The sequence below is a fragment of the Schistocerca cancellata genome, chromosome 7 (assembly GCF_023864275.1).
Source record: "Schistocerca cancellata isolate TAMUIC-IGC-003103 chromosome 7, iqSchCanc2.1, whole genome shotgun sequence".
Lineage (NCBI taxonomy): Eukaryota > Metazoa > Arthropoda > Insecta > Orthoptera > Acrididae > Schistocerca > Schistocerca cancellata.
Window position 1 is genome coordinate 498,404,660 of NC_064632.1, and position 72,089 is coordinate 498,476,748.

The following is a 72,089-nucleotide window of genomic DNA, read 5'->3' on the forward strand; positions in this document are numbered from 1 at the left end:
GGGTGTTGCAAAAAGGTACGGCCAAACTTTCAGGAAACATTCCTCACACACAAAGAAAGATAATATGTTATGTGGACATGTGTCCGGAAACGCTTACTTTCCATGTTAGAGCTCATTTTATTACTTCTCTTCAAATCACAGTAATCATGGAATGGAAAACACACCAACAGAACGTACCAACGTGACTTCAAACACTTTGTTACAGGAAATGTTCAAAATGTCCTCCGTTAGCGAGGATATGAGCGCATTGATGCCCTTGGAACATTAAAATCACTACTGTTTGGCATATTACGCCAATCCTTGCTAAATGCCAATGCGAAGTGAAACCTTCCGTTGAAAATGTTATCATTAAGTGCAAAATACACTGTTGGAAAATGAAGTTACAGTACACAGAAGGATGGCAACAGAAGAATCGACTTAGTGCAGTAGTTGTAAGGTCAACAAAGGCACTAGTTCCATGTTGCGAACAGAGCGAAACTACATATTTAGCATGAGAAACGTATGTGAAAGACGCAAATGTCTATGCTCTTTTTATCTGAGAAACATAGGAAACGATTACTCTAATAATTTATGGGCAATGTTCAGATCATAAAATAGTAAAAGATGAAAAAGTATCGATATCAGATTCTTAAAATTCATAAATTTTTTTCCTTGTCTACTTTTAAGTTTTTTACCTATAATGCGTTAAAAATCGCTTAATGCAATTTGATTTATCATGACGCCTTCCGAGTAATGCTATTACGAGACTTCAAAACACAAAATCAGTCAGCCTTTGGCTGATAAGACATAAACTTATTGATAAAAGCATTAAATTCTTTTACCGAGTCCGCGATCATTAGTAGTTTTTGTGGGTAACACAGTCTAGTCTGTTTAAAAGGGGGGACGTCGATGAAAAACACACAAGATTTAAAAAATGCACCAAATCCACAGTTTTTGAGATATGGCAATGAAATTTCGTACCAAGCTTTACATGAAAGTAACACATTTACATATAAAATCCTTTGATTACATATATGCAACTTTTTTTAATGAAATTTGAAGTTTTATTTTAATTTATGTTCCTTTTTCTCAGAAAGTATTCAAGAGATTTCTACGAAAGTTTCTCTGTTTCATCTCTTTGTATGTTGTAAGCTTCTCTCATGAGGCTTTTGGAATAGGTCAAATAGGAGAATTTTCATAATTTTTAACTATAATTTCACAAGTACAATTTTAAATTCATGCAAAATTCGAGCACTTTGCCCCATATCTCAGCTTGCAATCAGAATTTCAAAATTTTCTCTTGAGACAACGTTTATTAGGTTTACAGAAATATGTGTACAAAATTTCATAATTCTAGCATTCGTAGAATCTGAGGAAAAGGTACATAAACTTTAAAAAAAACAAACTTTCCAGGAAACGCAATTCAAAGTTCAACCTAACTTTTTTCCTTGTGTCACTTCTTCAGGAGGCACCACATTTGTACTCTGAGACGTCTTTCCCTTCAAGGCTTCTCTTCTGGTTTCTTGTTGCCTACCTTCATTCCTTTCCCAGGTCTTCAACTGACTTTTCAGCTGCAGAGACTCGCTGTAAATCTTTTTTTTCTCAGGATGTCTTGAGTAAAATTCCCTATCTTGAAGCCCAGTCTTTCTAATACCTCCATCCTCCCGACGTTCTCATCATTAAATACAGTAACTGGATCATAAGTTGCGATTCTGACAACTGTAGCAGATGCAAATGTGTTTTAGGGCATAGTTTCCATATGAGTGAATTTAGAGACTCATTTGGATTTTGGGTTTTGCCATGAAAACACTTTTTGAGAAGTGCAGGATCGGCAAAAGATGATCTAAAAAACCAAAGAGTATGTATCACGGCCTTCTAGATGTATCCCGCACGCGTTTGGTTGAAAGTAATACACAGAATCGTTGTTCACTGAGTTTGTATTGAAGTGCTGCTTCGAAACGTGGGCGTGGCAGGGAGGCCGCGTCACACTTTTAATTAATTTTCAGGAACTTCGGATGCGATTTCAACATTGAAACTTTGGGAACGTATTGTCCGTGAGTTGTACTAACAAATAAAAAATAAATGGAAAATTGTCATTTTTGGTCAATTTCATCGGCGTCCTCCCTTAACATACACACTACGAAAGAATTATCCGAATGGGAGGTAGATCGGTAGATGTGATGTACATGTGCAGACGAACAAATGACTACAGTTTATTACGATTAAAAAGGAAGTGGATTATTTATTCAGGAGAAAGAGTACAAACTGAGCCAGCCAATAACGCGTTGGTCCACCTCTTGCCATTATGTAAGCAGTTCTTCGGTTTCGAATTGACCCATAAAGTTGCTGGGTATCCTCCTGCGGGATATCATGCCAAATTCTATCCAGCTGGCGAGATAGATCGTCAAAATCCCAAGATGATTGGAGGCCACTGTCCTTAATGCTCCAAATGTTCTTAAAAGGGGAGAAGTCTGACTTGGCCAAGGTAGGATTTGACAAGCACGGAGACAAATAGTACCAACCATCGCCGTGTCCGGGCGGGCATTATATCTTGCTCAAAAGTAAGCCTAGGATGGCTTGCCATGAAGGGCAAAAAAGCGTAGCATGTAATATCGTCGACGTATCGCTGTGACGTATGTGTGCTGCAGATGACAACCAAAATGGTTGTGCTATGAAATGAAAGGGCATCAGAGACCATTACTCATGGTTGTCGGGCTATATGGCAGATGACAGTCTGGTTGGTACCCCACCATTGTCCGAGGAGTCTCCAGACAAGCCTTCACAAGTCTTCACTGGCAGTCGGTGCTCATCACTAAAGACAGTTGTGCTCGAGTCAAAGAGATTCCAGCTTGCAGCTCGCAGACGAGTACCGAGATGCATCTGATTTGAGGCAGATCTGGGGATCAATCTGTACAACAGTTCGTGGATAACGTTTAGTATGGATACACCCCACATATGATCCGAGGTATTGTCCGAAAGGTAGATCCTTCTATTTAACAAAAACAGGCATAATGTCTGCAGGGATACCGCAATCACTTTTTTGTAATACGTCTTGGTTGCAAAATATTTATTCACATTACCGGTTTCGGTTGCTCTGGAACCATCTTCAGATCTGAAATGACAATGATACTAATATACTATTTCACAAATGCAAGCATATTTCGTCCTATCTGATCAACATCAAATGTACCAGAACGTACCTGCAAATTTCGGTTACAGGAGTAACCCGTCCACACTTAGCAACCTTCACATGCTGCGTCACATTAAATTGGTTGGCAGAATGCACGTCATTTATGTTGATTATAAAACACTTACAGACAGGTGGCGTCTGGTAAATTTGTTACATTACATATGCACATACTGCATAAGTAGATTTTTCTAATTCGCTTTTATGTCTAAAAATACTTAGTTAGGATCTACAGTTGTCAAGATTAAAATCTGTACTTGTGAAAATTAAAATACATAAATCAGATTCAGGGAGCACATGTACTCTCAAAACAAAAAAGCGTTTGGGGCGCATATGGCTGCATTAAAGCACTCATACACCTACATTGAACAAAACTTAGAAATCCTACATAGAGCTCCTAAGGGACGGTTTCTTAACATTTTAGAAGAAGTTGAAATATATACCCACAAAAAGAAAGACCCGCATTTAATCCTCAACCAGCAAAGCAAGTTGAATCATAAAACCTATGTTAGTATTTATGACGACTTACTGAAATGATCACTGTTGCGTATAGAAGTCCAAGCCGAAGGATGAGAGAACGGGGAAAGAGCTGGAAGATGCGTACAGCGCCTTGCGTCGTTGACGGGGCCCTCTCCTGCACGGCCCTCTTACCCAGGGCGATGGACATCAGACATCCGAAATAGCAGGAACCACGGGAGCAGACCATGCACGAAAACAAGTCTATACCAGCGCCATGGATATAGAAATCGCCCTTTGTTTTCGATCGTACAAAAACGATAATTTTATATGTATTTTAATTTTGACAAGTACAGATTTTAACCATGACAACTATAGATCTTAACTAAGTATTTTTAGAGGTAAAATCGAATTAGATAAATCTACTTAATACAGTATGTGCATATGTAATGTAACAAATTTACCAGACGCCACCTGTCTGTAAGTGTTTTATAATTAACATAAATGACGTGCATTCTGCCAACCAATTTAATGTGACGCAGCATGTGAAGGTTGCTAAGTGTGGACGGGTTACTCCTGTAACCGAAATTTGCAGTTACGTTCTGGTACATTTGATGTTGATCAGATAGGACGAAATATGCTTGCATTTGTGAAGTAGTAAATTAGTATCATTGTCATTTCAGATCTGAAGATAGTTCTATAGGAACCGAAACCGGTCATGTGAATAAATATTTTGCAATCAAGAGGGATTATAAGCAACCTTCTACTTTAGGTTCGATGTTGCAATAACCACCGCCCCCGCCGAAGACAACGACGAGTTGTCAGGTGTCAGTGGAGTGATGGAGGGAGGGAGCGGGAGGTCTTAACTTGGGGACCCAACACACGAAATAGCGTAACTGTGCTGTGCTATGTGTTTGTGTTTACAACAGCATAACGTCAACAACCTTCCTCTCAGCAGTAATCCATTTACATGCGTGTGTGTTTTTGCGATAGTTTGTAGATACCATGACTGGGTTGGGGCTACATATCGCTAATGGGTCGTATAAACAGAAATAGCAAGCCACATTCGGTAAGCAATAAGTGTATATATATGTGTGGATAAGTATCGAAAGTATGGAAAAAATATCTTAAATCAGTAAAATACTGTTACGAAATGTTCTTGCTAGATATCTGTATTCATACTTAGAGTGTAGAGGAAATGCGTCATTTAACAGAATAACTGCTTGGGATTTTACCTATCGTGCTGCATGTATGGATCTATGATCGAAGGCGTATCTATAGACGTATCAAAGAACTGTGTAAATTTTTGGCACCTCTCCTGAATAAAAGTCAGTTCAGTATTGGGGGTTCTTGTAGTGGTGGAGGAACTGAGAGTTGTGATGATGGATGTTGTGATGATGGATGTTGTGATGATGGACGTTGTAGCAACCGGCCGCTGTGGCGGAGCGGTTATAGGTGCTTCAGTCTGGAACTGCGCTGCTGCTACGGTCGCAGGTTCGAATCCTGCCTCGGGCATGGATGTGTGTGATGTCCTTAGGTTAGCTAGGTTTAAGTAGTTCTACGTCTAGGGGACTGATGACCTCAGATGTTAAGTCCCATAGTCCTTAGAGGCATTTGAACCATTTTTTGATGTTGTAGCTTCGGAAACAGTTTCTTCGCAGTTTGAAATTTTGATGTGATTTGGGAGCTTTCTGATACAATGACAACCTTCCAGACACGGAACACCGATGAAAGTTTATAAACTGTGCTCTGTCTGCATTCTGTTTTCATTGTCCTCCTGCAAAATGTGTGGCGATTCGTAACACCGATTCCAGCAAAGACGATGTAAGTATTACACAGAAGACAGGCAAAAGACATTTCCCCCACCCATAACAGTGTTCTCCGTCACACCATCGAATTCAGGAATAGATATGACCGAGCTGGTTCTCGCAAACAATGTTATTCCCACGAATACTGAGGAGAGGAACCAATGCATTGAATAGACTTAAACTGTTCCCTGTTAAGGAATACAGTTAATGTGCTGTGTGTATGAAAAAGAAAACTAGAGCCACATCGAAGCCATAAATGGTAACTGGGGTATATAACTGGAAAAGTAAGAGGCAACTGCAGATGTGTGAGCAGGGTTTACATATGTCTTTAAAAATTGTACATAGGAAAATATGGTTATGGCGGTGGGACTATTAGCAATTATAGTAAACAGTAACGGAAACTGGACGCGTTTTGGAGTATTGAAGGAAATCGACAGAATTGTGTGTTCTGGAGGGGGGGAGTGAAATCATACATACAGGCGTCTTAATAGTGGACGGACGCTACATTATAGATAAGTGGTGTCATGATAAAACTGCTATAGCCTTCTACGCATCAGCAGTACTACCTAACATCTGACCATGGTTGCTGTCATACAAGAGCTCCCCCCACATGCGGTTACGCATTGTAAACCACAGAAATTAATGTAACCTGAAAGACACAGTGTTGTAGTACTATTGACTGTGTCCAAAGATTTTGGGGTCTGGACATTCAATGAGACTACCAATTCCTGTCGTCCTGACTGACATCTAAGTGCCAGATCCTTCCAACAAACCACTGAAGGCACTGCTACAGGTTTGCAAACACAAGCACATTCAGGATGACGTCTCACTCTTTGGTATACACACATCTTTAGGATCACACACGTACAGAACGTTTCGACGTTTAGTAGTTTGCATGAGGGATATTGCTTGTTGTATTATTTCAGTCAACATCACAATGCATTAGAAACACATGCAATGATACAGAAGCTGAGAACCATGGTACAAAGTAGTTTGCTGTCATTTGCTGAGAGAATCACGGGATCGACGTGATTAATCGTCGAGAGCAGTGGTTTGGAACTCGAATAATTGGGTAAAATGCGTTTTAATTTAGGAATATCTGGTAAAATTGCGAAAATTGTTGGAAAATACTTAAAAATGAGGAAAATACAACAAAAGTGGGGGTATTCACATGTTCGCTTGTGTGTATGAAAATCATTCTGTTCCTCCACCAGTGTGATTGACAACTAGTGGTGTATAATCTCTGTGCTCTGTGGGTTTTGTGTCACATGCAATTATGTATAGGAAGCTATAAAAATGAAAGACTCAATGCCTAAAAGTTGGAGGTCAGGGTGACCAACACATAGGACATTGAAGTAATGATCATGTACCTGCATACAGTATGTGTAATCAACGCTCTTGGTCTCGTCGGCAGTAGAACATCAAGATGTCTACTACATCATCACCATGGGACATGCGATTAAATGTAGAGGTCATCACATTTGGACAGTTGTTTGGAAACTCTCCACAATGCTATAAACTCCGCCAGCTTCCATATATTGCATGTGTTCCACATTTTTGTCTGTAATAAATCTGTCTTTTATTTCTACCACCCCATGTATGCTGTGGGAGGAACACACCCTACAGCGTGCGATATCTGACTTTCAGTGAGAGCCAATGGATCGAAACATGTCAATGTCAGTTTAGCACATGACCTAGACATCGTAGTAGCGGTATGAAAAGAGAATATATGGCAGTGTACAATGCTGTAGTCATACACTGCTTGGATGTGCTACAGAAAAATGACAACATATCAAACTGCTTATGAAACTTGAACACAGGAACCCTCTATTGTTACTGATAGGCAGTAGGATATGGTCTCTCTCCAGTACAGGCGACAAAACTTTAGACAGATCTGTGGAAGCGACATCGATCACTGGCCCCTGGTCCAGTGGAATCGGTATACATTTAATGACATATACAATATTCTCGATGTCTACACGGGGGCTGCTTTTTTTATGCAGTACGTCGGAAGAGACAGATGTGGTAAAAATCCTATCGAGCTCTGTACCACGTGATGTTAACAAAGCTTTGTAGTTCATAGTTTTACTCTGTTCGATGTTATAAAAATAACGATGAAAGAGAGTAATTGTAGCTTGCTGTTGAAGGTAAGAATGTGTTTTTTTTCTGACTTAGGATTAGGTAGTCTGAAAGATACTGTTCTGTGTTGATATTTTATACATCTGAAATTCATGTAATACCCATGTGCACGACAATTTATTTACAAGACTTCCACACACACTAATCTTGAATGCAAGGAATGCTCTAAATTGAGAAAATTTTTCTGTCAAACTAAAATAAATCAGTTTTATCTGTTCTTGTGGAACCATGACTGCTTTATTGTCATAGTGAATGTACGTCTTTTAATAGCTTTAGGCAGACATGCATTGTGTCACTCCATTAGGAGCAAGTAGCCTGTGTAAAATTACTGCAACATCTATTCCTCCACCATCCGTACAGCAGAAATGCCCTTCTTTCAGCATCAGGATCCCACAGTGGTTATGTGTGTGTACTTCTTCCAGAGCATGTTTCACCTACCCATAGATGTATCTAGAGCATTGTCAACAAAGCATTCTACTTAGGTGGATGTTCCTAAATAACAGAGATAAAGATGATATTCCATGAGGTGAGTAGTATATCTCATCCTTACAAGTCTAATCGACTAATGTTCTAATGACGTTATGTTGACCGAGGTCCAAGCTAACTGCCTGACGTCTGCACTCTGTTTCTTTCAACCGCAACTTACTGTTGTCGCCACCTATCGCAAACGGCGGAAGCAAAGTTGTACCCCTTGTAATTATATCAACTGAAAATATTTATTTGCCATTTGTTGTCCATGTGCATGTCTGTCTCTCTGGTAAGACTTCTTTCACAAGATCGTGCAAACGCATCACGTTGAAATTTGTGTTCCGGTGTTAAGCATTAATTTAAGGTGATACTTTGGATGTAATAACTAGGCCTATTGTATTGTTTTCGATTCAAGAAATATATGCTAGCGTATCTATTCAACTGAATGGGAAGAATGAAAACGTGGAAGTTCTTTTACATTAAGGGTTCAGTTGAAACGTCCCCTTAGAACAATTATACATGACTGTGCTTAAACTGACACACAATATTTTTAGCGCAACGTAATCTGACATTCAAACATCCCTACAAAAGAATGGCCCTGACTAACATTAACCTATACCTTTCACAAATCACTTACCTCACCAAAAATTTTCGTTACTCGAACTACTGCAATACAGCGAACGCCACTGCTACCAGCTTAATAGAGTTGAAAAATCATAATATACATATCGGTTCATGACATCCAGTCTTACAAATTTCAAAACTTCGCCATTTCCCTCCCCACATCCACCACCACTGCTGGCGGCTATGTAAGTAGGCCGTTAATGTTTTCTTATTAGCAACGTTACGTAGCGCTCTGTATGAAAATCACTGGCTGTGCTGTGTGCAGTCTGTGGCCAGTTTGCATTGTTGTCTGCCATTGTAGTGTTGGGCAGCTGGATGTGAACAGCGCGTAGCGTTGCGCAGTTGGAGGTGAGCCGCCAGCAGTGGTGGATGTAGGGAGAGAAATGGTGCAGGTTTGAAATTTGTAAGACTGGATGTCATGAACTGCTATGTATATTATGATTTTTCAACACTGTTAAGGTAAATACATTGTTTGTTCTCTATCAAAATCTTTCATTTGCTAACTATGCCTATCAGTAGTTAGTGCCTTCAGTAGTTTGAATCTTTTATTTAGCTGGCAGTAGTGGCGCTCGCTGTATTGCAGTAGTTCGAGTAACGAAGATTTTTGGTGAGGTAAGTAGTTTATGAAAGGTATTGGTTAATATTAGTCAAGGCCATTCTTTTGTTGGGATCTTTGAAAGTCAGATTGCGTTGCGCTAAAAAATATTGTGTGTCACTTTAGTGAATGTTTGAGTACGTTCAGTTTTGCTCAGCTGTTTGAAAAGCAAATAATGTAAGAGGTTTATCAGCACAGTAATTCAGAAATTTTTCTAAGGGGACGTTAAATATGCCGACCCTTAGCCGAGGATACCTCACTGGAATCTTCTGATTTTTCTTGTAGTTTCTGTAATTAGTGTAGCTATTGTTTATTGCTAGCGCGTAATTGTAGAGAGAATCTCCTTGGTAGTTGCAGTCTTTCATTGTTGTACAGTAAAACAGTTGTGGCATGCATGTAGATTTGCACCAAGTATTTCGCAGCTGTGCTTGCAATTAACTAGATATTATTTTCAGTGCTATGTTAATGTGTTTTCTTATTTTGCTCTTCAAATTGTGCTTTTCTGTGTTGTCGTGTGAAATATTGTGACAATAATGGCGTGTGAAAAACGTACTACTAGGCTCCAAAGTAAACTGAGAAATGACAGTGAAGACGAAAGCAGTGTGTTAGCGACACCGTGTAATGAATTAACTAATGTTCAACATAGTAATTTGGTAATTGTGCATAGGGAAATGGAGCGGGCTGCAAATAATGGTGTAGGCAGTGAAACAATTAGTGAACAGGGAAGCATTATCGATCGATCGGTCGGCAACAGCTCGTCCCAGGAATCCGAAATGAGAGGACACAATCTTGCAAATACTGTACATTCAGTTTTTGGGTCCTCACCGTTTTCTCAAATAAGTCAAGACACATTTTCTGCTTGTCAAAACGTGAATGTTGCCGGTGCAACTTAACTGTCGAAAAGCACTGAGGAACATGTTTCAGACACCAGTGCATTGTTGTTACAGTTAATGCAACAAATGGGACAAAGACTACAAAAGTTAGACACAACGCTTGAAGAAAATCAGAAACAAATGGGACAAAATCTTCAAAAGTTAGACACAATGGAACAAAATCTTCAAAAGTTAGACACAATGGAACAAAATCTTCGAAAGTTAGACACAATGGATCAAAATCAGAGACAAACACAGCAAAAGCTTCAAAGTTAGACACAATGGAACAAAATCTTCGGAAGTTAGACACCACGCTTGAACAAACACTTGAAGATTTAACTACTGATTTACATAACATTGAATCGAAATGTCAAAAAGTCTGTAATGACGTACAAACACAAATTTGTGAGCATTTTCAACCCATTTTTTGGCGGCATGAAAATGCATTACAGTATCACGAAGCAGCTATAAAAGAACTGCAAACTATTGTTCATGAAAATCATGAGACCTGGCAAGCTAAAATTGACTCAGTTGCATCTACCTATTCAGTTACGCAACTTGCAAAACTCAGGAAAAATTAAAGGACACAGTAGATACTCTGAAAATTGGTTCAGAAATACACATGGAGGAAATTAGTTCATTATCAGAGAAAGTAGTTGAACTTTCGGATCAGCTAAATAATTTACCTACAAAGGTAGATGATAATCTGAATGACACAAAACCGGTAGTCTTTAATGACACAGAAGAGTGCGAACAAATTAGGAAATTAAAACAAAATCAGAATCAAATTAATACGCAACACCAAAGAGAAATCCGGGAAGTACAAGATCAGCTGACACAGGTAATACAAGAATTACATATTTCAGAGGACCCTCGCGCTCCAGTACGGGAAGAGGGACATAGAAATACGGAACAGCCACAAAATAATAACACAACACCTTTCGGAAATTATGAATGAAATTGGCAAGGTGCAACGAAATTTGAAATGGAACCGCCGAAACGACGTAACAATGACCGATATGCGACTCGCGACATGATGATTTTGACGGTAAGCTGTTCATTACTGCACGTAAATTTAAAAAATTTAAGAAATCTGGCAACGACATTCATCCACAAGCGTGGCTCCATCAATTCTCTCATTGTTTTCCTCCCAACTGGTCATTAGAGCACATATTAGAATTTATGTGTGGCTATTTAGAGAATGAACCAGCTGTAAGAATGCGATCGGTCATTCACGATTGCCACAGAGAAGGAGAATTTTATCACGCCTTCCTCTCAGCATATTGGTCTCAAGCAACACAAGACCGAGTAAAACATAGCATCATAATGATGAAACATTTCGAACGATCTGAATTTTCCAGTCTTGTGAAATATTTTGAAGAGATGTTGCACAAGAATCAGTACCTGTCAAACCCATACAGCCCCTCAGAACTCATCCGCATTTGCTTAATCAAACTACCTGAACATTTACGACATATTATTTTGGCAGGACGTTGCAAAGATGACATTGAAGCTTTTCAAGGAATGTTACAAGAAATGGAAACTGACACTGACAATCTCAGAACGCGAAAACAGGAACACAACAATTACAGGTCACATCCATCACAATTCCGCGATGAAAGAAATAATAACTGGACACGACAACGCTATTCTCACAACACAAATCGTGACCAAAACAGACACCACCCGTATGACAACCACTGGCAGAGTAGTAATAATTACAGGGAAAGATCACCTCTCCGCGGTAGTGACTATCACAGACACAATCAGAGAAATAGACAATATATGAACCAAAATAATTATTATCAAGGGAGACAGAATAACTTCAGATGAAACGGTCCAGCGCGCAGTTACGATTCAGGGAGAAATTCTCCACCACGTGACCGACAAGAAAGGAACTATGGAATCTACCGATATGACGACAGACGATATGATCGTAACGACAGAGCTGAATTGCATCAGAACTGGCGGGATTCAAACAGAGCAGGGCCCTCTCGACAAGGTGAATTTGTAGAATTTACGTCTCCAAATCCCAATAACGACGCGCGCCAACAAAGACACAATAGGCAATGACTCATACCGCTGGCAGCCACAAAACGTAGTTATGAAACTGATGACGCAGCTGCTGTAGCTAGTAATTACGTAAAAATGGAAGACATTAGGGACATATTACTCCAGGAACACGACGTAAAACATAACAACATTGCATATCCTGTGATTCACATTACTGTAAATGACGTAAAATTTACGGCAGTACTTGACTCTGGCAGTCCCATTTCAGTACCTAGTGAAACAGCTTTTAGAAAACGCAACAAATCGAACGATTGCCCCACACTTCCGTTACATAAGATTAAATTACAAGGTGCAATCTTTGGAAAAAGTGTAGATGTATGCCAACAAACCAACTTAGAATTCTTTTGTCAAAGCCACAGCTTCTCTATGAAATTTGTTATTGTTCCATTACTGTCGACGGAAATTACACTGGGAGTAGACTTTTTGAATGAATACAAAGCAATCTTAAACTTTCACGATGCTGAAATAAGTTTAGAGAGAGAAGGTAAGTCAATAGCTTTGAAATTTGAAGATTGGCTCTCAAACCATGATGAGGAAATTAATCGGCTTTACCTTCTGTTAGACAACAGTTCGGAATTTTCTACGGAACTAGACAATAACAATCACTCTGCAAGTACTGATAGGGATGATATCGACGGCATATTTGAAACTAATGAGTTAATACAGAATAAAATTCAAACAATTGAGAATTGAAATGACACTGATAGGCAAGACCTTTTTGAGATTTTACAAGCACATTCCACAGTTTTTACTCACAAAACAGGAACAATCAAGGGATTTCAATACCAATTTCGTGTTCGTGAGCATACTAAATTTTGTGTTAGACCATATGTAATTCCAGCACATTATAGGGACCGTGTTAGAACAGAAATACAATCTATGCTTGACGAGGGCATTATTGAGCTTGCAGTAAGATCATACAACAGTCCATAAATGTTGTTGATAAGAAAAATGGATCAGTCAGGCTTGTCTTGAGATTCGAGACGAATCAATACTATCATTATTCCTGAAACAGACAGGCCGCAAACGTTAGAAGAACTTCTTCAAAATTTTAATGGTGTAAAAGTGTTGTCTTCCATTTATCTCAGATCCAGCTTTTATCAGATCGAACTTCATCCAGACTGTAGAAAATAAACAGCTTTCCTTTGTTTTGGCGTTTGTTATCAGTTTCGGAAATTTCCTTTTGGTCTGAACAATCCTTCGGCAGCATTCATTCGCGGGCTAAATTCCATATTACCTGAGTTCTTAAAACGTCACATCACCTTATATGTGGACGATATTCTAATAGCAGTAGCTTCATGGGAACAACATAATCGCATCCTCGACAGTTTGTTACGTATTTTTGCAGAATCTGGAATTACAGTTAACTTGGAAAAGTCTCAATTCGATAGGTCAAAGGTGAGGTTTTTGGGAAATATTATTTCTTCTGAAGGCATTCAGCCGGATCCTGAAAAGTTAGAGGCAATCAGAGCCATTCCAGTTCCATCCACAAAAAAACAAGTCTGCAGTTTTCTAGGTCTCGTAAATTTTTACCGTCGTTTTCTGAATGTGCAAATTCTAGTTACAACAAAACTTTGTTCTCTCACTGAAAAAAATACTATTTGGAACTGGGACGAACAAGTACAGTTGGAATTCAATTCTTTGAAAGAATCGCTACTTAACGCGCCAATACTAGCTCATCCAGATCTGTCACAAGATTTCAGCCTTAGCACAGATTCTTCTAAAGTCGGACTTGGTGCCCATTTATTCCAAGAAGCCATAGAAAATGACACTACCATTCAGAAAACCATTGCTTTTGCTAACCGAGTGCTAACAAAATCTGAAAAAAATTATTCCATTACTGAATTAGAAGCTTTAGCTATCGTTCGCAGTGATCATCGTGCATTACAATTTCTTATGCCTTCAAAATTAAATCATGACAGGTTAAAGCATCGGGCATTGTTTCTTCAAGAATTCCACTTCACAATAGTCTACATTCCCGGCAAGGAGAACATTGTTGCGGACGCACTGTCACACGCACCGCCTGGGCTTGAGAAAAGTAACACAGAAGGCAACCTCGAGAAAAATTTCAGTATTCTTTACATTCAGAAAGTCGCCTTTGAAAACTTCATCACCACATCTTTAAAGGACATTGCTCATGAACAATATAAAGATCCGATTTGGAAAGACATCAAGAGCAAATGGCATGAAAAGACACACACACACAGATTCGGCATTATTATCTGGTTAGAAACAGCCTACTGTTTAAACGCTGCACTGTTGATGACAAGCTATGGGTACTTTGCATTCCTGACGATTTTGTTAATAAGCTCATCTGGCACATTCATTTCAGCTATGCACATTTTGGCCCACGAAAATGTTATCATATTCTTCGAACGACTTGTTATTTTAACAATATGGAAAAGAGAATTCGAAGAGTCTTGTCTATATGTAAACTTTGTCAAAAGGCGAAACCATCTGCTATCTCCCATCGTGCTCCCCTATTTCCTATCATTCCTTCTAAATTAAAAGAATTTGCTGCTGTTGATCTCTTGGGACCGCTTGTCAGAATATCTAATGGATTTTCGTACGTTTTAGTAGCTGTTCAACTTACTTCAAAATCTGTTTCTTTCACACCGTTACGTAAAGCCACTGGACAGTCTGTATCCAACGCCTTTGTTAAAAATTTCTTACGTGAAGTTGATAACGTTAGTAAATTCATTTCAGATAACGGACCACAATTCAGATCTGCTGTTTGGTCACGCATGCGTCGGAATCATAAAATCAAACCTGTTTTTATTTCATTGTACTCACCACATTGTAACCCCTCCGAACGGATTATGAAAGAAATCAATAAGCTTTGCAGACTTTATTGTCACAGAAAGCATCAGCATTGGGACAGATATTGACACTTATTTCAAAACGTGCTGAATGAAATGCCTCATGACTCCACTGCTTTACCACCTACTCTTGTACTGAAGAATGAAGAACCACCGAACAGAATCAGAGAGCTTGTACCTTTCCCGAATACACGTAAACTTCGACACAAAGACATAATTGATTTGGCTATCATAAATATAAAATCTGCAGCAGACAAAAGGAGAAAACTACACGGTAAAGCAAAGCCAAAGAAATTATATATTGGTCAGAAAGTTCTCATTAAAGCTCATTCATTGTCACATAAGAAGAAACACTAGAGGCACAAATTCTTTCTAGTTTACAATGAACCTTACAGAATCCGACGTATACCACATGATAATTGCGTTGAAGTTGAAACTCTGCGTACTAGGAAGAGTAAAGGTTTACGCCACATTTCACATGTAAAACCGTTTATTGGAAGATAATCTGCTTTTTAACTTTGTCTTTGCCATATAACTTTTCACTTTACATCGCTAGTATGCTTTGTCAGACTTAGAATCTGTTAACACGCAACAATGTTTCAAGTTAAATATCCAGTCAAGAACCAAGAGAACTTATTTAAACAGAAATTACGAATGCATTGTTATTGTGAACAGACGACACAGTGTTATTGTGTGTGTACATTCTTGCTTGTTAGTTGCACGATTATGTAACGACTATAAGGCTCACATACTTGGAACATTTACCAGTACTGCTAATGAGATTTTAATGCAACATTTTGGTTCACTTGAAAATACATTCTGGATTTAAAGTACTTTCTGTGAGATACCAGATGACACAGTGGTTAGTTTATGTGACAGCTACACGATTTTATCACGACGCTACTAATGAGTGACAATTTACAATGTTGCTTTTGCGGTGTATCTGTTTTATATCTACACAGTTTTTCTGAATTCTTCTGTAAAGTAAAACATGTTTTAGTAGTAACTTTTGTGGTATAGCTACAAGGAGACAGCCTTTTCCGTAGGACAACAATACGTTACAGCACAGTACTTTCTTCATCACAGCAATAAGCATAATAACTAAGATATCTATACGCAAAGCATTTCACTTTTGTGTATCATGAGGTAAGTACATTGAATTCTTCAGAACTTAGCTTTCGGAGGACAATAACTACGACACTTCCACAGAGATTATCTTACAACAAGATGCACAGTCTAGCGCTACAGTACACGTATTTGAGTGATTAATTTTGTACTTAAAACATTTATTTTTAAAGATTTTTGAAGTACAATGATACAAAGGTTTTCCGTGATACATTTCATTCCATTGCTGTAATCTGTAAAACCTGAGGGTATAATTACATTAATCCTCAGGGGGGTACATGCTTACTTTGTGTACCATGTGTCTGACAAGCACAAGGAGCCCTAGCTAATATGGTATTTGCTTATACGACTTTACACATCGGTACCATATCTCTCTAACACATAAATTACACAGCTATATGATCATTTAACTGAGAGAGACATCAGTGACAGATGTTTACGTAATTACACCGTTGGATAACTTCACACTTATGAAATTGTATTTTGTCTGTTCTTTGTGAACTCTTCATATTTTTTCAGAACCATTGTGATACTATGAGAGCTTTGAATGACGTATTTGGTATGGGATCATGGTTTTTAAAGTACGTTTGAGGTAGATGACACTTTTGACATGAGCACAGAATTTTTTTAGGTTTTGAAATTATTGAAGGAAGCTACGACGATTTTGAGATTTGGCTGAGGTTTTATGATGGTATGATGACGATGTGTATTACGCTGTTGTGGTATGTTTATGATCAATAAGCTGATGCTATATGAGGAATTTCATTATGCTACGTATTTATTATGATGAAATATTGAAGAAGTGTCGATGAATATGTATATGTGTAATATGGTAAGGAATAAAGAGTAGTGGTTAGGGACTCTGGTTTGTGAAAAAAACATATGATAACATTGTGGAGCTCTTAATTAATGATATTTACTGAAATGCCTAATGAAATGACGAGAAATATTTTTATGTCTATACACCTGATTATTACTACTGTCTTTCTAATTGAGATATTTTTTACCACCTTATGAAATGCCATATGGCTAATGAATGATGTATCATGCCTTCCTTTGGACATATTTGCTCATTTTCTTTAATATCTAGTTTCAAGCTGCACTGCAGCATTGGTTATTATAAAATTTAATAGATGTACTAATATCACTATTTTCTGTCTACAGACCCAGTAATGAATATGTTTATGATGTACTTTCTTAGAAAAGAGAGCACAAATAGACATTTCCCTTCACAGGAATTGCATACATAATTTTTGTCAATGACTGGTAACTTTTTAGTAGTGTAAGTTAAGGTGATGCATCACTCTAGTATTAAGATGTGACATAGGTATTAGACATGGCCATCTTTAGTGTAATTTTTTTTTTTGCTTGAGCTTAGTCATGTGTAAATATAAGTTATTACATTTGCAGCTGCTGTTTGCCAGGCATAGTGCTACTAAATTTCACTTTGTATTACTCTGTTAAGCTAGTTTTACTACTGATTTATTTTTCTTGTTGCTGCACATTGGCTCATATTAGTTGCAATGTTGCATTGCTTGGTAATTTAGATTTACTGCAGCTTGCTTTGACAATTTCCATTTTTTTCATTGCTGTTTGTATTAATTGTTTTATGCTGCTGCATTGCCTTGTCCCTTAGTTTAGCATCTGAGCTCAGTAGATTTAAGTTAGCTTAAGAGGGGGTAGACTATATAAGAGAATGAATTGTGATGAATTGGAAGATATGCATTGAGAAGTTATAGGAAAAAAGTACAGAAAGCAGGTATAGATAGGACTTTTTCGGAATAATGATGAACAAAGGGAGATCTCCAAGAAAAAAAAAAAAGGTTTTGTTTGCAAAATACTGCACTACCAAATGTTACACTGAAAACAAACCCTGTCCTTTCCCCCTGTGTTTGTGTACTCTTGTATATTTGTGTTTTTCCTGTCTTTATGTGTTTAGCTAATACGATTTATGTTGTAGAATATTTCAAATGCTATGTTATTTTCTTCGTAAAGATGTTTAGACATTATTTATTCTGTTTTGTTTTAATGATCATGTGTGAAATTAATGTTTCAAGAACTATTCTCACTATTTTATTTATTTATTTATGTCATAATTCCTGTAACACTGATGTATATGTCTATTTCTATTCTTTTGTAAAGCCTGTACTACAAATGTTATCTGTATTGTTATGCTCTTTAATGATGTATTTTGTACCTTTGTAATTGTATTCTTATGTTATAAAATTGTAATTGACACCAGTTCATCAAATTAAGTAACTTGTAAGCATTCATTTCACTGCACATATTTCTGTTGGTCATAATATATGCACAGTATGTGAGCAGTTGGGACTGTTAGTGTTTGGACCTGTGTTAATAATTCAGCAAGGGACTGGATAACAGCATTGCTGGTTCTAAGGACATTTAAAAAAAAATTTTGTGAGTGCACAAGTGGTGGTTCATGGACTTGCTATATTGTCCACAAGACTCTTCGATGGTGATTGTGCACCTGCACAGACGCAACAGATAGCTGCTGGCCAGTCTCTACAAGGACTGAAGTGGGTCTGCACCTCTGATGGCCCACCAATAGTATTATCTCTACAAGGACTACAGTGGGTCTACACCTTTGATGACTCACCAATACCATTATTTCTACAAGGACTGCAGTGGGTCTGCACCTCTGGTGGCCCACCAATACCGTAATCTCTAACAAGACTACAGTGGTCTGTTCTGTGATGACCTAGCTACCAATATTCTTCAAAACTTCCACTGACTCTGCGGTGGGCTTGCTCTCTTGTGGCCCATTACCTGTCAGCATGTCAAGAGTCAGCACTGTCTTTCCGTTGGAAGGACAACACTACTTCTTCAAGACTGCATGGAAATCCACTACTTCTGTGTGCATTTTCTTTTACTGCTCAGACTTTGAGAGACGTTGAGAAAAACACTGCAATTTTACTGTGATGAACGATCGGGACTGTCTTTATGGACTGTGAGAAAATTTTAGCCTTTGACCAACATTGTATTGATAAGTGTGTGCATTTGATTTCTTTGTTATTGTAATTATGAAAAATTTTTTCAAATCTGTGGGGAGCATGGGGGCTATGTAAGTAGACTGTATAGGTTTTTTTTTGGTAACGCCACATAGCGCTCTGTATGAAAATCACTGGCTGTGCTGTGTGCAGTCTGTGGCTGGTTTGGATTGTTGTTGGCTATTGTAGTGTTGGGCAGTTGACTGTTAACAGCACGTAGCGTTACGCAGTTGGAGGTGAGCCACCAGCAGTGGTGGATGTGGGGAGAGAGATGGCGGAGTTTTGAAATTTGTAAGACTGGATGTCAGGAACCTGCTATGTATATTATGACTTTTCAACACTGTTAAGGTAAATACATTGTTGGTTCTCTATCAAAATCTTTCATTTGCTAACTATACCTATCAGTAGTTAGTGCCTTCAGTAGTTTGAATCTTTTATTTAGCTGGCAGTAGTGGCGCTCGCTGTATTGCAATAGTTCGAGTAACGAAGATTTTTGTGAGGTAAGTGATTTGTGAAAGGTATAGGTTAATTTTAGTCAGGGCCATTCTTTTGTAGGGATTTTTGAAAGTCAGTTTGCGTTGCGCTAAAAATATTGTGTGTCAGTTTAATCACAGTCATGTATAATTGTTCTAAGGGGACGTTTCACAGTGCCTCATTCTCTAAAAACGTACCGCTTAGTTGTCTGTCTGTCTGTCTGCCTGTCTGTCTGTCAGACTATTAAGAACCCTTTTTCTTCAGATCCAGCAGATAATCTAGTTCAAATTTGTGTCTCATTTTGAGGTCTCTGGTCCCTTTGCACTGTAAAAATTTTAGGCTTCTAGTCAATTCAGTCAAACGATACGGCCATTCATGTCACAGATTTTGATACACAGTTTGTGCCTTGAAAATGGCGGGGCTGTACTCCCGCCGAAATATCGGCGGTCGCTGTAAATATTATCTGGGTGAATTCCCGTAGATTTTTTGAAGATTGTATACGCCAGGATAAACTCAGGTCTCACTTTCACAGTACAGGTTAAGAAAACAGCCAAAAATAGTTAAATTGTAACTATATAACACGAAGAAATATTTTTGTCATGTTTTATCCGTGTGTCTATTTATCCGTCGTCTGTTAAGACCCCATTTTCTCTTGAACAGGGTGTCGTATCAAATTCAAATCTATGGTGTATGGTCCCTTCGCGATGTATAACTTTTAAGTTTCTAAGTCAATACAGTCTAAGGATAGGGCCATTTATATAACAAACATTGACACTCGAAAGCCCACAAATCGAAACCTATGCGGACTTCCCGTTGACGTAGAATCATTAAATATGGCAAGAAGAAAGGTTTCACAGCACGACTAAAGAAGAAAACTCTGAAAATTGTTAAATTCCAGTTACAACACATAAAAATATCTTTTTGCCATTATAACATACATTGAATTCATCATCTGTTAGAAGGATAGTAGAGTAACATAACTGCATGCAAATATAAAATGTAGTAGTTGTAGTAATGTTTTTGTACGTGGAACCGATATCTTGTCAGTATTTGTACCGAAAAAAGGCAAAAATTGTTGACATTCTCAATTCCCAGGATGGATGATACATGAAGGTCATTCGATAAGTCATGGCAATTATGGTATATCTTGCCACAATGCGGCAACGTGGGATACCACGATGTGCTTTGGACCGGTAAGGCGGTGTGACTCAGAATGCCAACAGGAAACAGAGTTGCTGTAGAGGAAGCTGTGGGAAAGGTTGAAATGAAACACTCGCATTGGAAGTTGTTGATTTTGGGGAAGGAGACCAGACAGCGAGGTAATCGGTCTCATTGGATTAGGGAAGGATGGGGAAGGAAGTCGGCCGTGCCCTTTCAGAGGAACCATCCGGGCATTTGCCTGGAGTGATTTAGGGAAATCACGGAAAACCTAAATCAAGATGGCCGGACGCGGGATTGAACCGTCGTCCTCCCGGCGCATTGGAAGTCTGCGTAAAATTATTTGAATGATTACATACTGAACAAATCGAATCAAAGTCAACTACTGTCCTTAAAAATAATCTCTCAGTGCTTCCACACAATGCTGCCACAATGAGGAAAGCGTTGAATGCCACTGGGGTTTCCCTCAGTGAGTGCAATCTATGGCCGAAATGCGGTGACGAAGTCCAATTCGTGTGGACCGATATCTGCATGGTAGGGTTAGTGAGGGAGGATCCATCTTGTGTCGCGCCCAAGCTGACACTTATACACTCCTGGAAATGGAAAAAAGAACACATTGACACCGGTGTGTCAGACCCACCATACTTGCTCCGGACACTGCGAGAGGGCTGTACAAGCAATGATCACACGCACGGCACAGCGGACACACCAGGAACCGCGGTGTTGGCCGTCGAATGGCGCTAGCTGCGCAGCATTTGTGCACCGCCGCCGTCAGTGTCAGCCAGTTTGCCGTGGCATACGGAGCTCCATCGCAGTCTTTAACACTGGTAGCATGCCGCGACAGCGTGGACGTGAACCGTATGTGCAGTTGACGGACTTTGAGCGAGGGCGTATAGTGGGCATGCGGGAGGCCGGGTGGACGTACCGCCGAATTGCTCAACACGTGGGGCGTGAGGTCTCCACCGTACATCGATGTTGTCGCCAGTGGTCGGCGGAAGGTGCACGTGCCCGTCGACCTGGGACCGGACCGCAGCGACGCACGGATGCACGCCAAGATGTTGCTCCTGGGGTATCGGCGACCACCATTCGCAACCGTCTCCATGAAGCTGGGCTACGGTCCCGCACACCGTTAGGCCGTCTGCCGCTCACGCCCCAACATCGTGCAGCCCGCCTCCAGTGGTGTCGCGACAGGCGTGAATGGAGGGACGAATGGAGACGTGTCGTCTTCAGCGATGAGAGTCGCTTCTGCCTTGGTGCCAATGATGGTCGTATGCGTGTTTGGCGCCCTGTGCAGGTGAGCGCCACAATCAGGACTGCATACGACCGAGGCACACAGGGCCAACACCCGGCATCATGGTGTGGGGAGCCATCTCCTACACTGGCCGTACACCACTGGTAATCGTCGAGGGGACACTGAATAGTGCACAGTACATCCAAACCGTCATCGAACCCATCGTTCTACCATTCCTAGACCGGCAAGGGAACTTGCTGTTCCAACAGGACAATGCACGTCCGCATGTATCCCGTGCCACCCAACGTGCTCTAGAAGGTGTAAGTCAACTACCCTGGCCAGCAAGATCTCCGGATCTGTCCCCCATTGAGCATGTTTGGGACTGGATGAAGCGTCGTCTCACGCGGTCTGCACGTCCAGCACGAACGCTGGTCCAACTGAGGCGCCAGGTGGAAATGGCATGGCAAGCCGTTCCACAGGACTACATCCAGCATCTCTACGATCGTCTCCATGGGAGAATAGCAGCCTGCATTGCTGCGAAAGGTGGATAATCACTGTACTAGTGCCGACATTGTGCATGCTCTGTTGCCTGTGTCTATGTGCCTGTGGTTCTGTCAGTGTGATCATGTGATGTATCTGACCCCAGGAATGTGTCAATAAAGTTTCCCCTTCCTGGGACAATGAATTCACGGTGTTCTTATTTCAATTTCCAGGAGTGTATTTCATGCGATGGAACAGTCATCTCCTCGCATGCGGTCACAATCTGTCGGCTAATTTCGGTAGTGTTTGGGCCGACCTTTCGAATATATTTACTGTCATTACAGTGATGTCTCATGGTCGTACGATATACCATAGTTCCCATGACCTACAGAAAAACGCTCGTACATAATCACGGAGTGAGTTGGTGCGGTGGTTAGCATACTGGACTCACATTCGGGAGGACGACGGTTCAAACCTACGTCCGGCCATCCTGATTTAGTTTTTCCGTTATTTCCCTAAATGGCTTCAGCCAACTGGCGGGATACTTCCTTCGAAAGGGCGCGGCCGGTTTACTTCCCCATCTTTGCCTAATCCGAGCTTGTGCTTCGTCTCTAATGACCTCGTTGTGAACGAGACGTTAAACAATAATCTCCTTCCCCTCCGTACATAATTAAGTTTCCACTGAACCTTTTGTGCGCGGTTCTTACTCGCACTGGGACAATTTTTTTAGTTTTTTTGAACTTATTAATAAACTAGTTTACATCGTATTTCATATCTTAATCGGTAAAAATGAAACAGAAACATAAAATAAATCAACAAATTTTATTTTGCAGTGATAAACAGAAGACTATGTTTAGTTGGATAACAAGTATTTAACGACTTACTGCTGAGTTTTCTCCACATGTAAGTAATTAACTTTCAGAAAATTTGACATGAAAGTAGTCGAAAATTGATAAAGATGGTAAAAAGTTTCATGCACACAACTGAAAAGGAAAACTCAAATTTTTGTGTGGTGTGGTAACTCATACGAGAGAGGAATATTCTAGTGAAATTCATTCAAGGACATCACGTGGAGCATAAATTGCAATTTGTAATGCGCTAAAGTAATATTGCATTTTTAAGGTATATCTTGGGTGAAATTTTGGCACATTTTGATGTATACTTAGTAAAAATGCTGTTGTTGTTGTTGTGGTCCTCAGTCCTGAGACCGGTTTGATGCAGCTCTCCATGCTACTCTATCCTGTGCAAGCTTCTTCATCTCCCAGTACCTACTGCAACCTACATCCTTCTGAATCTGCTTAGTGTATTCATCTCTTGGTCTCCCCCTACGATTTTTACCCTCCACGCTGCCCTCCAATACTAAATTGGTGATCCCTTGATGCCTCAGAACATGTCCTACCAACCGATCCCTTCTTCTGGTCAAGTTGTGCCACAAACTTCTCTTCTCCCCCATCCTATTCAATACTTCCTCATTAGTTATGTGATCTACCCATCTAATCTTCAGCATTCTTCTGTAGCACCACATTTCAAAAGCTTCTATTCTCTTCTTGTCCAAACTATTTACCGTCCATGTTTCACTTCCATACATGGCTACACTCCATACAAATACTTTCAGAAATGACTTCCTGACACTTAAATCTATACTCGATGTTAACAAATTTCTCTTCTTCAGAAACGCTTTCCTTGCCATTGCCAGTCTACATTTAATATCCTCTCTACTTCGACCATCATCAGTTATTTTGCTCCCCAAATAGCAAAACTCCTTTACTACTTTAAGTGTCTCATTTTCTAATCTAATTCCCTCAGCATCACCCGACTTAATTCGACTGCATTCGATTATCCTCGTTTTGCTTTTGTTGATGTTCATCTTATATCCTCCCTTCAAGACACCATCCATTCCGTTCAACTGCTCTTCCAAGTCCTTTGCTGTCTCTGACAGAATTACAATGTCATCGGCGAACCTCAAAGTTTTTATTGCCTCTCCATGGATTTTAATACCTACTCCAAATTTTTCTTTTGTTTCCTTTACTGCTTGCTCAATATACAGATTGAATAACATCGGGGAGAGGCTACAACCCTGTCTTACTCCCTTCCCAACCACTGCTTCCCTTTCATGTCCCTCGACTCTTATAACTGCCATCTGGTTTCTGTACAAATTGTATATAGCCTTTCGCTCCCTGTATTTTACCCCTGCCACCTTTAGAATTTGAAATAGAGTATTCCAGTCAACATTGTCAAAAGCTTTCTCTAAGTCTACAAATGCTAGAAACGTAGGTTTGCCTTTCCTTAATCTTTCTTCTAAGATTAGTCGTAAGGTCAGTATTGCCTCACGTGTTCCAGCATTTCTACGGAATCCAAACTGATCTTCCCCGAGGTCGGCTTCTACTAGTTTTTCCATTCGTCTGTAAAGAATTCGTGTTAGTACTTTGCAGCTGTGGCTTATTAAGCTGATTGTCCGGTAATTTTCACATCTGTCAACACCTGCTTTCTTTGGGATTGGAATTATTATATTCTTCTTGAAGTCTGAGGGTGCTCACCAGATGGTAGAGTTTTGTGATGACTGGCTCTCCCGAGGCCATCAGTAGTTCCAATGGAATGTTGTCTACTCCGGGGGCCTTGTTTCGACTCAGGTCTTTCAGTGCTCTGTCAAACTCTTCACGCAGTATCGTATCTCCCATTTCATCTTCATCCACATCCTCTTACATTTCCATAATATTGTCCTCAAGTGCATCGCCCTTGTATAGACCCTCTATATACTCCTTCCACCTTTCTGCTTTCCCTTCTTTGCTTAGAACTGGGTTTCCATCTGAGCTCTTGATGTTCATACAAGTGGTTCTCTTCTCTCCAAAGGTCTCTTTAATTTTCCTGTAGGCAGTATCTATCTTACCCCTAGTGAGATAAGCCTCTACATCCTTACATTTGTCCTCTAGCCATCCCTGCTTAGCCATTTTGCACTTCCTGTCGATCTCATTTTTGAGACGTTTGTATTTTTTTTTGCCTGCTTCATTTACTGCATTTTTATATTTTCTCCTTTCATCAATTAAATTCAATATTTCTTCTGTTCCCCAAGGATTTCTACTAGCCCTCGTCTTTTTACCTACTTGATCCTCTGCTGCCATCACTACTTCATCCCTCAAAGCTACCCATTCTTCTTCTATTGTATTTCTTTCCCCCATTCCTGTCAATTGTTCTCTTATGCTCTCCCTGAAACTCCGTACAACCTCTGGTTCTTTCAGTTTATCCAGGTCCCATCTCCTTAAATTCCCACCTTTTTCAAGTTTCTTCAGTTTTAATCTACAGGTCATAACCAATAGATTGTGGTCAGAGTCCACATCTGCCCCTGGAAATGTCTTACAATTTAAAACCTGGTTCCTAAATCTCTGTCTTACCATTATATAATCTATCTGATACCTTTTAGTATCTCCAGGGTTCTTCCATGTATACAACCTTCTATCATGTTTCTTAAACCAAGTGTTAGCTGTGATTAAGTTGTGCTCTGTGCAAAATTCTACCAGGCGGCTTCCTCTTTCATTTCTTAGCCCCAATCTATATTCACCTACTACGTTTCCTTCTCTCCCGTTTCCTACACTCGAATTCCAGTCACCCATGACTATTAAATTTTCGTCTCCCTTCACTATCTGAATAATATCTTTTATTTCATCATACATTTCTTCAATTTCTTCGTCATCTGCAGAGCTAGTTGGCATATAAACTTGTACTACTGTGGTAGGCATGGGCTTCATATCTATCTTGGCCACAATAATGCGTTCACTATGCTGTTTGTAGTAGCTTACCCGCATTCCTATTTTCCTATTCATTATTAAACCTACTCCTGCATTACCCCTATTTGACTTTGTATTTATAACCCTGTAGTCACCTGACCAGAAGTCTTGTTCCTCCTGCCACCGAACTTCACTAATTCCCACTATATCTAACTTTAACCTATCCATTTCCCTTTTTAAATTTTCTAACCTACCTGCCCGATTAAGGGATCTGACATTCCACGCTCCGATCCGTAGAATGCCAGTTTTCTTTCTCCTGATAACGACATCCTCTTGAGTAGTCCCCGCCCGGAGATCCGAATGGGGGACTATTTTACCTCCGGAATATTTTACCCAAGAGGCCGCCATCATCATTTAATCATACAGTAAAGCTGCATGCCCTCGGGAAAAATGACGGCCGTAGTTTCCCCTTGCTTTCAGCCGTTCGCAGTACCAGCACAGCAAGGCCGTTTTGGTTATTATTACAAGGCCAGATCAGTCAATCATCCAGACTGTTGCCCTTGCAACTACTGAAAAGGCTGCTGCCCCTCTTCAGGAACCACACGTTTGTCTGGCCTCTCAACAGCTACCCCTCCGTTGTGGTTGTACCTACGGTACGGCTATCTGTATCGCTGAGGCACGCAAGCCTCCCCACCAACGGCAAGGTCCATGGTTCATGGGGAGGGTAAAAATGCTAACATTTCAAATACATATACTAACTAGGACAACATTTCTTAATGAAGTCAGTGGCGGTTGGCGAGCATACAATCGTACTTACCTCGCAGATGGATCTTTTGCAGACCCATGCTTCATGGGATGTTTTTGCTTCTAATATTATTCACTTTCACCAGAGTAAATTTTTGCTAGTAATTATAAAATAGAAATTTTGAACTTGGGCGCTTATGACACTCAGCTTGTGTTGCTTGGGTTTTAAAACGGCCTTGTGTGGTTCTGGTGTTGTCTGCGTAACCAGAAGTATTCTTCGACCAGACAACAGGTGTCAGTTTCTCCGAAGGTAACATTCGACAAATGCACGATGGAATGTGTAATTAACTGCAGAAATTGTGTTTAAAGTGTACAAGGTACTGACGTTGTTAGGCAAGTCGTTATTACGTATGTGATTTGCAGTTCTGGTTATTTACGACATAGACAGTCTGAAAAACAGTAATGAAACAGTCCATGTGAGGTGTCTTCTCATTCAATTTTTTTTCTTTTGCTCACTTGTGTATGGCGAAATGAAGGTAATACCCATTTTCTAAAAAAAAGTTTTTATAATTATGGAGGTTACAGTTGGCATTGTTATGAGAGCTAATGATTAAAGGGATAAAATAAACTGTCCAGAAAGGCTGCAAGAATCTCTTTGGATATGGGTGAAGTTATTCGAAAACAGAAAAAGCTTTATTCATTGGATAAAGGTGGCACTAAGAAGATTAATGTCTAACTGTAATATTGGAGGGATCAATCATCAGTTGATACTAGAATTTTTTTTTCTCAATTTATCCGTTCTCACCTGTGTCAATGATTTGTTAGAGTAGTAAAAGTGAAGTAGTGCCGATGTTCGGTGTTCGCATTAAACCGCAAACTTAATTTTAGCTGGGTAACTCAGTTCAAAGATCACAAGAAGATAAATGCTTACCAGCTCCAAACGCACATTTCGGGTGTTTAACCTTTGGATTGAGTACTATTTTTTCTCCTGTCTACGCTTTTCAAATGTTGTGAAATTGAGCAGCTGTCATGTCGAGTGGCTGATCCGAAACCAGCTCACTTTAGCAATTTGTCGTGGAAATCTTCTGCAGTTCTCTTCAAGGGATCATTGAGGTGTCATGTGAGATTTAAGGAAAGTATTGTACCAAAATGAAGATGACCGAAAAGTGGTCCGGAAACTGCTCCACGCAAATCTTAGCTCAGTATGTTAACCCATTTTTCCATGGGTATTTTGGTTTCTAGTTCGGGCTAACCGACGATTTGGCTAATCGAATTCAATTAACATGAATACATGAGGCAATACATGGGAAATAACTCAGTTAACTGGAATTACTGAGTGAACCCTCTAGTCTGCTGATCTGAAATTTTCTGGCCGATTGTAACAATTCACCAAAGTGGTGACTCGAATTCATGACCATGCGTTCCATGGTCAACGCTGATGCTGACCGAACTAGCCACTCGGGTTTTGAACTGGGAATCTCGCCTGTAACCTGCAGTTCTGTGAGTGACTACAACCTACAGCTTCGTCGCCGAGTCGATACTGCGTTTCATGAAATAGGCAGGCAGTTTTAATACGCTAGCACGTTTCGGTACAACACACATTTCACTGAAGAGTGAAAGATACATTCTGGAAATAATACTCTTGGTTGCGGCTCTTTCGCCGGAAAAGTCTGTCTTCCGGCAGTGGCAGGCCTGCAAAGTATGCAAAAAAGCTTTCTTGACGTTCAAAAGTAAGGAAATAGACTACTAGCAATGTGAATCTGAATGATTATTGCGTCGCGATTAGAGTGACTTGGACAGGATTTGTGATTGGTGTAAAGAATGGCAGCTAACTCTAAATATATATAAATGTAAATTAATGCAGATGAATAGGAAAAAGAATTCCGTAATGTTTGAATACTCCATTAGTAGTGTAGCGCATGACACAGTCATGTCGATTAAATATTTGGGCGTAACATTGCAGAGCGATATGAAGTGGGACAAGAATGTAATGGCAGTTGTGGGGAAGGTGGATAGTCGTCTTCGGTTCATTGGTAGAATTTTGGGAAGATGTGGTTCATCTGTAAAGGAGGCCGCTTATAAAACACTAATACAACCTATTCTTGAGTACTGCTCGAGCGTTTCCCTATCAGGTCGGGTTGAGGGAGGACATAGAAGCAATTAGGAGGCGAGCTGCTAGATTTGTTACTGGTAGGTTTGAGCATCACGCGAGTGTTACGGAAATGCTTCAGGAACTCGGGTGGGAGTCTCTGGAGGAAAGGAGGCGTTCTTTTCGTGAATCGCTACTGAGGAAATTTAGAGAACCAGCATTTGAGGCTGACTGTAGTACAATTTTACTGCCGCCAACTTATTCGCGTAAAGACCACAAATATACGATAAGAGAGATTAGGGCTCGTATAGAGGCATATACGCAGTCATTTTTCCCTCGTTCTGTTTGGGGATGGAGCAGGGAGAGAAGATGCTAGTTGTGGTACGAGGTATCCTCGGCCACTCACCGTATGGTGGATTGCGGAGTATGTATGTAGATGTAGATGTAGAACTGGGGGCAGTTGTTAACAGCAGAATTTTTTGTCTTTCTTTAATGATTAGTTAAGATCTACGAGAACATCTGATGCGTATACCTCCTACATCTGATGATCTTTTGGCCAAAAGCAACAAAAAAGCTTATGATTAAATTTTGTTTCCAGCTCCACAGATTTTGAACTTTGGTTTGCTGCATACTTCATCGTAATTATGCCACCAAGGTGCTAAGTCAGAAAGAACATCGTTCAAGGACGTCAAAATTCCGGTTTCGAGTGTTGTTGGATATTTCTATCTGTTAGAGTGTATCCGACGAGCAAATTAGAATCGAACAGGTAGTCTGTTTAATCTTCTCGTATTACTAATCAGTGCCACACTTTTCGTGGTATCCAGTTCGAAAACTGGTTCCCTGCAGTCCTTCGTGTTATTAAAGAGCAATATACGTTGCTGCTGCAACGACTAGTCACTCTCCAACAAAAAGACACGATAACGTAAGTCAGTACTTCTCGCAGCAAAAAGGACGTTCTTATTTACTTAGGACAGCGTGTGCAACAGGAGATTGAAGAGCCGCCATTTAAAAGTTTTGTTATAATCTCTGAGCAATCATCTGTCTAAAGTTATTTCGATGCAGAATGTGACTAGAAACTTAGTTTGAAATTGAGTGGAAACACATTCGACCTCCAAAACTAATAAACTGCACGTGCAAATTGAACGGAGACTACAAAACAATGTAAAACTGTGATCGTTGCTCTATGATGCATACTGCCATCTATTGACTTTGCTACGTAGCTGAGAGAGTAAACCATCCGCGTGTGCACGTCACACTACAGTTGGAGCGGTCAGCGGTGAGGGTCGGCTACGGGACTAACAGCGCGTCTTCAGGTGAGGGCCCTTAGTCACCACTAAGTGGCGTGAGGTATTGGGTAGCGCCGAGACCAGTGTCCCTCAAAGCCAGGTACTTGCATGTAAACTAACTGCGTTACAAGCCGAAGTGGAGCTAGCGTAATCATGTCTGCGATGCTCTTGGCTGATAACAGGTCGTCAGTGTTAGGTGTACCACTGGGTTCTTTTTCGTAGCAAAATCACTTTTCGTCACATTCTGACAATTACTTCACATAACTATTACTTGTGAGTCTTCGATCGTCAGTCCACCAATAATGTTAAAATACCCTAGAATATGAATTAACATTCTATATGTATTTCAATTGCAACGTATCTTGAAGTTAATACTACTCGAATATTTTGCTGGAGCCTCAGTATTGGCATATATCGTTGTGAGATTGCACCCACATACATGTAGTGATGTAATAACGTTTGTACTTGCCTTCGTGTGTAGTAAAAACGTGCTGCAGCAAATTTAGCAAACATTCTGCCTGACACCATCCGTCTGTTTTGAACTGTGTGATTGAACTGTTAGTTACAAACCGCTCGTCGGAATCAAATAGGCGTCAAATCCGTGACATTTCGCAACAAAACTGTATATTACCGATCTAACCTAACTCTCAGGCTACGCTGTGTATCAGTAGGTCACGGTTTATTGAAAACATGTAATACAGGGACAAAATATGTATTTTCAGTTTCCTGTTTGCGCAGATGACACACAAGTCGTTAAGTCAGGGTTAAAGCCGACGTCGGATACAAGTAGTTTCAAACTGCAACGGACGGATGTCGAACGTCATACGCGGATTTATCCAGGAAATACTTAGCCGCCAGATTTTTTTTCTGCCATTAGCTACTCTGGATATGCAACTGAACGCCATGTTGCAAAGGAAGAGGCTTAAGATATATCGATTGAAAGACTTAATCTATTCAATACAATTGCGCTTACTCCATGGGCAACCTACAATGGGAAGAAAGAGGTTTTAATTGGCTTTAGAGTATCGCAAAAAATTCATAAAATTAGAAACGATTTGGTTTAGATGCTGTGTGTGTGTGTGTGTGTGTGTGTGTGTGTGTGTGTGTGTGTGTGTGTGTGTGTGTGTGTGTGTGTGTGTGTGAAAAAACTGTGGGAATAAATGCACTGTACTCCTATTTGTACTCCTATACAAATAATCTCATTCTAGTGTACTTTCCAGTGATACTGACGTCTATAAATGTGTGGTTTCTGGAGTACGAATTTGTGGACAAAGCATAAGCAAGTCTTCCGTTAGACGTGACAATCGAGTGAGAAAAGATTGTTCGTAAGTGTCAACAAATATGAAGAAATCTTTCACTCGATGCAGTAAATTATGCTGCAAAGACAATGTAACTGAAATGCCACGAAATCTAAAATTTTGTCAAAGTATTTAATGTATTCGTGGTAGAAACATGTTCCTGCATGTAAAAGGGAACTGAATATATTATTTAAACTTGCTTGGCAAAGGCTGCTGTACATCAGTAAGGGGGCTTCACTCGGGGAGACAAAGTAGTAACACTTTGGAGAAACGTTAGTGAATAGCATTGCCGGATATCATTAGATTCTTTATCGTGAACTGTTCCCGAAGTAGAATTAAATTTTCGCGATCCCATTCGTACATGTAAGCTAAGAAGGATTTGTTTAGGTAAACTATTGCTGCCGTAAGTACGTCCTCAAAGACGTCAGAGTAGTGCACTGTTAACCACTTGATCAGAGTTGTAGCCATGCGATGTTAGGTGTTCTTTTGTGGCAGTAATTTGTGTATACACTCAGGGGGGTTAAATATTAGCCTTCTGTGAAATGTATAAATTTTTTCCAGTCAAAGCAAGTAGTAAACAGATCAAACGCGAGATCTGTAAGTTTGTGATCTTGCAAGGCTGTAGTACGGCAGTTCGTATTGTGTGCTCTATTACTACTACTACTACTACACGTGTATGTCGTCTGAAACTACAGCGCAAAGTGTAGACACTGAGAGAATGAGGGAACAATTGTGGGTGACAGTCAGCAGGCCGGAATTTGTTTCGGAACAGAATGGCGCGAGATAAGTGCTTGTGACGCTACAGGAATTCTATTGCTGTCTCTAGGCGTGATTTGTTGGACGCTTAGAAGACAAGATTAAAGGCCATCACTCGTAAATATGTATTCCTCCTGAATATTATAGGCGTGCAGCGAGTACCAGTTAGGTGCTCGTGTAATGGTAGCGAAATGAGTATGTGGTGTTAATAAACGTGTAAATAGTGGCCCCTTTTAAATGCCTATCAGATATCTCTTAGTTACTGAAATCTGACGTTAACATCTCTGGAAATTAACAATTAACATATCTTAATGATAAAGTGCCCGACTATGTTGGTAATTAAATACAATAAAGCGACTAGGTTAGTGCTACGCTGTCCGAAACTGCAGAAGAGACCTTCTTAAACACGAAAATATTTAGCAATGATAATGGCGATGGAGGTAGATTAGGTTCCTAAATCCGGCAGGCCGTTCACCCAAAGCTGTTAATGTAACTAGACTAATCCCCGTACTCACCAGCAGAAAACATCCTGACGACCTCCTCTCCTGAGTTGATAAAACTTCAGTACGCTGGCCTGTGACCCTATCTGAAGCTTGGGCACTGCTAGTCATAAATACAGGAAACGCTCAATAGAGAGAAATTGCGGTCTCCAAATGTGTGGTCGGAGCGAAATAATCAAACCTACCTCGTCACTGTGGTGTGTCAAACAGATTTCACATCTACTTATGAACACAAATAAAGCCGTTAAACAGTTGGCGGAGTCGCTGGTACTTAAACTTAGGCAATACGGTTTTAAGTTTGTAACGAATCCGTAGCTGTAACAGGTCGTAATTTTCTCTAGTGACTGGTACTGACGTCTACGTAAGTTGGTACTCTTCGTATTAAGGCTACTTCGCATGGTGTCAAGGTGTGTGAGTGGTGCTGATACAACACAGGCGGTGGTTCTTATTTAAAAAGCAGTAATCGTAGGCATTTGAATAGCCAGTCCGAAGAGCATTATTATGATACATTCTGGACTTGGATGCAGTATCATAACATGGTTTTAAGACTTCACGTACTGTTGCCACTGGATGGTATAAGCGATTAGTATCATTCCATGATACAATGATCGTGGTCAGTGCGCAAGAAACCGAAGCAGGAATTCAGAATTTGTTTAAAATGTGGTAATGAGCTTAAACTGTTGTCAGTGAAGTCACATTACTTTAAATTTACGTCTAAATTTGCTCTCCTTAGTCAGTCTCAGTGAATTTCGTACAGTCTACACCTGATAAAAATTTTGCCCTCTCCACTCATTTAAAATCGCAAATTTGTTTCTAAATGTGGAAAAATGTCAAATGACACTTGACTAGTTCCCTGTAAATAGCGGGGAAGGTCGGAAAACGGTAACTGGATATTGCCTGAAGCAAGAAAACGGCCAGTGAAGCACTAGTGCTGACTGATTGACAAATTTTGCTAAACCAGAATACTGTTTGGTGGACAGAAAGGTCCGCAGCTAGTGGTCGTGCGGTAGCGTTCTCGCTTCCCGCGCCCGAGTTCCCGGGTTCGATTCCCGGCGGGGTCAGGGATTTTCTCTGCCTCGTGATGACTGGGTGTTGTGTGATGTCCTTGAGTTAGTTAGGTTTAAGTAGTTCTAAGTTCTATGGGACTGATGACCATAGATGTTAAGTCCCATAGTGCTCAGAGCCATCTGAACCATTTTTTTTTTTTTTGGACAGAAGGTATTCAAACGTAATCAGCCCTCATTTCTTCCTCAAATTTCCATTGGAAAAGGAATTCATTTTTTCACATATCCAGTTTTTATCCCTCGCAGTGGTTGCATTGCTATTAGAGGTTATCCTGATTTCGTCAACGTATGTTGGTAGCGTCCTTCAGAAAATTCAGCCCCCAGTAGAGAACGTATTGTGTAGTGATTGCGGCAGTTCAAACACGGCATGGAGAAATTCCAGGCAGACTGAAAGTGCATCTACGAGCGCATCTACGAGACATTGGCTCCTTAGGTATTTGGGTATCCAAGCACAGGTAACGGCCAACACTCACAGCTACATTTCTGGTAGAATCTCTCGTACTGTTGAGAGATCATTGGTGTCCTCGATCGGTAAGGCAATAGCTCTAGGAAAGCAATCTTCTGGTTTAGATTCCCGGTGCAGTACACAGTTTAAATCTTCCAGGAAGTTGCGGATCCGATCACATTCGGCTACGAATGATAAATCAGGTAATATTTAATTCATTCCTCTGAATGTAGGAATTTCAGACAAATATCTAAGACATCAGATGTGAAAATGTAACACAAAGGCATTCCATCTCGGTGGAGTTTGATATTTCAGCCACCACTAAAGTTCGCTGAGATTACATTTTAAATTGTAACAACGTTACACATGTCTTCTACAACTATTATGCAACTGAAACTTTCATACAATATTCGTTATTTTCGATCATTGTTTTGCCACTTTTTCTGGTTTTCATTGTTGAGGGACAGACTTGGATTCGGCAGACTCCGCTCTGCTGTGAGTTACAGAAATTTACTGCCATCTATTAAGTGACTGGATTGTCGTGATAAAACTCCATGATGCAGTTTTATCTGGCAGAACTCAGTCTGCAAGTGGTCAGCGCTGCCTGACAGCCCTCATCAGTCATCAACCGAAGTGCTGACATGAGTCAGCGAGTCAGTAGCAATAGGTGAACAATTGGTAAAAGAATCGCCATGAAAGAGTCGGAAGACGCAAAACACACGCAGGAGCGGGAGTTTCCTCAAAACTCCAGAAAATCTGTCAATCGTTTATCAGATTAATGTGACAAACTTGGTACATAAATGTTTTTCCCAGTCCGCAACAACGAAACACTGTCTCACTCTAAAGCAATGTGTGTAAAGTTCACACTACGAATACATCATACAGAAAGATTACGTTTAAACATTCCCTCTTCTTTTTCCCGACGGTACTAGAATAATAAACGTCGTCGCAAAATTTCTTAAATTTCCCTTCCAAGAAATATCTTAGTTTGTGTTTACAGAAACTAACTTAGTCTTTCCATATCGCATTCGTACGGATGCCGAAACGAATGTTCACACGGATTCTAGTACTAAATGTGTACAACCATACTTATTTTATATTTTTGATAGAGCCTCAAGTACCGAGGAACATTAATCGGTAGTTGTGTAGATAGTTGCGCGTCTGTTTGATATTAGAGTAGTGAGAGACCTTGCAGAGCAGCATGTATTCTATCGACATTTACCAAATTACACACATAATTTACTTTTAAATTCTGCAAATATAAATGGAAAAATCAGTTCCGTATAATGCAGCCAGTATTCTTCGTATTATAAAAAAGGAATGGCTTTACTCCTGCAGCGAGAAACCATGGTGTAAAACTGGAATTCGTACTGGTTTGTCTGAATCGACATTATAGAATATCAATAAGCGACTTTAGCTCTCACTAAACAGCAACCAGATCTGCTAAATTTGGACAGGACATATAAAAAGCAGTGAAGAATGGAAATGGCAATGTGAACACACATCACAGTATGACATTTGCAAAAAATAGTTCGCATTTTGTGTTGATGTAAGTGGAACTGGTTTGATATATCTGTGAAACAAAATTGGCTCTTTATTCTTTAAATTCAAAAATAAAGGTGGCTATAATTATTAAAATAGTCTGATAAAGACTGACAAAATTCGGTTTGATCTAGTAATATTCCAAACACATTAGATTTTGCTGCCGGCTATTGCGTTCGGAAAACTATGAAAAAAAAATAAAATTATTTTCATAGTGTGACACATTTACCTATAGAACTTCTCTACATTTTTGTGAAATAATGGAAAAATTGGTATTGACTTGAACAAATAGTAAAACAATAGCCCTACCAGGAATAGTTAGCTGAGATGAATAAGAATACTGCGTAACAGTGACGAACTGTTGCGGCAGCAAATTCACGACGTACTTAGTGTGCTCCAAAGTTATTTCGAACTGTAATAAAATGGTGTAAACATATTGCGCCACTCAAATTTCCATTATGATAAACTAAGATTCGTTTAACATATCCTTCCATTTTCTATAAAAGATACTTACAAGGGAACCTCCCCGTCACACCCCCCTCAGATATAAGTTGGCACAGTGGATAGGCCTTGAAAAACTGAACGCAGATCAATCGAGAGAACAGGAAGAAGTTGTGTGGAAGTATGAAAAAAATAAGTAAAACATACAGAGTAGTCCCTGTGCAAGATAGGCAACATTAAGGAGAGTGCGAGCTAAGGACCGCCTTGGTCCTGTGGTTAGCGTGAGCAGCTGAGAAGTGAGAGGTCCTTGGTTCAAGTCTTCCCTCGAGTTGAAAGTATAACTTTTTATTTTCAGTTTATGTGAAAAACTTACGTTTTCATCACTTTTTTGAGTGATAATCACATCCACAAGAAAACATAAATCGGGCAAGGTAGAAGAATCTTTTTACCCATTCGCCAAGTGTACAAGTTAGGTGGGTCGACAACATATTCCTGTCATGTGACGCACATGCCGTCACCAGTGTCGTATATAATATATCAACGTGTTTTCCTGTGGAGTCGGTTGACCTATGACCTTTCGATCAAATGTTTTCGGTTCCCATTGGAGAGGCACGTCCTTTCGTTTACTAATCGCACGGTTTTGGGTTGCGGTCGCAAAACACATGTTGTTGTTGTTGTGGTCTTCAGTCCTGAGACTGGTTTGATGCAGCTCTCCATGCTACTCTATCCTGTGCAAGCTTCATCATCTCCCAGTACCTACTGCAACGTACATCCTTCTGAATCTGCTTAGTGTATTGATCTCTTGGTCTCCCTCTACGATTTTTACCCTCCACGCTGCCCTCCAATGCTAAAATTGTGATCCCTCGATGCCTCAGAACATGTCCTACCAACCGATCCCTTCTTCTAGACAAGTTGTGCCACAAATTTCTCTTCTCCCCAATCCTATTCAATACCTCCTCATTAGTTACGTGATCTACCCACCTTATCTTCAGCATTCTTCTGTAGCACCACATTTCGAAAGCTTCTATTCTCTTTTTGTCCAAACTAGTTATCGTCCATGTCTCACTTCCATACATGGCTACACTCCATACAAATACTTTCAGAAGCGACTTCCTGACACCTAAATCTATATTCGATGTTAACAAATTTCTCTTCTTGAGAAACGTTTTCCTTGCCATTGCCAGTCTACATTTTATATCCTCTCTACTTCGACCATCATCGGTTATTTTACTCCCTAAATAGCAAAACTCCTTTACTACTTTAAGTGTCTCATTTCCTAATCTAATTCCCTCAGCATCACCCGACCTTATTCGACTACATTCCATTATCCTCGTTTTGCTTTTATTGATGTTCATCTTATATCCTCCTTTCAAGACACTGTCCATTCCGTTCAACTGCTCTTCCAAGTCCTTTGCTGTCTCTGACAGAATTACAATGTCATCGGCGAACCTCAAAGTTTTTACTTCTCCATGAATTTTAATACCTACTCCGAATTTTTCTTTTGTTTCCTTTACTGCTTGCTCAATATACAGATTGAATAACATCGGGGAGAGGCTACAATCCTGTCTCACTCCTTTCCCAACCACTGCTTCCCTTTCATGCCCCTCGACTCTTATAACTGCCATCTGGTTTCTGTACAAATTGTAAATAGCTTTTCGCTCCCTGTATTTTACCCCTGCCACCTTCAGAATTTGAAAGAGAGTATTCCAGTCAACATTGTCAAAAGCTTTCTCTAAGTCTACAAATGCTAGAAACGTAGGTTTGCCTTTTCTTAATCTTTCTTCCAAGATAAGTCGTAAGGTCAGTATTTCCTCACGTGTTCCAACATTTCTACGGAATCCAAACTGATCTTCCCCGAGGTCGGCTTCTACCAGTTCTTCCATTCGTCTGTAAAGAATTCGCGTTAGTATTTTGCAGCTGTGACTTATTAAACTGATTGTTCGGTAATTTTCACATGTGTCAACACCTGCTTTCTTTGGGATTGGAATTATTATATTCTTCTTGAAGTCTGAGGGTATTTCGCCTGTCTCATACATCGTGCTCACCAGATGGTAGAGTTTTGTCATGACTGGCTCTCCCGAGGCCATCAGTAGTTCTAATGGAATGTTGTCTACTCCCGGGGCCTTGTTTTGACTCAGGTCTTTCAGTGCTCTGTCAAACTCTTCACGCAGTATCTTATCTCCCATTTCATCTTCATCTACATCCTCTTCCATTTCCATAATATTGTCCTCAAGTACATCGCCCTTGTATAAACCCTCTATATACTCCTTCCACCTTTCTGCTTTCCCTTCTTTGCTTAGAACTGGGTTGCCATCTGAGCTCTTGATATTCATACAAGTGGCTCTCTTTTCTCCAAAGGTCTCTTTAATTTTCCTGTAGGCAGTATCTATCTTACCCCTAGTGAGACAAGCCTCTACATCCTTACATTTGTCCTCTAGCCATCCCTGCTTAGCCATTTTGCACTTCCTGTCGATTTCATTTTTGAGACGTTTGTATTCCTTTTCGCCTGCTTCATTTACTGCATTTTTATATTTTCTCCTTTCATCAATTAAATTCAAAACACATACACTAAACTTATTACAGTGAACAGAGACGTCAATGAACGGACAGATCATAATTTTGCGAAAATAAAGAAAGTAAACTTTTCACTCAAGGGAAGACTTGAACCAAGGACCTCTTGTTCCGCATCTGCTCACGCTAAAAACGGCACCACGGCGCTCCTGAGCTCAGATTATCCTTAATGTTGCCTATCTTGCACATGGACTACTCAGTTTGTATATTTTGCTTATTTTTGTCATAGCTCCACACAGCTTCTTCCTGTTTTCTCGATTGATCTGTGTTCAGTTTTTCAAGGCCTATCCACTGTGCCAACGTATAACTAAATCTGAGAGGGGTGCGATGGGGAGGTTCCCTTGTTAGTTCTGAGTGTACTTATTGTAGACACACAACCTGTGCCACGTAATAAAGTTCTTGTCAACCTAAGAAAATTGTCCGCAGGGTGTCAGTCTCCTAAGTTGCTAGCCTCATAGTATGTACTATAGTCTTCCTTCATTACTTGTCCCGTAAGTTTATTAAATTCAGCAGCTGTCACAGTATTCCATGTAATACGTCAGATTTCCATCACTGACAGCTTCAATAATAACCTCTCAGTGAATAACATTCTAATTTTGCGAATGGAAGTTCACGTTTGTCTTTAAAACACCAGAAGTTCTGTAGTAAGGATTTAGTTCCGGTAAGTTTGCGTTTTCCTTCGCCAAATTAGTAACACATTTACGGTATCACTACTTCTATGTACTACTACTACTACAACTACTACAACTACTACTACTACTACTACTATCGCATTGACGTACCCCTGACCACGTGCGATGTTATTATTACGAAAGTTTTCTCTACTGGGTGCCAGAATAGTTGGAATTACTCAGAAAAGCCAACTGGCTGCCTGGCCAGGAGGCAGCAACGTCGTGTTTGCTCCTCAGAAGCATGCTGGGGAGACGAGGTGAAGCAGTAACAACTTAAGACTTCGATTTTCCCAAAAGTGGAGACACTTAAATCCTGCTCGAGAGCATTGTCCCTCTCACAAGAATTAGCCAGCCATATACTTAACAATTTGTTCGAAAGTTTCCTCTGATCTTCGTTAAGTATACCTTACCATCGCTAATAATGTCAACGCGACTTAACAGTCACGTTGCGTGCTTATTCTGCGAGGTAACAGCGCGCGCCACTCTGAACTTGGACGTGGCTCCGGCTCCATTGTAACGTGACAATTCGTTCACAATGCGACCAGGTCCACCGTTGACCTTGACCATTATCAGAATGTTTTCGTTCACTTATCTCAATGTTCTTAGGTGTCTGTGCAATACCACCTGGGATACAGACCGCTCTGTTCTCCTGCGATTGTATCAAGCGTTGGTCCAGTCTAATTTAGACTAAGGAAGTCCTGTCTATGGATCTGCGTCGCCTTCGACACTGCAGATACTAGACCCCATCCATCACTGTGGGGTCCGACTTGCGACTGGTGCCTTCCGGACTAGCCCCGTACTTAGCCTTCTCGCAGAGGCGGGGATTTCGCCACTGCGAGTTTTGCGCCAGCAACAGCTGATATCCTATGCGCTCCGCATTCTCTGTACAGTCTCCTTTATCCAGACACGGAGATCACCCTCCCACAGCGGCGGCCACGATGTGGGCTTACCATGTATGTCAGCATTCAGTCGCTCTTTTCTGAGCTCCAGCAATTGTCTTTGCCACCTCTGTTCTCCGCTCACGCACGTACCCCTCCATGGTGCGTCTCTCGGCCGCAAATCTGTCTTGATCTCTCAATCGATTCAAAGGATTCTGTCCCTCCGATGGCTCCTCGCCACCAGTTCTCCTGTCTCCTCAGTTCGTTTCAGGGTTCAGAAGTGATCTATACTGATGGCTCCATGGTTGCTGGCCGCACTGGTTTTGCTTACACCTATGCGCGACGCACGGAACTTCGCTCCTTGCCAGATGGCAGCAGTGTTTTTACTGCAGAATTGGTAGCCATCTTGCGCGCTGGACAATATCCGCTCCTGCTCAGGACTATCCTTCACTATCTGTAGTGACTCAAAGAGGTTTGACGCTATCGGCCAATACTTCCCTCGCCAGCTGTTGGTCGTCGCTGTCCAGGACTCGTTCTCTCCTCGTTCTCTCCTCGCTCAACATCGATGCTCGGTGGTTTTCATTTGGACCCCAGGCCATGGTGGGATTCCTGGCAATGAACTTGCCGATCGACTGGCTAGATTAGCTACTACCAGGCCATCTCTCTCTATTGGCATTCCAGAAATAGACCTTCGCTCGGCCTTACGTCGTCAGGTTTTGTGCCTTTGGAATGCATAATGGACCACTTTCTTCGCCGAACAAGCTCGGGGCAATTAAGGATTCTACAAATCCATGGTGGTCCTCCTTACGGGCCTCTCGTAAGGCCTCTGTCGTCCTCTGCCGGCTCCGTATCAGCCATACTTTTTTGACTCAGTTATCTCCTCCGTCGTGAGGACCCCTCCCCCCCTTCTCTGTCGTTGTGGATTGATGTTGACTGGCTCAAATCTTATTGGACTGCCCTAACTTAGCCACCCTACGGCGGACTTTTCTCTTTCCAGAATCGCTACCTCTGTTGTTGGCTGACGATGCCTCAGCGGTGGATCTCGTTTTACGTTTTATTCGTAATGGGTTTTTTATCGCCTCAGTTAAGGGAGGGGCCTTCCACCTTATCGCTGAGTGGGGGGATGGCAGGATTTCATGCTCCCCCTTCACCCCAACTGGACTGGCTTCAACTGGGCTTGGTGGTTCACCCCGACCCTCTGCCTTCTCATTCCTTTCCTCATGGGGTCTGTTATGTCCTGAGCATCTCTCTTCTCTTGTGCTTCTTCCTTTATGCCCTGTCATTAGTCACTTTCTTTCCCTAACCTCGTCTTCTGTCCCTTTCCTTACTTCCCTGTCAATAGTTTATCATTTTATGGATGTTGTAGTTCCTCCTTTAATGTAGGATTTTATCGGTTTTAATCAATCTCAGGTCGGAGGGATTGATGACCGTGTAGTTTGGTCCCTTCTCCAACCAACCAACCAACCTTTTCGTTCACTTGTTTAAGGAGCTCGAGATGCCGGAAGGACATGAAGAGGAAACCCCCGCAGGTGCGCAGACGGACAGCATCACTTTCTTCGGCGAACTCGAAGAGCTGTCGCAGGAGAGAAGCGGGCAGGAAGCGGAGGCGGTCACCACGACGCCTGACAAGAATGGGACCAGCGTAGCGACGCAGCTGCTCGCAGCCTTCGTTGGTAAGAACAGCTTCCTCAGGTGCATGCTGGTGGATAGCAGTTCCAGTAATAAGCCGTCAGTTCTATAATTAATCAAAATAGTCAGAGAAAAGGTGGAAACTTAAATGAGGAAGAATGTTACCTCACCGTTTTGTAAATGGATAAAGCTCTACTCGGTAGGTTCCATTCTCTACCCTTGGGCTTGGAAGAGGGCGCCTTGGAGTGCTAGGGAAGTTGGCTGAAGGCTGGGAACAGACGTTTAGCTTGCGTATATCAGAAAGATGTCGTTACAACGTACCCTCCCTCAAATGCTCTCACCTCCCTGTTACGCACTGTGGGAGGTCTCGGACGAAAAAAGGCGGTCAAACTAGACACTGTCACAGTGCTCGTACCTATCACTTAGTCGAGAAAGGCTGCTGCTCTGCCGAGAGGAAACACTGATGTGCTGCACTTAAAAAAAATGCAGCTTTTTGAGTCCAGGCTTCTGACCGTTTCGAAACGGTGCGCTAAGAATTTCTCTTGTGCCAACATCTTCATACACTACCACTGAAAACATACCTCAGTTATTTGTAAATGTGTTCGTCTTTGTACTCACCTACAGTTTTTGCGCTGGTTTCCTCTAGTACTTAAAAAGTTATTCCCTGATGTCTTAATACGTGTCCTACAATCCTATCCCTTCTTGCCATTGTTTCCCGTATGCTCCTATCTTTCCCAGTTGTAGGGATAGCCTCCTTGTTGCTTATCCCACATGTGAACTTGATATTAAACATCTGTAGCATCCTATTTAAACATTCTCGTTTCTGGAAAAACTGTCTTACAAGGTATTAAGATTAACTGTATGCGTGCCTGTTTCTCGTCAGATTAAGGCCGACGTTCGATACCAGCAGATTCCTCTTAGCCGGAAGTGCTCCTTGCCTGTGCTAATCTGCTTTTAGTATCGTTCCTGCTTCGTCCGTCATACGTTACTTTGCCTCAGACGTAGCACAATTCCTTAACATCGCCTGTTACGTAGTCACCAATTCTAATAACTTCATCGCTGCTGCCATTTCTACTAGTCACTTCAGTCTTTCTTTCATTTACTCTCAGACCGTATTCTGTTGACTGTTCATTCCGTTCAGCATGTCAGGAAATCACCCTTTTGCTGAGTATATCGTTGCTACCTTTCATCTTCAGTTTTAATAACTCTGTTGTACCTTTTTATTTCGGTCACTGATGGTTCGATGTAAGGATCAAACAGATGGGGCGAATGTGTACTTCCGTCGTACGCCCACCGATCGTAGTCTTCCATTCTTATGGTTCACGCTGTACTTGCCTTAGAGTTCTCCTATTTTATTTTTTTCAGGATTTCAAACACCATGTCAATTTCACTTCGTTCAGCCTTCTTTCAGGTCGACATATCCTACGATAGTGTCCAGATGTTTGTCTTGCGTCCATTATCAACCACAATGTAAAATGACGCTGGTGCCCTTACATTTTGGAAAACGTACCAGATTGTCATTTAGCAGTTCCTCAGTTCTCCATTGTTTTCCGGTAAATTATTACTGTCAGCAAATTGGGTGAGACGTTAAGACTGTTGTGACAATCTCGCATTTATCTACTATTTCTTTCCTTGGAATTGTGTGGACGATAGCAAAATCAGACGCATAAATTCCACACAGCAACTCGAATAGATTACAGTAATCCGAAGCAATTCATCTATTCCTTCTGAAAATTTTCGAAAGCTCTTTCAAACGATCACTCTAATACTGGATCCCCTACGTATTTTGTATTAGTTTCACTTGGCTAAAATTTTGCCGGTAAAAGAGAAGAATCTGTTACTCATATTAGCTTACGAGATGATGGTGGTAAGTTGAAACATTTATAGAACGTAAAGTTCGCCGTATTCTCAACGTAATTAACACAATCACTTTTCAACTGTAAGCGAGGACATTAATCGAAATCATATTGTCTGCTCAGCTGCGTGTTCATATTTCCATGTTACGGTCTTCAGTCATGAAACTGGTTTGATGCAGCTATCCATGCTACTCCATCCTGTGCAAGGTGCTTCATTTCCCAGTACGTAATGCAGCCTACATCCTTCTGAATCTGCTTAACGTATTCATCTCTTGGTCTCTCTCTACCATTTTTACTCTCCACGCTGCCCTCCAATACTAAATTGGTGATACCTTGATGCCTCAGAACATGTCCTACCAACCGATCCCTTCTTCTAGTCAAGTTGTCACAAACTACTCTTCTCCCCAATTCTATTCAATACCTCATTATGTGATCTACCCACCTAATCTTCAGCATACTTCTGTAGCACCACATTTCGAAAGCTTCTATTCTCCTTGTCCAAACTATTTATCGTCCATGTTTCACTTCCATACATGGCTACTCTCCATACAAATACTTTCAGAAACGACTTCCTGACAAATCTATACTCGATGTTAACAAATTTATCTTCTTCAGAAACGCTTTCCTTGCCATTGACAGTCTACATTTTATTTCCTCTCTACTTCGACCATAAGTTATTTTGCTCCCCAAATAGCAAAGCTCCTTTACTACTTTGTGTCATTTCCTAATCTAATTCCCTCAGCACCCCCTACCTAATCTAATTCACGCAGCATCACCCGACTTAGTTCTACTACATTCCATTGCCCCCATTTTGCTTTCGTTCATCATACATCCTTTCAAGACACTGTCCATTCCGTTCAACTGCTGTTCCAAGTTCTTCGCTGTCTCTGACAGAATTACAATGTCATCGGTGAACCTCAGTTTTTATTTCTCCATGGATTTTAATACCTACTCCGAATTTTTCTTTCGTTTCCTTTACTGCTTGCTCAATATACAGATTGAATAACATCGTGGAGAGGCTACAACCCTGTCTCACTCCCTTCCCAACCACTGCTTCCCTTTCATGCCCCTCGACTCTGCCATCTGCTTTCTGTACAAATTGTAAATAGCCTTCCGCTCCCTGTATTTTACCCTTGCCACCTTCATAATTTGAAAGAGGGTAGTCCAGTAAACATTGTCGAAAGCTTTCTCTAAGTCTACAAATGCTAGAAACGTAGGTTTGCCTTTCCTTAATCTTTCATCTAAAATAAGTCGTAGGGTCAGTATTGCCTCACGTGTTCCAATATTTCTACGGAATCCAAACTGATCTTCCCCGAGGTCGGCTTCTACCAGTTTTTCCGTTTGTCTGTAAAGAATTAGTATTTTGCAGCCGTGGCTTATTAAACTGATAGTTCGGTAATTTTCACATCTGTCAACACCTGCTTTCTTTGGGACTGGAATTATTATATTCTTCTTGAAGACTGAGGTTATTTCGCCTGTCTCGTACATCTTGCTCACGAGATGGTAGAGTTTTGTCAGGACTGGCTCTCCCAAGGCTGTCAGTAGTTCTAATGGAATGTTGTCTATTCCCGGGGCCTTGTTTCGACTCAGGTCTTCCAGTGCTCTGTCAAACTCTTCACGCAGTATCATATCTCCCATTTCAATTTCATTTACATCCTCTTCTATTTCCATAATATTGTCCTAAAGTACACCGCCCTTGTATAGACCCTCTATATACTCCTTCCAACTTTCTGCCTTCCTTCTTTGCTTAGACATATTTGCATATGTAAGAGCAACTCCTAAATAAGTAGGTACATCTTCGGCTGACACTATTATCAGAATTTCCATGTTTCTTCTCCATTTCCATTATTGCATTGCAGTTCAGGTATTGTGATGGCTTTTATGGCTTAGTAGACCACTCTTGGCATAAAACACGTGGTCACATTACGCATGGGTGTGGAGGACGTGGCCTGGGTGGTAAAGTTTGCATCTCGTAAGTTTTTCATATTCCTGCCTCCATCGTTGCTGCTCAAAACGTAAGACAGCAGTTGATGGAGTTGTTCCATTGTTTAGCTTCTGTGCACGAATTACTTCGGTCAATATTTACTCTTTAGGTTCTTCTTGAATTGATTCTTCTAGCACTTCAGAGAACCACAGGGCCTTCTAACGGTACACTTCACTACTCAAAATTTGTCCAGCAAGTATCTCATCCGCTGGACATTACCAATCCTTCTGCTTTGGTGACCAATAAGTGGCTTCTATACTATACATCTATACTCTCTCAAGAATAGTATTGCATGAAGAAATCCATTTGATGTTCATAATGTATCTAAGCTTCTGTTGGTTGGAGCTCTCCAGTACACGGCTATACAGTGTCCAGGATTCGCAACCATAGAGCCGCGTAGAAACAACTACTGCTTGATACACCATTAGTCTGGTGCAGAGAGGAAGAGCTAATGTAGGAGAGTTCCAAATGAAACATGAGAGCCACGCATTCTGTTCTCCACGTCCGATGGGCAGTTAGGTGATAATGTCTTAAAGGAAGTGATCTACTTGTTCCAAACGTGTGCTAGAACTGATAATGGAAGTAGGAAAGGCAGTAGAGGAGAGGGCTGTGCTAGTACTTTTTTGGTTGTTGCTCAAGTCAAACCATTCGTATGCAGTACCAAAACAATTCACTGTTGAAGCTCTGGCGTGTGCTGGAGAAACGTTCTCGGCATACTGCAGTTTAGCCGCTGAGTGAGAATATTGTATACAACGCAGCCTGGCAATTTTGCTAGCTATTCTCCTTTAAATAGGTACAAAAAGGCTTGAAACGGCAGTTTTAGCCATATTCCTCTTGGACTATTGCAGTGAGGGCACCAATAATGCTGTCGGTAGCTCAACTAGACCATCATAGTAAGTTTCAGCTGAAACACGATTAGCAAATAGCTACGCACTATGGAGAGTCAGTTTTATTTTGTGCCTCACAATCAAAAGTGGATTTCGCAACGCTCTTCACCGCTTTCGACCACCCAATGGCCGTCGTCAGACTAAGAGAATGCGGGACTGTGTGTAACGTTCCTGTTGCGTTGTAAATATAAAGCAATTCTGTTAGCAACGGGAGGTTGTCACCGACTGCAGCCTCCTCGTTTAGTCTGATCACAGCCTGGTCGAAGATGTGAAATGGTTTGTGACAGTCGTAAAAATTACTACCTAGTCTAATTTCCGTGGTTACTACACCGAGCACGTTCACTTGCAAACGGAGACGAAAAGAATATGAGAACAAATTAGAAATTATATTCGCACAGAAAATGTCAGAAAACAGAGGATTAAAGCACAACTTTTTGAAATCGCCAAATCAAATGGTACTTTCTTCTTTCAAAAATTGGTCTTCCTCTGTAATATGAACAATCCGTCTTCATGGTTTCATGTTTGTATTGTGAACGTGTCGAGAAAACACACACACACACACACACACACACACACACACACACACACACACACACACACACACACACACCATGCCCGAAGGAGGACTCGAACCTCCGCCGGAAAGCCTTCCTGTTGTGGATCGGCACATGGAATTTTTAAGAATGATAGTGAGAACACCTCATGACCGTTTAGAGATAGTATGGTCAAACTATAGGGTTGGCAAGCAAGTTTGTAACCTTTTCCCAAGGTACAGTATATAAACAAGATGAGACTTCAGTCATCAGTAATAAATTTTCCTTCAGTACTTAAGTCTGTCAAGACTGGGATAACTTTCGCTCCTGCGACTGTAGAAATGTGTTCTTGAGGCGAAGAACCCGTCGAGCCATGTTCGGAGCATATTGAAGGTTGTTCGATATGGAGGAAAAGTCGCAAATCTGAGGGCGCAAAATCAGGTGAAAAAAAATTGCATACCCAACTCACGTATACCGTTCTTTGTCAGTTCAGTAAAAACGCCGGTGGGCGTTATCGTGGATTAGCATTACTTCATGTAGTCCGTCTGGTCGTTGTTCTTGGATTCAGTCTGCAAGACGTCGAAATTGGCAACAAATGTCAGCAGTGATGCTTACACCTAAGGTAAACAATTCGTAGTTCATGACACACTCGTTGTTCCACCAATGCGTAACGTTAACCATTGTGGGTGAATTCAGGTCTTTGTACGGGAAACCGCTGCTTTTAGGCTCGACAGTTCCTTCCTTTTCCTTACGTTGGCATAGACACAATTTCTCGTTATCGGTAACTAGAGGATAGACACATAGTCATCGGATTTTTGTGATTCTGGCTTAGCGCAAGGATGCTAAACGTTTTAAAGCGTGACATCTACTACTAACAATGTAGTATATTTAGACATCTACTGACTTGGAAATTCATGAAGGTTTTAGCACTAAACAACACTGTAGCCAAAATTAACCATTTTAGTTACACAAAATAAATAGTTCTCTGCATCAAAAGTTATAGGCCTACTAGTCAATTTTCAAGACACTACACATAAAAAAATTAAAATGTGGACCTTCATAAATCTTGGCTCAAGCGTTAAAGGTGGTGAAATGGAGATGGAAAAGAGATGGAGATAGTATTACTGCCAGAAATACCGAGCGAAACACCGTTTCAAGAAAACGGTATTTTACAAAAATAGCTAATTCAGATTTCTGAGAAGTTTTGAAAGGAGGCTCTTAAAGAGATTGCGGTCGACCGGTGGATCGTGATGGGCGGGCTGAGCAACCCTGACTTACAGCACGGGGTGCCCATACACCCGAGTTTTGAACCTTCCTCTTCGCAGGCCAATGTCGCATGATGGCGGAATGATGACAGATCATATTTGACAATTACTGAGTACACTGCCATCGATCATTGTCGACTAATGAGTTTAAACGATCTTTCCTATCCCCAAAGCTTTTCCTGAGCGTGGAGTCACTGTTAAAGCGATCCTGCTTAAAACTAGAAACGAACTTCCTTGCCGTGCTCTGTCGGATGGTATTATGCCTACATGGTACCTCTACTGCTTTCACAGCTCTACTATATACAAACGAAAGAATACAGGAAATGTTGCGGTTTCTCGACTTGGCACTTCTTCCGTCGTCCACGTCACCAATTAAAAAAAATTGCTATTTGTAAACTCAAATAGCAACAGTGAACTACAAATAAAGGCTATCGATAAACAAGCCCAAAGCAACAGGACAGCCAACATGAAAACAAAAACGTTAAGAGCTTATGCACCAACCTAATATATATTTGTGTAAGGGAAGGTTCACTCAAGATTTGATTACAGTAAAAAAACTTGGTGAAATTTTTCATGTAACGTTCAGTGTGTACTGCTGCAATATAGCTATTCTTTTGTAATATACATTTTCTGATGCGCTTAAAACTTACGGTAATTCAAAAATCTTTTTAAGCATAAACGCTCATGCTTGCCGGGTATATAACTAAAGTTTATCATTCAACGAGGACTGTAACCCGTGACTTAGACGCCTGTACACCACATGAACATAATTTCTTGCACGTATATGCTGGTGTTCATGGAATGTTCCGTACGCATGAGCATACCACACCTAGACTAAAGAAGCATATACAGCACGCAAATAATGAGTCTCCTTACCGTGTGTGTCCCCGAAGTTCACACATTTTCGTCTCGGCTGGTCGCACTTCAGTTCTACATAGGACAGATACATCTGCAGACACTCATTGGCGGGAGAGGTTTTTGCCTCAGTTGGGATATTATGTCATGGAATATTGCAAGAAAGCACAACAGAAGATATCTTCAAGCAATACTTAAAGTATTATAAGGAAGGTTCTGTCTGTAGATTTACCGTTGCAAAACAGGAAGTAGACTTTTCGATCTCCACAATTCCTTTTTATTTCGCACGGTTTGAGAGTCGTCTTAACAATCTGTGCAAGTACTGACATCCCTGTCTTAATTCTTTATTTTTGTATACCACGTCAATTTGGAAAATTTAAGTCCTGAACAGCTTAACCAGAGCACAAAAATGTCTTGTATGAAACTCACATGGCTTCTAATGGATTTGTTGAATGTGTTGAATATTTCTTCCAATATCACAATGAATAAAGGCATTTTCCATACTGAATAATCTACCGCGTTAGTATTTAGTCCTTCGTTGTAGATTAAGTTACATCATGGCTTTCCCAAACCTGCTATTTGCATCTAATTAATGATTTTCTAATAATAGGTACTTCGCGATATGTACGTTTTCCACAAAGCTAATAGTTTTATCGTTTTGTGGCGTAACTGTGGTTCACGCGGTGAACCAGAACTCCACAGGCAAACGTTCACGGGTGGTAATGTGGATCAAAAAGTATAGAAACATGGACTCGATAGTGCATACCTTAAGAGCTTTAACCACTCCTTCGGTGGTAGATGCGACCCACAGTATCGAAAAAGAAAGTGCTCCTGGCTCCTGAAGTATTAACGGCCCCTATTTACCATATATTTCCACATTATGTTCATACTATAACCTCTGACATTTCGTCTATGTTCTGGTTCACCTTGTATGTATACTAGCACTTCCCTGTATAGAGTTGCGTTTATCACAAAAACTTCAGCATCATTCAAACTATTACCATCATTGTTGAAAGAGCCATTGTGTTAAATTTCATTCTGTTTTCAGTATTACATGTATGTATCATATTCAGATTAGTTAAGTCAACAATACCAGCATGCTACAGGAAATAATTCGCACTCTTCCCTATTCTTTACATAGTTCGATGAGAAATGTTTCTATTTTTATGCCGTATACGAATAGCTGATGTGCAGCACGTCCAAAATGTTTCGTAAAACTTAATACACACAGTATTGTAACTAAGTATCTCGGTGAAACAAAAAGCTGCCGGAAATAAGTATTGAGTACAGGAATATGATGCAGGTTTTACTACACTCGGTAAGTTTGGTAACGAACAACTGTTGGTCTCGTCGACAATGTCCCCAACCTTAATTTAATAGTTCGTGCGCATTGTTCCATAATTTCGGGCGAGCTGCCGGATGCTTGCAACTTCCTGCCAGAATATTTCGGCGCAGTCTCCTGTCAATCTACAGGTATCATTTGAAGATGGCCAGAAGACGATGCGCCGAAAATTGTGGCAAGAAGTTGCAAACATCCGGCAGCTTGCTCGAAATTTTGTGGAACAATACAGGGTGTTACAAAAAGGTACGGCTGAACTTTCAGGAAACATTCCTCACACACAAGAAAGAAAATGTTCTGTGGACATGTGTCCGGAAACGCTTAATTCCCATGTTAGAGCTCATTTTATTACTTCTCTTCAAATGACATTAATCATGGAATGGAAACACACAGCGACAGAACGTACCAGCGTGACTTCAAACACTTTGTTACAGGAAATGTTCAAAATGTCCTCCGTTAGCGAGGATACATGCATCCACCCTCCGTCGCATGGAATCCCTGATGGGCTGATGCAGCCCTGGAGAATGGCGTATTGTATCACAGCCGTCCTCAATACGAGCACGAAGAGTCTCTACATTTGGTACCGGGGCTGCGTAGACGAGAGCTTTCAAATGCCCCCATAAATGAAAGTCAAGAGGGTCGAGGTCAGGAGAGCGTGGAGGCCATGGAATTGGTCCGCCTCTACCAATCCATCGGTCACCGAATCTGTTGTTGAGAAGCGTACGAACACTGACTGCAATGTGCAGGATCTCCATCGTGCATGAACCACATGTTGTCATACTTGTAAGGGCACATGTTCTAGCAGCATAGGTAAAGTATCCCGTATGAAATCATGGCGGTGAATCGAGGAAGTACAGTACATAGTGACGAAACTAAAGGGCTCTAACATAGAAATTAAGCGTTTCCGGACACATGTCCACATAACATCTTTTCTTTGTGTGTGAGGAATGTTTCCTGAAAGTTTGGACGTACCTTTTTGTAACACCCTGTATGTACGCCGGGAAAGTTTTAAATCTCAGTTCGTGCACACTTACCTCCTCGCTCATGGAGCATTTATCGTTACTTCTCCATGTGCGTTTAATATACCATGGAGCAGGAAGGAGTACCTTGGAAAGTGGGAGCACTGTACCCAGAAAAGTTGGACATACTCACTCATCCGTAATTAAGGAAATATATCGTTGATAGACATGTACTAGAAAAGGGTTTCTTAAAGCCACTGATGCCAAGAATCTCGATAGAGAAATTTGCATGGTAGAATTCGATGGGATGTTTTTGGGCATGGAGAAAAGTTCGAGCAATAAGCATGGTCAGTTGTCGATGAGTGACGTCCTGAAGAACACAGTGCGAAAATTACCAGGAGAGCAATAAAATCACGTGCATCGTAGTGTTCGAAAAGCGATACGGCTACATGGTTTTCAACCGAGTTCTGTTTCGGAAATTAGTCACTGTAATCATGGTGTACTGAACAGTTGTCTTGCGCTTACGTCATTGCTCTTAGATGCAAACATGAGAAGAAAGTAAATTGATTCCTGGTCATTTGATCCTAACCTCAAAGTTACCAATTGAGAATCCTCTAAAATACGTAAAAGTTAGATCTTCTAAGCGCTGTGAAACCCACGAATATTGACTTACAGAATCCATTAACAAGTGTGCATGGTCCAAGTAATGAGGTTTGCATCGCAACCTGCAGTGTTGCAATGGTTTGCGTGTCTAACTACTACTCCTTAAGAGACAATCGTACAAAGTTTGCATAAGTACTACTTTAATTAACCAGTCTAATGGGCACAGAACATCATGCGAAGAACGGTTAGTAATTTAAATCTTCCTGGTAATCCAAAAGCGCTGGGACCTGGAGTTTTGCCTTCAGTAAGAGATCAGCTTGCCAACTAACTAATCCAGGCACTTTTCAGGATGTGTTCTAAAAAGTTACAAAATAGTGCATACTCTGCATATAGTAGCAGATATCATTCCACAAAAACTGACACAAGATGTGACAATGCCACTCCCCACGATGTAGTTCTGTCGGGTGCTAATTCCGTTCCTTCTATGCTGCTGGAAGTTTGAGCATAAGCAATTATGCCTCGCCCCCAGTGCTATTCGGAAAGTAATGTCAGATCGGTCGCAGAAAGGACATCACAGTGAAAATCGAAACTTTCATTTGCAATAGTTAGCTGCACCTTCCAGCTACTTCATTACATAGTCACCGCTCCGACTTGACATGGCGTTGTACCAACTTTTCAATATCTTCATCATAGAAGGAAGCCGCGTATGCTTTCCATCGTTTATCCACTCTGGTCTGCAGTTAAACGAGTCTGTTAAAATGTTGTTCATGCAGTTCATGTGAGCAGCATCTCCAGGAGCAAAGGCTGCGCTGATGTGTGGTTCGTTACACTTCGAATCGCTGCCGCTGTAGTGTGCGGCCGAGAACTGTAATGAAGAGATGTGACAGTAATTAGAAGGAAGTCAGCGTTGACCGTAATATTGATGGTTTATTGATGTTTTGTTGTTGTGGTCTTCAGTCCTGAGACTTGTTTGATGCAGCTCTCCATACTACATCCTGTGCAAGCTTCATCTCCCAGTACCTACTGCAACCTACATCCTTCTGAATCTGCTTAGTGTATTCATCTCTTGCTCTCCCTCTACGATTTTTACCCTCCACGCTGCCCTCCAATACTAAATTGGTGATCCCTTGATGCCTCAGAACATGTCCTACCAAGCGGTCCCTTCTTCTAGTCAAGTTCTGCCACAAACTTCTCTTCTACCCAATCCTATTCAATACTTCCTCATTAGTTATGTGATCTACCCATCTAATCTTCAGCATTCTTCTGTAGCACCACATTTCGAAAGCTTCTATTCTCTTCTTGTCCAAACTATTTATCGTCCATGTTTCACTTCCATGCATGGCTACACTCCATACAAATACTTTCAGAAATGACTTCCTGACACATTTACACTCGATGTTAACAAATTCCTCTTCAGAAACGCTTTCCTTGCCATTGCCAGTCTACATTTTATATCCTCTCTACTTCGACCATCATCAGTTATTTTGTTCCCCAAATAGCATAACTCCTTTACTACTTTAAGTGTATCATTTCCTAATCTAATTCCCTCAGCATCACCCGACTTAATTCGACTACATTCCATTATCCTCGTTTTGCTTTTGTTGATCATCTTATATCCTCCTTTCAAGACGCTATCCATTCCATTCAACTGCTCTTCAAAGTCCTTTGCTGTCTTTGACCGAATTACAGTATCATCGGCGAACCTCAAAGTTTTTATTTCTTCTCCATGTATTTTAATACCTACTCAGATTTTGTTTCCTTTACTGCTTGCTCAATATACAGATTGAATAACATCGGGGAGAGGCTACAACCCTGTCTCACTCCCTTCCCAACCACTGCTTCCCTTTCATGCCCCTCGGCTCTTATTACTGCCATCTGGTTTCTGTACAAATTGTAAGTAGCCTTTCGCTCCTTGTATTTTACCCCTGCCAGCTTTAGAATTTGAAGGAGTATTCCAATCAACATTGTCAAAAGCATTTCTCTAAGTCTACAAATGCTAGAAACGGAGGTTTGCCTTTCCTTAATCTTTCTTCTAATATAAGTCGTAAGGTCAGTAGTGCCTCACGTGTTCCAGTATTTCTACGGAATCCAAACTGATCTTCCCCGAGGTCGGCTTCTACTAGTTTTTCCATTGGTCTGTAAAGAATTCGTGTTAGTATTTTGCAGCTGTGGTTTATTAAACTGATTGTTCGGTAATTTTCACATCTGTCAACACCAGTTTTCTTTGGATTTGGAATTATTATATTCTTCTTGAAGTCTGAGGGTATTTCGCCTGTTTCATACATCTTGCTCACCAGATGGTAGTTTTGTCAGGACTGGCTCTCCCAAGGCCGTCAGTAGTTCCAATGGAATGTTGTCTATTCCCGGGGCCTTGTTTAGACTTCGATAGCAAATAGATTTTCAATCGCATAGTGATCTTCAGTCCTGTGGTGTACAAATAAACTCATAGGCACTGGTATCAAGTTATTATCAGTAACCAAAGCTATGAAACGATCACAATAACTAGTTCCACGTATATGGTCGTTGTGCACACAGCACTCCATGGAGTCGCCAATCAATGTGACAGATACGTTACGGAGGGCTGAATGAAATGGGGCGAAACCTCAGTGGGCACCCACACTTCGTGGGAGACACTGTTGTTACAGGCATCTTTGTGCTCACTGAGTGCTCAGAATGCGAAGAGCGATGTGACTGTATCAGACATTGCCCGACGCATAAGTGCAAAGTTTGATCACATTTTCGCTGGCATTTAGATTTCGCGACCTATCAGACTTTACTCTCCGAATAGCCCTCATGTGTCTGCTAGTAACACAAGGAATGCAGAAACTTGAGTAAAGAAATTGTGGTGGTGGCACTTCAGCATAAAAGCTGTGGTGAAATGTCATGAGTAATTACTAGATACGTAATTTGCAAGAGCATTGAAACGTCCCCTTAGAAAAATTTATGAATGACTGTGCTGATAAACCCCATACGTTATTTGATTTTCAAACAGCTGAGCAGAACTCAACGTACTCAGATTTCGCTCTTTACCTATTCTGATCAACACTAAACTGAGACAATATTTTTAGCGCAACGCAATTTGACTTTCAATAATTCCTACAAAAGAATTGCCCTGACTAAAATTAACCTATATCTTTCATAAAGAACTTACCTCACAAAAATCTTCGTTACTCGAACTACTGCAATACAGCGAGCGCCACTACTGCCAGCTAAATAAGTTTCAAACTACTGAGGCCACTAACTACTGATAGGCATAGTTAGCAAATGAAAGATTTTGATTGAGAACCATGTATTTACCTTAATAGTGTTCAAAAGTCATATAGCAGTTTGACATCCAGTCTTACAAATTTACTATATCTGATGGACACCCGACCAGATCATCCGCTCTCAAAACTCCATTTCTCTCCCCACATCCACCACTGCTGGCGGCTCACCTCCAGCTCAACAACGCTACGCGCTGTTAACAGCCTACTGCCAAACACTACAATGGCATTACTCCAACAATGCAAACCAACCACAGCCTTCACACAGCAGTCAGTGATTTTCATATAGAGCGCTACGTGGCGTTACCAACATAAAAACCTAAACAGCCTACTTACAGCATTACTAGTTTAGTCTGTAAGGAAGTTAAAGAACAGTAGGCCTACACACCTTCAGACTGAAAGTCTCTATGGCTTAATACTTAAATTGACAAGCAGCCAGGAAATTTAAACACTAATATGTCAATTAAAAATGAATTTATAACAGATTTGCTTGTAAATAAACTGCTTATTTCCACAGCTCACCTGATTTCGCTGAACTGTGGATACGCAGTTGGCTGGGCAGCTGTGGCCATCCCAGTGCTGAAGTCCAACGGCACAGAGTATAGCCCACCAGCCTTGCACAGGCCACTTACCACGCAAGAGTGCTCGTGGGTGGTGAGTGCGTCGCTCATTTCCTCGGCGGTGGGCCCCATGCTGAGCAGCCAGGTGAGCCGTTGCTGGGGCTTCAAGCTGGCCGGCTACCTGGTGGGCATCACTGCGACCCTGGGAGGTGTGGCCATCCTGGTGGCACGAGGGTTGGCAGCCCTGCTGGCCGGTCGTGTGGTGGTCGGCATGGCGATGGGGGCTGTTCCAGTGGTGGCAAACGCCTACATGGCCGACGCAGCCCAGCAGCACGTGCGCGGAGCTCTAGGCACCTTCTTCGCACTCCTCTTCAACGCTGGCATCCTGCTCGCCTACATCGTGGGCGCCGTAGCCACGTACCTGGAAGTGTGTGCAGTTGCCGTCGGCTTGCCAGTCCTCTACACGGTCTGCTTCTTCTTCCTGCCAGAGTCGCCACGGTATCTCCTGTCGAGTGGTAAAGTTGAAGAGGCGGAGAAGTCGCTGCGCTGGTTCCGCCCTGTCGGCCACGACGTAGAGGGCGAACTAAAACTGATGAGATACGAGGTCGAGTCGAAGTCGACTGAGGGAGGCATGTCTGTGGCCGAATTCTTCAGGGACCGTGCGTCTCGCCTCGGGTTTATTGCGTTCCTTGTCCTCATCCTGAACCAGAATCTAGATGGCACTGGGGTGATACTGAACTACGTGGTGGAGATGTTCTCTGCAGCAGACGCCACTGTGTCTGCCCAGTGGGCGGCAGTGGTGGTGGCCGCAGTACAGCTCTTGGCGACCCTCCTGTCTTCAGTGCTGGTGGACCGCGTCGGACGGCGACCACTGCTGATGGCTTCTAATGCGGGTATGGGCACATGCCTGACAGCTGTTGGTTTGTACTTCTTTGCCTTGGGCAGCGGTTACGACGTCTCCTCGCTGTGGTGGATCCCTATCACCTCATTATCCTTGTCCTTGGTCCTGAACGCCTGTGGTATAGGATCGTTGCTCTTCGTCATCGCCACTGAACTGTTCTCCTCGGATGCTCAGGCTGTAGCTTTCTCCATGGGTTTCACTGCTGCTGTAGTGGTCAATGCAACAGTTTTGAAATTCTACGTCGTGCTCCTCGATTGGATAGACATATATGGCTGCTATTGGCTGTTCGCCGTTTCCTGCCTTGTCAGCAATGTTTACATATTCTTCTTCTTGCCGGAGACAAAGAACCGTCCAATAACGGATATTGTTGCTGAGCTAAATGGAGAGAAAAAGGAAAAGTTGCCGTACTCTAGCCTTTCCGATTCAGAGGATGGCAGAACTGAGTCTGTCAATACTTTGAAAGGTGGACATTGTGCAGCATAGACGTAAAATGAGTCCTTGTCTATTCTTCTTCAGCATAAAGTATGTGTAACAATTTTAAGTTGGAAAAGGTTTTTAGTATCACAGAATTTTCTGAATAGTCAATTCTTTCGTAACACACACACACACACACACACACACACACACACACACACACACACACACACACACACACAAACAATCTGGAAACTAAATATGGTCAGTGTAAAAAAGTTAATATGGTAAAACTGTTGAGAGAGCTGAAGAAAAGGGGTTTCTCTGATCTGTTACCAGTAGTACCACACTTCATTGTTAAATTTCAGCGCATGGTTAACCCCTAGTGAACCACACGTTATGGGTCAATGAGAAGAAATAGGGCTATGTTTTAGTCCGTAGGATCGCTACTCCGCATTTTATATGGTAATCTTCATACCTTATTTAAAGCACTGCAAAATGACACTCGCAGTAGTGTCATCTGTAAAGTTTTAGTGCTTCCATCAAACCTGAGAAAAACTAATCGCATCCACCGTGGGATACTGGCACTAAACATTTTTTAGTGTTGAGCGTAGACTGAAATTGAATATGGATTTTAATAAATGGATTTGTTACTTGTATTTGTCAGCAATAAAAATTTTTAAACGCATATTATGAACTTGTAAATTTTTTTACATTCACAGGAAGGAGAATAGAGCGAACATGTAATACACAAAGAGCGAATGATAGTATTCCCTTTCGTATTCATCTACTGTGAAGTTACTCTTACACTAGTTTCACTTCATAATATCCTTTATTTATAGATCCCGTCCAAAAGCGCATTGTAACAAGTATCGTTTTTTTGAGTGTGATAATCAGAACAAACCCAGGAACAGCTTTTGATTGGACGTGAAATTCTCCAAAGTAGCCTGGTTCCAAAAAAAAGTAAAATAACTTTCAGAAGTGTCTAATCTGCATTGTAGCGTAGTGGACATAAGTGTGACAACCGGGAACAGCAGCAGCTGTGCGACGGAGGGGCTCTGTAGAAAACGATCTAAATACACCATGAGCGCGAAACAGAGGTAAGTGAAAGTAGCTGCTCATGTCAGCGAACGGAGAGGATCACAGAGAACTGTCCTTTAAGATAGCGTCGGAACCCTAACAAATACTGTCGTGTTACGTAAAATGATTTTGAACTATAAGAAAATTATACGGCTTAAATTGTCATTCATTTAATCAATGACAGCAGATTAATCAGGAAACGTATTGAAAATATTACGGTGTCATAGGTTCCATGTCTGCAGGTTACAGAAACAATTATTTTATTCCTCCTGATCAGTATGTACACAAAAATTTTCTAACGACTGCCTCTGACGACGTGAAACCCTACATTCACCTCAAATACCTAAACCAGTCAACGAAACTCGAACCAAATAACGATGATCGTGATGGTACATCTACATGCTTGTTCAACAATTCACAAAGTGCCTGGCAGAGGGCTCTTCGAAACACCTTTAAGCTACTTCCCTACTCTTAGACTCGCGAACAACGCGCGGGAAAACGAACACTTAAATATTCACGTGCGAACTCAGATCTATATTGTTTCATTATGACGATCATTTCTCCCTGTGTAGCTGGTCCCCAACAGAATATTTTCTTACTCAGAGGAGAAAGACGGTGGCAGAAATGAAGGTCCTGCCGCAGTAAAAACGCGTTTGACTGCTACCCCTCCCACCCTCCCCCTACCATTCCACGATAATACAAAACTAGCTACCCTTTGAATTTCTTAGATTCCTCCGTCAATCCTATCTGATGGGGATCCCAGACCTAACTGCAGTACTCCAGAAGAGGGCGAACAAGTGTAGTGTAAGCAATCACTTAAACTTGTTAGACAGTAAAGTAACAAATTGTCTGCGTTCTGCCAATACATCGCAGTCCTTGGTTTGCTTTCCACGCAAGATTATCTGATAGTTCCAATTTAAGGTCTTAGGTGATTTATCGCACGCATGAAATTCAGCGGCTTGTTTTTAGTGATCATATGGATGCAGCCACATTTTTAATGATTTTTGAGTCAATTGCCAGGCATTTGAGAATTGCAGGTACTCGTGTAAACGTACCATCGAGATCATTTGTCTTAATGGGTCATTAGAGTATTCAGATACATAGCATAAAGTAATTTCATACCTATGTTAATCGTTCGACATCATGTGTATTTTCAAAGATTATAATAACACTCAATCAGTAAAAACACCAATGAAAGCTATGATCTAATTTTGGTATGCAATAATCAATTGTCTTCAATTTCAATATAAAAATGAAACTGCGAATTACGAGCAACTAAGATACCGTGGTCTACTTACAGACTAATTATTTGGAAAAATTAAGGGAATGGATGGTGTCACGAAAAGGTTGACATGAATGTTAAAACAGTGAAATAAGGGTAAAAGACTGGAGTCCAATAAAAGGTGATGCTAAGGGACGTAAATTAGCTAATCAATCATGTCGAAGAGTTTAGCTTGTTGGACAGTAAAGTAACAAATAGTCGATGTGAAAGATATAAAAATGCAGAGAAAAGTTTTCGATTAAAAGAAACTTAGTATCGAATACAAACTTCTTAGTTCTCCACTTGGGATAATTTGTTAGAAGGGTAGGGAAATACGATAAGCAGGTAAGACAGGTTTTAAAGTGAGGTCAGTAAATCGGATAACTAATGAGAATGCACTGAAGCAAACTGGGTAAATAGTTGAACTACTTCACTAAAAGGAGAAAGCTGTTGGCAGAACATATTCAGGCATCAAGTAGTAGTCAATTCAGCATTGGTTGATGCAGGGGAGGGTAAGGGAGGCCATCGGGGTGGATGTAAGTGGTGCACACTGTCCGACGCGGCGTTAGGCTTAACTAATTAGCAGGTGAAAATGGATGTAGATTGCTGTAGTGTTGCAGAGATGAAAAGGATTCTACAAAAGAGGGGAAAAACAGCATCAAAACACACTTTGGATTCAAGAGAACGCCACACACATTGATGGTTACCTGACATTGTCAGTTGTATTGGTGGCGATCCCGAAAACGGTTATTACAGAAGTTTATGCACCTAATGGGCTAGTTTCAGGGAAATGAAATCGCCATTTTCAGATAATTTGCATAGGAAAACTTTTACAGGTCCAATCCATTTCGTAGACTATTCACATTAACTGGACATAATGTAACGTACATAAACAATTATGGTAAATTGTTACGTCAAACCTTATAAGACGTCTCTCTCTCTCTCTCTCTCTCTCTCTCTCTCCCTTTCCCCCCACCCCCACACACACAGTAAGACAATATGTGGTCCCAAAATACATACGTGAATAAAACGCTTTCTTGTTGTCCTCGTTGACATGTGAACTCGAGAGGCAATCAACCGACCACAATGTTTCGAGGTGCCACCAGATGGCAGCAGTCTCAGATATTAATGCGACGTGATACCTGACACTGTAAACTTTGTAATGCTTATTTATGTATTGCATTAATAACTTTTTAGTATATTGTTGCTTTATGTAATTGTACGTGATATTAAGCAGTAATGTGCTGCAGTAGATTAAAACATAGCTTGCTTGTAGTAAGGTCACAAGTTTTCATATATTTATCTCTATATACTAAGACATTATTACTGTAACGACAGTAGTTTACCACTTCACGTAGTTGGTAACACTGAGGGTACACCGATATGACATATCAAATACTTTTGTAATTTATGTATACATTCGGAAAAATAGGTATACAATCCTTGCACTTTCATGTATTTTTGTGTGAAGAGTATAAAAATGTTTTATATTTCGGTAACGTGATCATGTTGTAAGCTGCCAACTGGTGGCACCTCAAAATGCAGTGTATTCAGTTCATTGCCTCATAAGTCTATCAGATATCAACAAGGATACAATATGAAAGGGTTTTATACAAGACCTGTGTCTTTCGCAACTATTGCGCACTGTATGATGATGAACCTATCGAATAACGTCTCCATTAGGTATGTTTGCTTTGAATTTGTACGCTTTTTACATAGGTTTGATATTAATTTTCCATAATTGTTGACGTACAATGACAGGAAAAAATATTGCCCCGCCCGAATGTGTCAAAGAGAAGGTTCTTGCGCATGCCAAAGTTGAGAAGTGGCACCGTTAACAACTCCAATGGTCTGTGGAGCTTCAGCTTGGTGTTTACGTCGTCAAATAAATCAATATAATCGTTATGGTACAGTACATTCAGTCACTGCATTTTACCTGATTTCTTCTGAAAACCATCTAACCAGCACGTAGAAACGGTTGAAATATAAGGACAAGAATTACACGTGATTCAGCGGCTGCGTGAATACTTTTGTGCTAAGGCCGGCACGGCAGTTGATCATATTCCGCAAGGGGGCTGGCTGCTCTCTGTAATAAAAGAAGTGAAATATTCAACGATCAGGTAGAGCATGTCAGTACGTCCTCCCCGATCAACTGCAGGGAAAAGAAAAGTGGATAGGCTGACCCTTTCCGAACTAAATGACGAGCGTTATACGCAAACTGAAGTCAGTAATTTCTTATTTAGACTTGGGTAGGAAATAAATCTTAATTCGCTACAAATTACACAGTCGTAGGCTTTAATAGGTTGCAAAATCTTTAAATTCTTTTTGTAATAATCCAATCTTTAACGATTAATCATGTTACAATATTGAAAATGGATGTATTTGTTATTACTTCGACCGCCACCTGGTGTCTCTGTAGTATTCAGCTAAGAGAAACCCTATCAGGTGATTCGTATACGTTTTAGATCTGATTCAAAATCGCTGAACTCAATGTTAGCGAGCGTGTAATTACTCTGAAAACTGTTAGTGCATCTGAGATATGGTGCGGAAGCTTCCACAGCAAGGAGATGGGTTAGATGATTAACAGATAATGTTGAGGTAGCGAGACATCCAGAACGTGGAAGACCACGAGTCTAGACGGCGCCAAGATTAATTGGTCAGGGCGGCCCAAAATACTCCCTTGTCACTCGTCGGGGAACTGATACCATTTACCGCGCTCGTCGAGAACTTCTCTCAGAAGATTAAAGGGTCGTGGAATCGGGTCCCGTCGTGCTGTTACCAAAAAGCCGTGGATGGACTAGCAATTTTGAGTTCCTGGGAAGACGTAGATTGGAAGATAGACATTTACTCCGACGAGTGGACACTTCAGTTCACGATCAGAGATTCTGCTCTTGTTAACCGCACAGAAGGGCAACGATATGACGCCTTTGAAGCGGACACGTGAGTGCGAAATGTTGGGGCTTGATGTCTTAGGTGGCTGCAGGAACTTTAGAGCGTATATAAGGAAAGTTCACTTCAGAGTGATCTGAAAATTTCCTAGAATATGTAACCATACCTAAGAGACTGTGGTACCGCGAAGGACGCCTCACTTACCAACATGATGATCATCCATCACACACTAGCATTATGATCCAATCCTTGTTTCAAAGGAGGGAGAATATTATTCAGTGTCTCCATGGCCTTCAAAGTCACCTCATCTAAACCCAAAGAGCACATATGGGCTCAAGAATACTCTGCGGGACAATTGGCCAGACCCCCTCTGGGAACTGAGTGTCCCCTATTGTATTTGGTTCATCCTTCATGGGAGAGATTTGCAATGAATGAGGATTTTTCCATAGGCTTGTACGTTCTATGCCTCGAAAAATCCAAGCTATTCTTGATGTCAATGGCATGTGGACAAAATACTGAAGCTATATGTAGCCTACTCTTCATTTTATTTTATTTTCCTGTAAAGCAATACATAGTCATTAGGCCAACAATACTATTTACAACAAACACATCTATTTGCTACTTTATTGTTTTTATGGGAAGTCAGATATCACCCTCCAAGGAAGATTATTGTTATGGAAGGTCAGGTGATAAAATTTATCGTTATAGGTCAGATAAATATTACCTTCCAAGGCAGGAAATTATTAAACTCCCGTTTCTCTTAGCTGAAAACTACACACACCAAAAGTTCTGCAGCACCCCAGTTTCCAGAACTCCTGAATAGAGACGTTGGCTGTGGATATTGTCCCTTTGACTGTACATAGGTGCCACTAGACCCGCCCAAAGATGTAAACAACTATACATGAGCAGCGCCTATTAGATGGAGGGGGTGCGACAGCCGATCAGTTCCAGTCGTTCCACCAGGAAGGAGGTAAACGGTTCGTGTTGTCTGTAATTCAACCATGCTGGGACGGTCAGTACCGCGATTCGATCGCGTCCGCATTGTTACTTTGTACCAGGAAGGGCTCTCAAAAAGGGAAGTGTCCAAGCGTCTCGGAGTGAATTAAACCAATGTTGTTCTGACATAGATGAGATACAGAGAGAGACAGGAAATGTCGATGACATGTCTCGCTCATCCAGCCCGAGGGCTACTACTGCAGTGGATGACCGCTACCTACAAGAACCACCCCAACATGTTGAATGCCTTTCGTGCAGCCATAGGACGTCGTGTTACGACTCAAACGGTGCGCGATAGGCTGCATGATGCGCACATTCGCTCCTGACGTCCATGGCGAGGTCCATCTTTGCAATCACGACACCGTGCATTGCGGCACAGATGGGCCCAGCAACATGCTGAATGGACCGCTCAGGAATGGCATCACGTTCTCTTCACCGGTGAGTGTCGCATACGCCTTCAATCAGACAATCTTCAGAGACGTGTTTGGAGGCAACCTGGTCAAGCTGAACGCCTTAGACATACTGTCCAGCGAGTGCAGAAAGGTGGAGGTTCCCTGCTGTTTCGGGGTGGCATAATGTGGGGCCGACGTATGCCTCTGGTGGTCACGGAAAGAGTCGCAACGGTTGTACGATACGTGAATGCCATCTTCCGACCGACAGTGTAACCATATCGGCAGCATATTGGCGAGGCATTCCTCTATATGGACAATTCGCGCCTCCATTGTGGACACCTTGTGAATGACTTCCTTCGGGATAACGACATCGCTCGACTAGAGTAGCCAGCATGTTCTCCAGACATGAACCCTATCGAACATTCTTGGGATAGACTGAAAAGAGCTGTTTATGGACGACGTGACCCACCAAACACTCTTGGGGATCTATGCCGAATCGCCCTTGACGAGTGGGACAATCTGGACTAATAGTGCCTTCATGAACTTGTGGATAGTATGCCACGGCGAATACAGGCCTACTGGGCTACTGGGTATTACAGGTACCGGTGTGTACAGCAATCTGGACCAACACCTCTGAAGGTCTCGCTGTATGGTGGTACAACATACAATGTCTGGTTTTCACAAGCAATAAAAAGGGCGGAAATGGTGTTTACGTTGATCTCTATCCCACTTTTCTGTACAGGTTCCGGAACGCTCAGAACCGAGATGATGCAAAACTTGTTTTGATGTGTGTATAGACACCAGATGACGATCGAAGTGATTAAAAAATAAATACATCCATTTTCAATATTTTTACTACTGCCGTTTAATTTTTTTGAAGATTGGACTATTATAAAATTTGAATCTCTCGAAAGAATATGGAATCTAGAAAAGCCTATAACTGCATAATTAGTGGCGAATAATGTTTAAAATATTACCTAACGGGTCTACATTACAAAAAGCATTGACTCCAATTGGAATCGAATGCTCGTCATTTGCGTTCGTAAACCGTCAGCCTATCGACTTTTTACCATCGACATGTCTTCTTATCTAACCAATTTATCTTCAAAAAGAAAAGAAGCAAAAATCAAATCTACCCCTGCTTGGCATCATCACTTAAACTCTACCATAAAAGAAATAAACCATTCCGTTTCAGGAGTTGCCTCTATTACCAAATTTCTCCCAAGTGATAGGTTTCATAGGTCTATAATTTGTTTATAATTCTTTATTTCTGTAATTATAAGATTGTAATTAGTAAATGTGTACAAATGAAAATGCTGTAAAACGAAACGTTACAAACAAAATGATTCAAAGGTAAAGTAAAATAGCTCTGTATATTGCTTGCTCTACTTCAGTGAAAAAGTCTTTCTTCAAAAAATGGTGGTGCTGGAGTTTCCGTGTCCACTGACACTAGCGTTCTGTGTCCATCGGTACCGTCTAAGATATCTGCAACAAAATCATGCTGTATTCCTGGAATCAGCCAATCGCTTTCCATTGTCACTGCTTACAGTTCAGGTCATTTATCTTCGATGAGATACTGCACCATTCGTTACACTGAGCCTAGCGCTCCCCGACTAGTGGCGGGAGTTAGAGGGGGGGGGGGGGTGGTTACCGAAACGGTGCGTAAATAATTTGCAAAGAGCGTACGGTGCCTTGGTGTGCGTCCAAGATCTGACTGTGAGATTGTCATTCTCTTGAACCACTTAGGAGTATGATATTTGGCGAGAGTAAAGTAACACACGTTCGGGCACAGAAGGAACCGAGGCTCAATCACGTCAGGCGGAACACGTGGGAAACAAACTAAGATCTTGTGTGTCGGTCGCCAAACGCCTGACGGCGACTCGCACATGAAGCGATGTTAATCAGTGTCCAGGAGGAAACAGTAGGGGTCTTTTAATCCGATAGCGTGGAGCCGGTGTCTTGTCGGATATTTATTGTTTCTGACACGATAGCACGTCGCGCTGACTGTGGTTGGTAGAAAGTGGTGGAGTATCGTTCTCCGCACTCGTGGGCAACTGACAGTTGGGTACTTTTGCTACCACGTTAAGCGGAACTGCCCGTAGATGGGTAGTATAAAAATCTGTAGACTACGGAGGGAGCACTGAGGGTAAATTTATTTATTTATTTTTTTTAAATGTCATGTTCCGTAGGACCAAATTGAGGAGCAAATCTCCAAGGTCATGGACGTGTCAGTACATGAACTTACAACATAAAAATCAATGACAGATAAAAATAAATGTTCATGAACCTGAAAGAAGATCAGTCCATAAGTTTAAGCAAACGCTATCAGCAATACAATGAGAATCATCTTAATTTTTCAAGGAACTCCTCGACAGAATAGGAAGAGTGACCCATGAGGAAACTCTTGAGTTTCGATTTGAAAGCGCGTGGATTACTGCTAAGATTTTTTAATTCGAGTGGCAGCTTATTCAAAATGGATGCAGCAGTATACTGCACACCTTTTTGCACAAGAGTTAAGGAAGTTCGATCCAAATGGAGGTTTGATTTCTGCCGAGTATCAACCGAGTGAAAGCTGCTTATTGTTGTAAATAAACTAATATTGGTAACAAGAAACGACAATAAGGAACATACATATTGAGAGGCCAATGTCAAAATAACGAGACTGGTGACAAGAGGTCGACAAGAGGTTCGTGAACTCACACCACATATTGTCCGAACAGCCCGTTTCTGAGCCAAAAATATCCTTCTAGAATGGGAAGAGTTACCTCAAAACATAATACCATACGACATAAGAGAATGAAAATAAGCAAAGTAGACTAATTTACGTGTCTAAATATCACTCACTTTCGATACCGTTCGAATAGTGAAATTGGTAGTATTAAGTCTTTGAACAAGATCCTGAACATGTGCTTTCCACGACAGCTTACTATCTATCTGAACACCTAGGAATTTGAACTGCTCAGTTTCACTAATCATATGCCCGTTCTGTGAGATTAAAACGACAGGTTTTGTTGAATTGTGTGTTAGGAACTGTAAAAACTGAGTCTTACTGTGATTTAACTTTAGTTTATTTTCTACAAGCCATGAATTGAGGTCATGTACTGCTTTACTTGAAACCGAATTAATGTTGCACACAACATCCTTTACTACCAAGCTAGTGTCATCAGCAAACAGAAATATTTTAGAGTTACCCATAATACTAGAGGGCATATCATTTATATAAATAAGGAACAGGAGCGGCCCCAACACTGATCCCTGGGGCACCCCCCACTTGACAGGACCCCACTCAGATCCCACATCACAGCCGTTATCAACATTGTGAATAATGACCTTTTGCTGCCTGTTGCTAAAGTAAGAGGTGAACCAATTGTGAGCTACTCCCATTATTCCGTAATGGTCCAACTTCTGGAGCAATATTGTGTGGTCAACACAGTCAAATGCCTTTGTTAAATCAAAAAATACGCCAAGCGTTCGAAACTTTTTGTTTAGCCCATCCAGTACCTCACAGAGAAAAGAGAATATAGCATTTTCGGTTGTCACACGACTTCTAAAACCGAACTGTACATTTGATAGCTAATCGTGTGATATAAAATGATCAATTAACCTTACATACACAGCCTTTTCGATAACTTTTGCAAACACTGATGGTATAGAAATAGGTCTACAATTTTCTACATTATCCCTTTCTCCCCCCCCCCCCCCCCCATGAACCATGGACCTTGCCGTTGGTGAGGAGGCCTGCGTGCCTCAGCGATACAGATAGCCGTACCGTAGGTACAACCACAACGGAGGGGTATCTGTTGAGAGGCCAGACAAACGTGTGGTTCCTGAAGAGGGGCAGCAGCCTTTTCAGTAGTTGCAGGGGCAACAGTTGGATGATTGACTGATCTGGCCTTGTAACAATAACCAAAACGGCCTTGCTGTGCTGGTACTGCGAACGGCTGAAAGCAAGGGGAAACTACGGCCGTAATTTTTCCCGAGGGCATGCAGCTTTACTGTATGATTAAATGATGATGGCGTCTTCTTGGGTAAAATATTCCGGAGGTAAAATAGTCCCCATTCGGATCCCCGGGCGGGGACTACTAAAGAGGATGTCATTATCAAGAGAAAGAAAACTGGCGTTCTACGGATCGGAGCGTGGAATGTCAGATCCCTTAATCGGGCAGGTAGGTTAGAAAATTTAAAAAGGGAAATGGATAGGTTAAAGTTAGATATAGTGGGAATTAGTGAAGTTCGGTGGCAGGAGGAACAAGACTTCTGGTCATGTGACTACAGGGTTATAAACACAAAGTCAAATAGGGGTAATGCAGGAGTAGGTTTAATAATGAATAGGAAAATAGGAATGCGGGTAAGCTACTACAAACAGCATAGTGAACGCATTATTGTGGCCAAGATAGATACGAAGCCCACACCTACTACAGTAGTGCAAGTTTATATGCCAACTAGCTCTGCAGATGACGAAGAAATTGACGAAGTGTATGATGAAATAAAAGAAATTATTCAGATAGTGAATGGAGACGAAAATTTAATAGTCATGGGTGACTGGAATTCGAGTGTAGGAAAAGGGAGAGAAGGAAACGTAGTAGGTGAATATGGATTGGGGCTAAGAAATGAAAGAGGAAGCCGCCTGGTAGAATTTTGCACTGAGCACAACTTCATCATAGCTAACACTTGGTTTAAGAATCATGATAGAAGGTTGTATACATGGAAGAAACCTGGAGATACTGACAGGTTTCAGATAGATGATGTAATGGTAAGACAGAGATTTAGGAACCAGGTTTTAAATTGTAAGACATTTCCAGGGGCAGATGTGGACTCTGACCACAATCTATTGGTTATGACCTGTAGATTAAAACTGAAGAAACTGCAAAAAGGTGGGAATTTAAGGAGATGGGACCTGGATAAACTGAAAGAACCAGAGGTTGTAGAGAGTTTCAGGGAGAGCATAAGGGAACAATTGACAGGAATGGGGGAAAGAAATACAGTAGAAGGAGAATGGGTAGCTTTGAGGGATGAAGTAGTGAAGGCAGCAGAGGATCAAGTAGGTAAAAAGACGAGGGCTAGTAGAAATCCTTGGGTAACAGAAGAAATATTGAATTTACTTGATGAAAGGAGAAAACATAAAAATGCAGTAAATGAAGCAGGCAAAAAGGAATACAAACGTCTCAAAAATGAGATCGACAGGAAGTGCAGAATGGCTAAGCAGGGATGGCTAGAGGACAAATGTAAGGATGTAGAGGTTTATCTCACTAGGGGTAAGATAGATACTGCCTACAGGAAAATTAAAGAGACCTTTGGAGATAAGAGAACCACTTGTATGAACATCAAGAGCTCAGATGGAAACCCAGTTCTAAGCAAAGAAGGGAAAGCAGAAAGGTGGAAGGAGTATATAGAGGGTCTATACAAGCGCGATGTACTTGAGGACAATATTATGGAAATGGAAGAGGATGTAGATGAAGATGAAATGGGAGATACGATACTGGGTGATGAGTTTGACAGAGCACTGAAAGACCTGAGTCAAAACAAGGCCCCCGGAGTAGACAACATTCCAGTAGAACTACTGACGGCCTTGGGAGAGCCAGTCCTGACAAAACTCTACCATCTGGTGAGCAAGATGTATGGAACAGGCGAAATACCCTCAGACTTCAAGAAGAATATAATCATTCCAATCCCAAAGAAAGCAGGTGTTGACAGATGTGAAAATTACCGAACAATCAGTTTAATAAGCCACAGCTGCAAAATACGAACGCGAATTCTTTACAGACGAATGGAAAAACTAGTAGAAGCCGACCTCGGGGAAGATCAGTTTGGATTCCGTAGAAATACTGGAACACGTGAGGCAATAATGACCTTACGACTTATCTTAGAAGAAAGATTAAGGAAAGGCAAACCTACGTTTCTAGCATTTGTAGACTTAGAGAAAGCTTTTGACAATGTTGACTGGAATACTCTCTTTCAAATTCTAAAGGTGGCAGGGGTAAAATACAGGGAGCGAAAGGCTATTTACAATTTGTACAGAAACCAGATGGCAGTTATAAGAGTCGAGGGGCATGAGAGGGAAGCAGTGGTTGGGAAGGGAGTGAGACAGGGTTGCAACCGCTCCCCAATGTTATTCAATCTGTATACTGAGCAAGCAGTAAAGGAAAAAAAAAGACAAATTCGGAGTAGGTATTAAAATCCATGGAGAAGAAATAAAAACTTTGAGGTTCGCCGATGACATTGTAATTCTGTCAGAGACAGCAAAGGACTTGGAAGAGCAGTTGAACGGAATGGATGATGTCTTGAAGGGAGGATATAAGATGAACATCAACAAAAGCAAAACGGGGATAAGGGAATGTAGTCGAATTAAGTCGGGTGATGCTGAGGGTATTAGATTAGGAAATGAGACACTTAAAGTAGTAAAGGAGTTTTGCTATTTGGGGAGCAAAATAACTGATGATGGTCGAAGTAGAGAAATTTGTTAACATCGAGTATAGATTTAAGTGTCAGGAAGTCATTTCTGAAAGTATTTGTATGGAGTGTAGCCATGTATGGAAGTGAAACATGGACGGTAAATAGTTTGGACAAGAAGAGAATAAAAGCTTTTGAAATGTGGTGCTACAGAAGAATGCTGAAGATTAGATGGGTAGATCACATAACTAATGAGGAAGTATTGAGTAGGATTGGGGAGAAGAGAAGTTTGTGGCACAACTTGACCAGAAGAAGGGATCGGTTGGTAGGACATGTTCTGAGGCATCAAGGGATCACCAATTTAGTATTGGAAGGCAGCGTGGAGGGTAAAAATCGTAGGGGGAGACCAAGAGATGAATACACTAAGCAGATTCCGAAGGATGTAGGTTGCAGTAGGTACTGGGAGATGAAGAAGCTTGCACAGGGTAGAGTAGCATGGAGAGCTGCTTCAAACCAGTCTCGGGACTGAAGACAACAACAACATCCCTTTCTCCCTTTTTATAAAGCGGATTTACTACTGAGTACTTTAATCGCTCAGGAAACTGACCATTCCTAAAGGAAAAATTACGATTGTGGCTAAATACAGGGCTAACATGTGCAGCACAGTACTTTAATATTCTACTACACACTCCATCATAACCATGAGAGTCCTTAGTCTTCAGTGATTTGATTATTGTCTCAATCTCCATCTTGTCTGTATCACATAGGAGTATTTCAGACGTCAATCTCGGTAAAGCATTTGCTAAGAAATTGATGTGATTTCCTGTAGATACAAAATTTTTATTTAATTCACCAGCAACGCACAGAAAATGGTTGTTAAATACTGTACATATATCTCATTTATCAGTAACAAAAATATAATTACTGCAAACTGACTTTATATCGTCAACCTTGTGCTGCTGATCAGACACTTCCTTCAAAACTGACCATATGGCTTTAATTTTATCCTGTGAATTAGCTATTCTATTTGCATACCACATACTTTTTGCCTTGCTAATAACATTTTTAAGCACCTTACAATAATGTTTGCAATGGGCTACTGTAGCTTGATTGTGACTACTTCTAACATCTAGATATAATTCCCACTTTGTTCTACATGATATCCTTATCCCACTAGTCAGCCAACTGGGCTGTCCATTGCTGCTAGTACCCCGTTTAGAATGTTCTAATGGAAAGCAACTCTCAAAGAGCATGGGAAATGTGTTATGGAAAGCATTGTATTTATCATCTATGTTATCGGCGCTATAAACATCTTGCCACTCTTGTTCCTTGACAAGTTTTGAAAAACTCTCTATTGCTGTTGGATTAACTTTCCTACGTAGTTTGTAATTAAATACGACATTGGTTAGAGTACAAAAACCTTTTAGTGTTAAAATTTGCGCAACATGGTTTGAAAGGCCATTCACCCTTTTACTAACAGAATGCCCATCTAGTAATTAAGAATGAATAAAAATATTGTCTATGACTGTG

General features: G+C 41.1%; 1 protein-coding gene across 1 annotated transcript; it reads left to right on the forward strand.

Moving 5' to 3' along the window:
• Positions 1-30,318: 30,318 nt before the first annotated feature.
• LOC126092440 (facilitated trehalose transporter Tret1-like) lies at positions 30,319-57,710 on the forward strand. The gene is made up of 3 exons (XM_049908040.1): positions 30,319-30,364; positions 41,990-42,176; positions 56,194-57,710. Exons 2-3 carry the CDS (start codon positions 41,999-42,001, stop codon positions 57,618-57,620), a joined length of 1,605 nt encoding a protein of 534 aa, XP_049763997.1. The 5' UTR covers positions 30,319-30,364; positions 41,990-41,998; the 3' UTR covers positions 57,621-57,710.
• The last annotated feature ends 14,379 nt before the right edge of the window (positions 57,711-72,089 follow it).

What these genes read in the sequence shown, in the direction of transcription:
- LOC126092440 (XM_049908040.1), top strand. Translation starts at nt 41,999, where the DNA reads ATGCCGGAAGGACATGAAGAGGAAACCCCCGCAGGTGCGCAGACGGAC. An exon ending in GCTGCTCGCAGCCTTCGTTG is followed by an intron (nt 42,177 to 56,193) that starts GTAAGAACAGCT and finishes TTATTTCCACAG; the next exon opens with CTCACCTGATTTCGCTGAAC.